Consider the following 72,089-nt stretch of genomic DNA (forward strand, 5'->3'; position numbering starts at 1 on the left):
ATGGATGGATTTATGTTATGTTTGGTTGGATGGAATGATTGAGGAGGGATGGATGAGAGGGAGGATAAAAAAGTTTTTTCGTGTTTAATTGGAGGGAAGGGAAAAGTGGGAGGAAGGAAAAAAAAATTATTTTCAGAATCTTTAAGAATGTTTCAATGCTATCTCTATCTCGGTCTCATGCTGAAATAAAACTAGAAATAAATTTTTTTTAAAGAAGTACAAAATCAAGAAAAGCAAACTAAAAGATGTAAAATTAACAAGTTGCTTGTCAGTTGGATGAAGGGTTGAGATGTGATCACGTGAGAGATGGAGGGGTGGAAAAAAAAGATTTTTTTGTGTTGTGCGGTGAGTTTCGCGAAAGAGAGAGAAATGGGGTCACAGGTGGTATAGAGAGAAGGTTGATATATATATACTATAGAGAGAGAAAATGTAACATACCTAAACAATTTAGGCAATGAAACATTCATTCATTGCCTAACTCTACCTAATTGTACTTTTTTCCTAAATAAAAAGACATTATTTTACACTACAAATAAAAATAAAAACGTTAATACAAATATTTAGCAATAATCCTGCTAATTCTTAAAAAATAAATAGGGAATGGGCTAGAAGAGTAAGGCGAAAGAAAATGTGCTATGCATTTCAATCAAATTTCGTATTATTTCAACACTCAGTCATTACAAACTCGAGTATGGTAGGCAGGCATGGACCTACCTGGGGACCGGGGGGGCGAATGCCCCTTCTGGAATTTTTTTTTCCTATTATATATTACACTTTTTTTAAAAATATATGTCATGCCCCCCCCCCCCCTGAAATTTCACAAATACCCCCCACTAGTAAGTTCTCAAAATATTTACTGACCCCCTCTGTGTTTTCTCCATCGACCTTTTTTTCTCGTTGTCAGAGCTTCTCTTTCATCCTCGCCTAGCCCTTATCCGTTTGCTTCTCTTTTCAATCCTCTGCTCTTCTGTTATTATTCCACAACTTTGGTCTCTAATCTCTCAACTTTCACACTGCAAATCGAAGGTAGGTCAACTGATCTTCTTCTTTTTTTATTGGTCCTCAAGAACTGAGTATTTGCTCGATTTTGGTTGATTTATCATTTATGTGTTAGATTTCTGTTCGAAATGAGAATTGATGATTCATTTTCAGCCTGTAAACTAAATTCGTATGTTGTTTACTGCTTAATCGTTCTTGATTTTGTCAGAGTGTGATTTAGGTTATGTAACTTATGTGCCTTTTCATGCTCTCTCTCTTGTCTTGAAACAATTAATTGACTAATTAATGTGTTAACCGCTAATACAATAACAAAGAAATATATATGATGAAGAATCGAAGATCTATTGTGTTATATGTGGTTTCTTTTTCCTCTTAAATATTATTTATTTATTTTTTTGGGTTTATTTTCTTTTCAAATCTCTTTCATTCAAATTGATCTAAAGAATTGGAAACAAAGAAGACATCTACATAACTTGGAGACTACCTGGAGACTTAAAACCTTTTGCCTACTCCTTTAAAGACATTAATTTTAAAAAAGAATAAAAAAATAGTAAAGAAACAAGAAACCAAGATTATGAACCTGCTTCTGACACCATATTCATCTAATACTGGTGTGTTTTACGTGTGTACACATGTATGATGTATGTATATAATATAACAATTGATGTTAGAAACATGCTCATTTTATGGGCAGTTGTATAATGTCCACAACAGAGGAATCAGATTTAGGCCATGATGAATAAGAGTATCCAAAGAACGGTTTATTTTAGTAGTGGACTTTTTTTCTTGGGGGGTTTTTTGGGTTGTGTTCGTGGTAGGTGACGAAGCGGATTGTTAGTTGAATGTAATGCTATAATCTTTGGAGCTCTCTTCTTCTTCTTTCCTTCCTTTTTTTTGTTTCCCCTTTTCTTAGTTTCTTTCAATTTTGTTTTTAAATGACCCAGGGGAAAGTAGAAGGTAACTAAAATAATCATTTGTGCCAAACTCGGGACATATGTACTTGTTGGTAAATACTAATCAATATAACCGATATAAAAAGGCTTTCTGGACACTTTGGTTGCTGAGATGCTTAACTCAATTCTCATTTAATCACCTGAAAAATGCAACTAATACTGGGAGTCTGGGAGTGTTCAGTGTTGTAACTTACAAGATTAATTTCTTTTGTATAGGTACGCCTTTTGATTTATTTTTTCTAATAGCAATGCATATGCAATTTTTGAATATTTAATTTTATTTTTATTTTTTATTTAATTTTATAATGCACAACAACACAGGTGCACAATTTATTATAATATGCAATTTTTGAATGTGTTTATTTTGTTGATGGGAAATTGATCACTAAGAAACCAAACTAAAATGTCGTCACTCTCCATAGGAAATTGATCAGTAATGGACAAATTTGTGACAAGAGGGTTGCCACCATCTCTAAGAAGATATGATGGCTTTTCAAATACAAGTGATATAGAGATCAACCTTGAGGATCTGGCTGCAGATCCTGGACTACGAACTTCGATATTAAATTACCATCCCGATGTCCGAGATCAAATATGGAGAGCATACATACTAAAGGGTCCTTGCCAACCTAAAAAATATCATTTTCCTTATAAGAGTTATGGGCAATGCTTACGACGATTCAACCCGGCATGGTTTAATGCATTTTCTACTTGGTTAGAATATAGCATAGATAAAGATGAAGCATATTGTCTATGTTACTATCTTTTAAAACCAAAAATTAGAGAACAATCGGGTGGTGATACCTTCGTGAGTGAAGGATTTTCTAATTGAAAGAAGGGTTTGAAAAAACTAAAAAGCCACGTTGGAGGTCCAAAAAGTGCCCATAACCAATGTTCGAGTATGTGCCAAGCATTAATGAAGCAAAAGCGACACATTCAGTCAATTTTCTTCAAGCAATCGGAGAAGACACGAATTGCTTATCGAACATGATTGATTGCATCAATTGATTGTGTTCGACATTTTTTGCGACAAGGTCTTGCATTTCGTGGTGATGATGAATCTGAGGATTCAAGCAACCAAGGGAATTTTCTTGAGACAAAATAAGACATTAATGTAGTTACATCACAAAATGCTCCTGAAAATCACAAATTAATGACACCTAAGATCCAAAAGGACATTGTTAATGCCATTGCATTGGAGACTCTCAATGTTATTATCGGAGATATTGGTGATGCTTTTTTTCTATTCTAATTGATGAATCTCGGGATGTATCAACAAATGAGCAAATGGCTTGTGTTTTACGGTATGTGAACAAGAATGGACATGTAGTTGAATGTTTTGTGGGTCTAGTGCATGTTTCTGATACCACTTCCATCTCACTCAAGAAAGCGATTGATGCTTTATTTTCTAGACATGGGTTGAGCATTTCTAGATTACGAGGGCAAGGTTATGATGGGGCTAGTAATATGTGAGGTCAGTTCAATGGTCTCAAAACTCTCATCTTGAAGGAGAATGAATGTGCTTTTTACATTCATTGTTTTGCCCATCAACTCCAATTGGCTCTCGTGGGTATGGCAAAAAAACACGAGGATATTGTTTCTCTTTTTACTTTTGTTGCTAATCTTATAAATATAGTTGGTGGTTCATGTAAACGTTGTGATATTCTTCGAGAGAATTAAGCTTCTATAGTTACCGATGCACTTAACAATGGTGAGCTTTCAAGTGGGCAAGGCCTAAATCAAAACACTTCTCTTAAACGAGCTAGTGATACACGTTGGGGTTCACATTATGACACTTTAATTAGCGTGATTATTATGTTTTCAACTATTGTTACTATACTTGATACACTTGCAGAGGATGGGTCATTAGAAAAAAAGTTTGAAGTAAATCTTTTATTGGAATTTATACAATCCTTTAACTTCATATTTTGTTTGCATTTAATGAGAGCTGTTTTGGGAATTACAAATGATTTGTCAAAGGCACTTCAAAAGAAAGATTAAGATATTGTGGTTGTTATGTCCTTGGTCAAATTAAGCAAGGTCCAATTACAAAGGATGAGGGAAAGTGGATGGGATTCTTTACTCAATGAAGTTTCTTCTTTTTGTGTGAAACATGACATTCCTATTCCTAATATGGATGATACATTTCTACCTCAAGGAAGACTACGACGTAGAGCTCATGACAAGTCGAACTTGCATCATTATCGTGTTGATCTGTTTTATTCCATCATAGATATGCAGCTTCAGGAGCTAACTAGTCGTTTTTCTTAAATGAGTTCGAGTTGTTGTTTTGTGTGGCTTGCTTGTCTCCGGATGATTCATTTTGTGCTTTTGAAAAGCAAAAACCAATCCGCTTTTGCTCAATTTTATCCAAAAGAATTTTCTCCACATGCTCTCATAAGACTTGGTGATCAACTTGAGAATTATATTGTGGATATGCGTTCTAAAAACGAGTTTGAAGGATTAAAAGAGATTGGTGACCTTGCGAAAACAAATGGTGGAAACCAAAAGAGATAAGGTACATTCACTAGTTTATTTGCTTGTGACATTAACGTTGATCCTACCAGTTGCAGCTACTAATGTAGAGAGGGCATTTTCCGCTATGAATATCGTGAAGAACCATACAACGTTTTCAAAATATGAAAAGTCGTCGGGGACAATTGTAAATGTGCTCAATGATTCAATGAACAAAAAAAATATTTTTGCCTATTATGATGATCTGCATTGTAAATGTGTTCAGTGAGATCTTTTTGGGACGCGTTCACCTTTTGAACACCTTTAATAAATTTGCTTAATTAAAAAAAAAAAACAAAAAAAAATTGTTATTTAAAGAACGCCCATTGTTATTAAAAGAACCCCCTTGACATAATTTCCTGTGTCGTCACCGATGGCAGGCTGTGAAGACGCCGTTTTCCGAATATTATTACCTATATTCTCAAAACAAATGTTTCCAAATCAAGTAACAGTTTCAATATTTAAAAGCTGAAATTTGTGTTAATCGATAAAAATAGAACCTTATCTTTTTTTTCAACAATTATGTCATTTCTTTTAATGAAAGAGTCCAAGGCATTTAATTCGACTTGCGCGGCACTTAGGAGTGCTACATATTGGTCAAATTTTGCAGCTATTCCCATAGAATATTTGTATACGGTTGGATTTAGAACTCATTTGTTTTAATATCCATGTTACCCAGGGATGGGACGAGAATCTCAATCCCCAGCTCTATTCTCCCTGAATTTTTCAATTTCCATCCCCACTTAAAATTTTACCACCACCCCCATACTTGCCCCGGACCACTTATCCCTCCCCATCCTCGACCCCAATTAACATATATTACTTTTTAAAAAGAACAAATATATATATTTTTTATTTTCATACATATACACTAAATCTAATTTAGTAATAAATTATTAAATGTAAGAATATATTAGTAATTTAACACTTAATCGGGATGGGGCAAAGGTGGATTTACTCCGCCCCCGACGGGTTTTCAAAATTTACCTCCATTCCTATCCCCGTTTACATAAAAGGGTCTCCATCCCCGCTATAAACGGGACAGAAACCGGCGGGGATGGTGAATTTGCCATCCCTAATGTCACCCTTATGCTTTGTATAAAACTCATTTCTTTTATGCCATTGCAGCTGAAAGGAGAGGTAAATACAAATACAAACGCACAGACACATATATATATATAAGAACCACAAAATCATCTCTAACAATAAATAGAGATTATCATTATTATTACATCCCGGAAAGAAGTTATTACTCCCCTGACAAGAACAGCGGAGCTACATATACTGCCGAGCTACATATACCGCCGCTTGAAAATGCATTTTAGAGACCGAAAATACCATCTGCTAGGAGAATGCTTGGGTATAAGTCGAGCTAGTGCTTAGAAAAATGAGTGCAACAAGTTCAAAAAACAATTTCTATTACTTGGAATGAGAAAAAAAAAAAGGTATTTTAGTGATAATGCTTGGGTATAAGTCGAGCTAGTGCTTAGAAAAATGAATGCAACAAGTTCAAAAAACAATTTCTATTACTTGGAATGACAAAAAAAAAAAGGTATTTTAGTGATAGGTTCTATAGGAACTGGACGATCCTATTTGGTCAAATCCCTAGCGACAAACTCCTCCTTTCATTACGGTATCTCTGAACAAGTTCCTGGATAACAAGCCTAAAGGTTTTCTTATTGATGATATCAATATTGAGGATAGTGACGATATTGATGCTAGTGACGATATTGACGATATCGATCATGACCTTGATACGGAGCTGGAGCTGCTAACTATGATGAATGCGCTAACTATGGATATTATGCCGAAAATAGACCGATTTTATATCATCCTTCAATTCGAATTAGCAAAAGCAATGTCTCCTTGCATAATATGGATTAAACCCATCCCGGCACCCTTCACACCTATATGAGTCCATGTAACATAAATTCTTAAAACATAAATAGAAGTTCATTTTGATTGGGAATGGGATAGAAAAGAAAGGTGAAAGAAAATGTGAAGTTCATGTACCTTAGTTATCGCATTATTTCCACAATTGTCATAACCAACTCAGAGTATAGTAGGCTACTAAGATAGATTCATGAAGACAATGTTTTCCAAAAATTATTACCTTATATTATGAAAACAAATGTTTCCAAACCAAGCAACCACACAAAACAGAAACTTACCAAAACACTAGTATGGTGATAAGCATTAAACACAATCATTTAGCATAATATTCTTCTCGCAACACAAGTAAAGAACACAAGCACCTTACTTTGAGTTTATGAATAAAACAAAAGTTCAAAATTGACATGTCATTTCAATCTGATAAATTAAATATACTGCAACCATAATTAATGTTGTAAAGGATAGCTCAACAGACTTTCATTGTGTTTCACTGTTTCTCTAAATTCTACCTTCCAACCAAATCCAATAACAGGTTTTTAAACTTACAATAATCAATCAAGTATTATTTTTATAAGATACTATCAAAGAGAAAATAGTGTAGAAGACTCATGGCATTTAATGTGATTTTCAGGAATTATGATAATTTCTTTTAATGTAGGAGTGCGTGCCATTAGTCAAGTGTCAAGAATACACATTAAAAAGGTCATTATTCCTGAAATATTTGTGTACTGATGGATTCAATACTCATTAGATTTATTATCCATCCACTCTATGCCATTAGCCCATTGTTAATAATAGAATTATGTAAAACATTAATTTTATTATTATTTTTGTTAGAGTATTTTAGCACTTTTCTTGTATGCTGTAAAGTTGATTATTGTCAGGTTAAGGGGGTTATATGGTGAATAAACTCAAATGTGGGTCCTATCCACTATTTCAAAGGGATAAGAATCCTTGAGTTAGACAAATTGGCCTAACAAATAGGCCTAAGAATCATTTTTCATGGTAGAATTACAGTTAATTTATCACATTGAATGCCAGGTGTAGAGCTCGAGAAAGTTTTATATATAAAGATTGAGGATATAAAAATTATTAGGTAGTCCGAAATCTTGTAGTCCTGACTAATCACAAAATGCTGACACATTTGGTGCATCATGTGATTGGTAAGGACCATATGGTCCCAAACTAGCTTAATAATTTCTTACTAAGGATACTAAGAACAACATGAAAGGGCATCTCAGTTTAATTTTTTTGTTTACAATAAAGACTCAAATAGTGTAAGTAAAACTTCCATTCACTTGTGTGGTGAGTTGCTACCATAGCCACCAAACAACGGCGCCTAGCATTTCCCTATAAACAAAAAAGTAACAATGCAATCTTTACTACATGCTTTGCCTAAATGTCACAATCTTGAATAATAAAAACATAATCAAAATTACATGCTGCAGCAAGTGTCTATTTTGCCTGTCCCAAGACAGGCATTAATCAAAATTACTAATGATGCAAATATGTCAACTTATGAGAAACATGATGGTTTTAGGGTAGACATCAAGACAAATGATCCATATTAATCTTATACTAAATATGGTTGCAAAGAAGATTTAGAAAATTAATGGGGATCTAAAACAAAGACAAACAACTCTGTTCAGATATAAAATTAGTATAAATATTAATTTCATGCAATATCTAGGCAAGACAAAGTTACGACAGAAAAACAAAATAAATTAATTTTCTAATGGAAATGTACCAAATAAGGGGAGACCAAAGTAGCAAGAACCACAGCTCTGGTTTAAACTAAACCCCTAAAACTTTGGAGATTAAATATATGCCTCTAGAACAAAGCCATCAAGAAACAGATCATCAGATCTATGCCTTTGCAGCTGAAAGGAGAGGCAAAATATACACAATTACATACATACATAAATAAACATAAATATATATGAATTATGACATACCAGTATGAAGTTGCTTAACACTTTATGAGTATCAATGCATTCTAGGGCTTTAAAATGGTTGACCGAATGCATTCTAGGGTGTTGCAATTGTTGACCAAAAATACCGGCTGCGTTCTGGGTATGCGTCAACCTACTGCTTGAAGTTGGAAATAATGAGAGTAAAGAGAGGTGGTGACACTTTGGAAATAGAAAAAAAAATATATATTTTTTATTCATGTATTACTATTTTAAGAAAAAAAATCAAACATTTTAACTAATATACTGTATTTATATTTTTCCATTATTCTCTCTTCAACTTTTCTTTTCAATTTATCCTGTACCAAACGATAAAAACTTATTTCCTACCATACGCAACATGAATCTCACATTATTTCACTCTCCAAATAAATAGAAAATTAGATCACAAAAGTAGAAATTAAATGAATATACTTTTTAAAACTGAAAAATAAACTTAATAATCAAAGATAAAGAAAAGTAAACTACTAGAGACAATATTATGTGAAGACCACAATAATTTATGTTGTTTACTTCTTAAAAATGTAAATACCCAAATTGAATAAATAAATAGCCTTGTTCCCTTAAATTTATAAAATATTGTTTGTCTAATTTGTCTTTATATACACAACCAGGGCGGAATAATTGTAGTCTGGCCCCATACAACATATAAGGTATTTTTTTTTTAATTTTTTTTTAAATGTATACTAAAATTTCTAAATAATGCCCTTCCTAAAAAAAAAAATTAAATTTTAAAATTATTATCAACTTTATATTACTTTTCTCTTTTACTCTTCAAATTCTTTTAATTTCCTTTTCCTTTTTTTTTTAAATAAATAAATTTTCCTAATTGTTATTTAAAAGGAAAATTTATCTAACCACGAATAATAATTACTGCAATTGTAATTGTTATGTTTTAGGAAGACTTAATAGGACTAGAATCCCTACCCTCTTCTTTGAAGGTGGGGAGGTTGTAAGCACTTTCTGTAAACATAATCATTTACCAGTATATTCTCCAAACTAATATTTAGCATTATATCCTCCAAAACCAACATCTAGCATCACATTATCCAAAACTAAGGATAACTTGACATACTAAAGCTTTAAGCTTTAACATCTCATATTCCTCCAACTTTTCAGCAACTATGAATAGAATGAAACACAGAGAAATGTTTTTACTAAAAATTATCACTATTTATCTAATAAAAACAGAAAAATAGAAAGAGAGATATATCTATTAAAAAAATAACAAAGGGGAGCCACAAAAGGAAGGTCACAAACTCCAAATAAGACTTTTGATGAGACTAATATATGACTTCAGAACAAAGCAATCAATAAATTGATCCTACTTGTATATATGTCCATGCAGCAGAAAGAAGAGACATTGTATCACAACATTAAGAATAAATGGATAATGGATAAACACAAAATGATTCAGCTTAAAAGAATTCCGAGGATTTTCAAGCAGTTTAATTAGTGACTTTGAGACTAACATATCAAACAGGCTTATGCTTAAGAAGAATTAAAATCCAAAATATGGAAAGCACAAATCTAAGAATAAGGCAAAGAAGTTCATAGAATTTTGCATTATAAATGAGAGAAATGCTAGCCACAGTCGCTTAACAACGGTGGCATCACGCTCGCAGCACCAGTTAAGAACACAAGCCCCTTACTTTGAGTTTATGAATAAATCAAAAGCTCAAAATTGACATGCCCTTTGAATTTGATAAATCTACCATACAGACACCATTACTAATGTTGTAAAGGATAGCTCAACACACTTTCATTCTTCGTCTCACTCTTCCCTTCATCTCTAAATTCTACCTTCAAACCAAATCCAATAATAAGGGTTTTAAATTCACCATAATTAATCAAGAAATTATTAAGTAGTCTGGAATCATGTAGTTCTAGACAGTCACAAGATACTAACACATTTGGTGTATCTTGTGATTGGCGGTCAACACCATATGATCTCAAACCACCTAATAATTTCTCACTAAGGATTCTAAGAACAACATGAAAGGGCATCTCAATTTATTTTTTGTTTACAATAAAATACTCAAGTAGTGTAAAGCTTCCATTAAGTTGTGCAACAGGCTGCTACCATAGTCGCCAAACAACCGCACCTAGCATTTCTCTATTTATAAAAAATAAATAAACAAATAAAATAAAATAAAAAAAGTAACAATGCGATCTTTACCACATGCTTTGCCTAAATGTCACAACCTTGAATAATAAAAACATAATCAAAATTCATGCGGCAGCAAGTGTCTCTTTTGCCTGTCCCAACACCACCATTAATCAAAATTATTATATCCAATGCAATCAAACTTGAGACAAATGATCCATATTAATCTTATGCTTTTTATGGTTGCCAAGAAGACTTAGAAAATTAATGGGGATCTAAAACAAAGCCAAATCAACTCTGTTTATATATAAATTAGTATAAATATCAATTTCATGCAATATCTAGGCAACCAAACGGAGCACAAAGCTACTACAGAAAAAGCAAAATAAATTAATTTTCCAACGGAAATGTACCAAATAAGGGGAGACCAGAGTAGCAACAACACCAGCTCTGGTTTAAACTAAACCCCTAAAATTTTGGAGATTAAATATATGCCTCCAGAACAAAGCCATCAAGAAACAGATCATCAGATCTATGCCTTTGCAGCTGAAAGGAGAGGCAAAATATACGCAAATAGACATATATATATATATATATATATATATATATGAACTACAAAATCATCTATGATAATAGCTATTATGACATACCAGTATGAAAAGTTTGCTCATAACTTCCTGACGAGAGAGACATTGTATCATTTGGCTGGCAATATATAGGACGGAACAACTGACCAATGTGTGTGGCGGCTTTAAAATGCATTCTAGGGTTTTTGTAATTGTTGACCGACAATACCGTCTACTAGCGGCTGCGTTTGGGAAAGAGTCCACCTGATGCTTGGGAATAATGAGTAATGTGACACTTTGCCACTTTGGTAGTATATTCTTTTATCACTATTAAAACATATTTTTCAAACATCTTAAATAATATACTGTATTTATATTTTTTCTTTATTCTCACTTTCAACTCTTCTTTTCAATTTTTCTTGTACCAAATATTAAAAAGTTATTTTTTACCATGTGCAACATGATTTTGAAGTGCCATGACTCTCTTATTTATTAATCTAATATCTAATCTAGCCTTAACATTTTTTTTTTCTTTTCTTCTTATTATCAAACAATATTTTAATTGTTATATTTGTCAAGTATTATATTTCTTATACTCATTAATTAACATATTATTTTACAATGATTTTTTTTTTTTTTTTTTTTTTTTTTTCCCTTTAGTTATTGTCTTATTTTTGTTTAAATATATTTTGCCTGCTTATTAAAACTCTTTATTCATTTATTATATATTACTATTAAATCTTGAAAGCTTGACTAACTGAGGGCAATCGACCAAGAACTGAAAGCATGTAAAGTCAAAACTTATAATTCCTCCATTTACAATCAACTCCATGTTTCTTCCTTTACAGAGTGATGCTTGTCATTGCATAACTTAATTAGACAATAGACAACAGAAACAATACAGAACACTGAACACCAAACATAAATAAAAAATAAAATAAACTAAAATAAAAAACAAATAACAAAGATCTTTTATTCCCTCCTTATTTTATTAGCATTCTCATAGTTTATAGCCAGGAACCTGTAAGAATCATCCAAACTGAGTATAAACAGGTGGTGTCTATTGTGAAGAAACTCTTATTTTACAGACAGGCAACAGAAACAATATGCTGCAAAAAGGAGGTTTTATCTGCCAAATCTAACAACTACACAAGATATATCATCTTTACTGTCTCTCTTCAATGCCTCGGCTGTTAATTGCTTGGCTGCTTTCTGGGGATCTCTGATTCTTCTTGCAATATCAACTGCCTCTTGATTAGCCATTACCTGGATTGATCTCACATGTCAGAAAAAAAAAAAAAAAACTAATTACGCTAACAATTTTTATTTTTCATCTATGATCTATGCAACCACTTAAATTCACCACAATCTGCCACCCGGTTTATGCAAATGTGGTAGCGACTCACCTTCCAGAGACCATCGCTTGCAAGGATAAATATATCGGTATTGACATCAATGGTGGTATCTTGAATGTCAGGATCTGATCGCAAGTGTGACTTGAGGCTTTTATCTCCAAAAGCACGAGAAACAGCCAGCTGCCCATTCACTCTAGGGACATCCCCTGATAATAAAGTGGAAAAAGCTTCACTTTTTTCGTTCTTTATTTTATTTCTTTTCTTTTAAGCAAGAGACGGCGGTTTCAACATCCATATAAAACTTCAGCCCAACTAGGAGCCTTGCTCAGTAAAATTATAATACCAGCCAAATATTTTTCATTCAAGTACAATAAAAGAAATACCAAAGAACTAATTTTCATTCAAGGATGTGCAAGTCATGCTGCAGTTTAGGGTACATGGGAGAAAGATGCACAAAACATGCTCATACTCCTCGAGTTAAGACTTGCATCATATAACTGACCAATTAATATTGAAGTTCCTATGCTCCTAACAATAATGTTTCATGTTAAATACACACTTAAAGCAAGTCATTCTGGAGAATCTTGAAACACCAGACAAAACTACTTACCTGTGCAAGTTCAATTTAATTTATTAAGTATTTGTAATTCCTGATTTGCTAAATACATGTTTTTGAGTCTTGAATTTATGCTGCAGTTAAGTGACAGAAACGCGTAGGTGAAAGAAGTGAAAACTTCAGCAACTCTCTCTAATTAAGTGCTAAAATGAAAAGACTTGATACTGAAAATCCAACTCAATTAAACTAATAGAATTAGTATGTGCTTGTCTGCCCTGTAAAAATTGATTGACTCAATTACACTTTACATAAAATGTGAAAGTATACATCAATCATCCAAAATGGTGCTGCCATAACGAAATGAGTCGTCATAAAAACTTCACAAAAATGGTTGTCAGTATTATTTAAAATGGGGTATTAAACACTTCAAATGCAACACATATGACAATGAGTCCATCCATGTGAAATCCGAATAAGTCCAGGAATATAGAAAGTGATTCTAAAGGAATGGAAGGAAAACTTGAAGCATTATACAAAGCAAGAAAATTAAGGTACTGAAATACCAAAAATTGAAGTAACTTTTCAGAAACAGGGAGAAAGGCGATAAGCACGAATTGGTCGTTTAAACTATAACTGAATAATATATTGTTTTTCATAAACTATTGCCCAGACAGTGACTCGAGAGGGGATTTAGAACTATAGCACTGAGCAATGCCTCACACTAGCTGCATACCAGGCTCATAAGCTGTATACTTCTTTTTATCCGATTTCTGGACCCTGACACACTTCAAGATTGTTTCTGATGGGTGTACTTTTTTATTATTATTCTCAAGAAACCCTTGCCTAGGGTATCCTCACATTCAGGTATGGGAAAACTATGAAACTCTTTAGTTGAGATCTGTTCATCATCATACTTGTTAAAGAAAACTCCACCTAAGATATGTGCCTCTGCAGAGGGTAATGAATTCTTTGTGCCTGCTACTATAATTGTCATTTTATTTATTTATTTATTTTGGGATCAGGTACGTACTCACACACGTTATCCACACGGGTTTGAACCCCCCCCTCCTCTTTGAGGGTAGGGAGGTTATACCATTGGGTTAATGGCCCATTGGTTACTATAATTGTTACTGTGTCCCAAATTGCCTTGTTTACTTTGTCATACGAAGAGGAATGACACTGTAAGCATGCATCCAAGATCTCCCAAGGAAGAGCTAGTAAGAAGGCTCCCATTCGATTATATGACAGCTTCTAAGGGCTATAATTCCCACCTTCAGATTGACATGGCATACCCAAGAGTGTATATTTATCTATTACTAAATCCCTTGAGACTTATCGGGTTGTAGAATTATACAATCCTCAAGCATCCGCTTCAGTGCATGTTATCACAGAATTCATTTCTTTAATAGGCCACAGTTAGACCCCTCGGTTAAAATGCATTCCTTGTCATGCTATGGTACAATCTCAATCAGGGCTTGTAATAATAATAATTACCATGAGATACAAATAAACTGAAAATTCAAAAAGACCTAACAAAACGATCTACAGGCTTCAAAAGTTCATAAATTTAAACAATGTAGAAGATATTTTCAGTTCCTCTATTTCTTATGATAATTTTTTTTTTTTTTGGGTGCATTTGAAGTGACTGCACCTCCGCCCAACATCTAAATGGACTTCTTCAAGTTATATGAAAAGGACATAAAACAGTATCAGTTGATAGTGTTATCAATGTGCGCCGATATTTCATCCTTTAAAAAAAGAAAAAGAAAAAAAGAAGAAGCAAGATCCTATGATGTGACTCTTATTATGCATTGACCAATGATTTAGTATCATTACTTAAAAACATAAACAGGTGGCAGGGACAGGACAAGAAACTTGGAGTTGATTTTCTCCCAAGAATCCCTACCAAAAATAAAAATTGAAGTGCAAACTATAAAAACCCAAATAAGAAATTTTGAAGCCATCTGCCCGCTTCAGAGAAGATGAGTAAATATTGAGTGATTTGACAATTCTGATTGTTTAGAAACATATTGGTAATGTCCACATTTAACTTTAGAAATGTGAATAATCAATCTATCATTGAACAATGGTTTCAGGAAAGAACCTGGCATTGTTGAGACAAAGCCTCCTTTATGTTCGATGCTCCCTCTTTCCGTGTTAGGCTCGTGGTCTATGGTCATTTGTATCGCTTGACCCCCTCTTGAGAGAACTGCTCGAGAATCTCCCACATTGGCTACCCATAACCTTTGGCCATTCATCAGAATCGCTGTAACAGCAGTAGACCCACCTCTCCCCAAGTTGGAAGTGTTCGAAAGAATTTCTTGATCGGTTTTCTCATAGGCTTTCAAGATAGATCGATTTAGATCAGTCCAAAACTCTTCCTAGAATATTTGACCCCACAAGCATAAGATACATCCTTGAATATTAATTTTGTTCCAAAATAAGTCAAATAGGTAATCAACCATTACAAATTTGAATCAACAACCCACCTCCTTTAAGATGCTGGCAAACAAATTCTTCTGTAAGTAGGCAGGCACACCATCCCCCAAATGGCCATCATAAATAGCAAAGAGTCCAAGCTCATGTCCTTCTATCTGCATGAACTCAGCAACATGGTAATCCTCCATGGGATGATTAGCTTTCCCTTTTACTAGGCTGAAACCATACTTGATTTGACCTTCATTGCTTTTTCCCTTACCAGAACTATATGAAGATACTCCTACAAACTAAATACAAAAAAAACACCCAAAATAATCAACAACAAAAAAAGAAAAATAAAAAACTTCAACCTCAAATGGAAGAAGAAGAAGAAATCCTCTGTAGTCCACAGGCAGAAAAGATTCAGAAAGTAGGAATAAATTAGTAATACATTTCTATGTGGCCCTAATTTTGTTTCGGCCCGGTATATAAGGGAATTTAGGGTTTGGAGTGGGTAGTGAGATAACACTGAAAATCGCAGGAAAGAGAGTGACAGCGGGAGCTAGGGTTTGGGGGCTGAATCTTGAAATCTTAGATTTTTGCATAGTGAAATCTTTCGTGGGATCTTCATCGTGGACGTAGCCTAGATTTTCGGTGAACCACGTAAATCTTTGTGTTCTTTGTGTGTGGCGTGTTTGTTTTTCTTCATAATTAGTGAAATTTATGGTAAAACACTCAATGAGATAACAACAGTTGGAAAATAACAAAACTTAATTAAGTACAACTTTCATTACAAGAGAATTTATCACCAGACTTGAATACAATAAGAAAGCAACTTCTTTTAGTTTGTTTACATTTTTTAGTCATACTGAAAAAACCATCTTATTAGAGCACTTATGCTAAACAAAAACAGCAGAAAACTTGCTAATTCTAGTGATAAATTATTTCATTCTTAGTAGTTCTTTTTTTTTTTTTTTTTTTTTTTTTTTTTTTTTTTTTTTTTGTGGGTTAAAAGGAGACCAATTGAAAAAATTTCACCAAATCATTTTATAATTTTTTTCTCAACCTTGGAATGTACCTTTGCTGGATATTAAAGAATCCGCATGGTTTAAGTTAACCGGGTTCTGCTAAAACGTGTGTGGATGTCCTGAAAAATTGTATGGCCTTACCTACATTTTATGTAAAATTTCAGTGTAGAAATCTACCAAAAAACAGCTGTTAGCTTGGATGTTATCTCTTCTCACCCCAAAAGGGACAGGTCCAAGGTACAAATCCTGATCAGCACGCATGTGTGTGAATTTATAGGAAAACCCAAAAATAATAATGGTAATGGTAATAAATAATTAATCAAATAAAAAATCATTACCAAGAATTATGGAGAAGTTCCATATACACATAAACATTCAAATTCAAGGGAAATCAAATACAGTCCTCTAAAATCTCTAATCATATTTCAAACTTATCCACTGCTTACATGATTCCCATGATATATATGTGTATGTGTGTAATTTTATCGAGCATGTAAACTGCAATACTGATAAACACGAAACGAAGAAAAATTACCTGAACCCAGATAGCTTTGAAACAGCATAAGCTATCCATTACAGAATCTGCCATGAGATAAACTTGGGACTGAAACTAATCTCTCATCATCCACCACTTATAGACAACTCCGATCAAACTTCCAAACAAAACCCACTTAAAAAAAATCACAATTCTTCCCCGAAACTACAGAGTACAAGACTTGATCGTTGAACAAAGACCATCAATCAGAACCCATGAATTAAAATGCAAAAAACGCGGAAGTTGGGTTTTTCAGTAGTTCCTTACCGATTAGAAGGCAAGAGAGTGAATAAATGCTAGAAATGGGTAAAAACTTGTTGGTTGGTAATACTATGACTTTTGTTGTTGAATTTTTCTTCTTTATGAGTTTTTTTTGGCACTAAGAACTGAATTATGAAGGAGATGTAAAATACATATAAATACGGGTCCAGAGTCCAGACCTGTAGTCAACGCACGGTCTTCATAAATGGGTCAACTTTATGTAAAGCCTTCCCGTGAAACAGGGATTTGTATATGAGTGGTGTTAACGCGGATTCGGCCTGCTGTCACCGTGATTCGCAAGTCGCAAATCACAAAAACCCTTATGGAAAATGGACCGACTAACAAAAATAACTACCCGGCAATATTTAATTAGCATGAAAAATGATATTTTTGTGATACTATCTTACTTAACGTGGCGGGACACGTCCAATCTCTCACTTTATCCCAAATTTCTGTCTCAAACTCTGTCGTTGTTTGTTTCTCAACTTCTTAGCATAAATTTAGAGCCCTAAAAATATCTCAAACTCCATCACCCATTTGTTCTCTTCCCTCACATGGGACATCTCAAATACTTTTGCATTGATTTGGATTCCCAACTCTTTGGTCTGTGCAATGTTCACTCTGGTTGACTCTCACACTTCATTCCTAATTTTATTTTATTTTATTTTTTTATTATTATTATTTTTTTTCGCATAAATTTGTAACCTAACTTTAATCTCTCATCTCATTCTCTCACTTCTGTGAAATTTAGGACTGAAAATTCAAGATCTGAAATAATAAGGCTTAAAAAATACGATAGGAAAGTAAGGAAAACAGTTTCACAAAACAGAACTATATATATATATATATACATTCAGAAAATCAAAAAATATTTCACATAAACTTAAATCCAAATCAAATCGAATATATATATGTATATATATATATATATATATATATACATTCAGAAAAATCATAAAATATTTCACATAAACTTAAATCCAAATCAAATCGAGAGGCCGTTTTTGTTTGTTGTAATTCAATGATTTTTCTTACTATGTTGTTGGAGGTAATATGTTTGTTTTAAAAATGAATAAATAAATAAAAGAAGCAAATAAGAGTTTTCATTTGACACATATTCAGTCATCATTTGACATGGATTCAGCCACGTAAAGAGTCGTTAGTAGTAGGTTTTTTTATAATCGGGCAAAATAGCATCACTCTAATTAGTATATATTGTAATTGTTAACATTATATGACCACCAATAGTAAGAGGGTGGTCGCTCCTAATGGATTTGAAAATTTTAAATTTGTCGCCGATTTGTTATCTCATGGTTCGGATCGAATTAGATCCACGGATTGAGATTTTTTCTAAATAGTACAATATTATTTATTTTTTAATTATAACCTAATAGATAAAATTTCAGTTTATCATTAACCAATACCTTAAAGTCAATGATCATCAACTAATTAAATTAATTAATACATTCTTTAAATATATATATATATATATCTCATGGATAGGATCAAATAAGATCGAACTCACGAATCGGATTGAATTTTTAACAGTTTAATTCGTGATTCGATTTGTGAGTTACAGATTGGATTTTCTGAATCTGCCACCGATTCATGCGTGTAGCAATCCGATCCGATTGGACTGGATTGGATCGGATTCTCAAATTATTTGCCCCACCCTGACCAATAACTTATTTTTCAGGTAGGTATATGAAAGTTCAAATTTCTATAAAAATAAGTGGGTGTTTGTTTCGTGATAATAATAGTAATAATAATAATAATAATAATCTAACAACAGGGCGCATATTATCTGATGTCATAATTTCTCACAATGACCTGCACTCTTAATTTTCTTTTTAGGATTGAATGTGTGACATTACATGATATTCAATTAATGCTCCCCCTAACAATGCTCTTAGTTGGTATTGTGGAATGTGATTCTAAGATTCACTTGGTCAATATTTGACTTGCCATGTGGTCCACCTTTTGCTGACATGGAGTATGCCACATGTCAAGTGCTTATTTGGCACTTCATTGTACAGAAGTTGTATTTTTATTAGCCAAAATTTTCCCTACACAATATTCAATAAACGCAAGCTTGCTTGAGATTGTGAGGTTATCAAATTGAAGACATATGTGAGAGCTCTTAAAATTATTTTCTGAGAAAATGGTGAAAAGTGGTGGTTTCACTTTCTTTGGAAAAATAAGTGAAAACAAGAGCAAAAACTTTAGTGTAAATTTTTATTTGTTTTTTCGGCAAAGCCCAATTACTCAGAGAGTTCCTGGAAGTTGAATTTTTCGTTGAATTTTTCCACTCCATACATCAGCCTAGAATGACTTTTTTAGTTATGCTTTTCAACTTCATTTTATGAAAGTGTAGTTTAAACCAAATTAAAATAAAAATATAAAATAAAAACACCGAAGCAAGTTGTAACACAATTCTCTCTTATCAGGTGTCACAACATTGTCAATTATAGACTTTTCTTTTTGTTTTTTTATCGGAACCAAAAAGACCAAACAAACGAGCCAATTCGACAAAAATCTGAACAACTCGAATCTTACCATATTCACACAAGCAGAAAATCAGAAATAAAGATATATATATATATATATATTTCCTGTCAAGTAAACATAAGCAAGTAGATGTCTTAACTCAAAATCAGTGTAACTCGAATTCCTGTCATCACGCTTGAAGGCAGCCCTTGTTTTCTTGAAAGAGACCAAATATTCTTATTTCAGCAAACATGGGAACCTCAATTTGTATTCAACATACTGAGAAAATAAGAGGCTCCAAAATCATTCATCAAAACAAAAAGAAAATACCAAAGCAAAAAATTATGTGAAATTACTGAAGAATGAGTTTATGTCACAAAATCCACTCAAGCCATAAGTTTTGCTACTGTATGTCTTTGAGTAATTGATACACTCAATAAAGGCATGAAATATCAACAAATAAGCAGAACCCTAGAACTGAGACATAACAAAACAACATGGGAAATACCAGAACTTTGCAACAAATAGGACTACCAATGACAAAAAAACATATATGTCATCTCTTAAAATAGCGAAAACTGTGCTTCTTACAAATGAAAAGCATGTCATTTCTTAAAATAATGAAAACAAGTCTATACATTAACACATGTTATTTCAAATTTTGCATAGGCAGAAGTATAATCTCTCATAACATACATGATACAATCATACAATAACGATTTGAATTTCCTAAAGCATCAAATATCCCCAAGCAGTGACAATCAATCGTCAATTGCAACCACCATAAAACACACACGGGAAGTAAGAAGCCTAGAAGCTAATGAACTCAGTCATTCTTGCAGGTTGCATGTCCCTTCCAAGGTCTAATTTCCAAATCTCAAAGTTCAAAAGATGCAAAAGTAAAGATAGAATGGATACAGTGATTCATCATTTTAGCAATGGTCCCAAAGTATTCATCAAATTTCATATGATGTAGCATCAATTACCCTTCCCAATACCACAACATACTTTCAATATGGTTATTTCACCCCATTAAGCACGAAACAGAATATCAAAACAAACATCACAGATTAATATATAACAATGACCTCGTTGCTCATTAAGAACTCTGGGCAATTTATGAACATTCACAGAACAATAAAGCAACTTTCAAAGTTCTAAAGAAGATGACAAGAAAAAAACCATTATAATTACATACACCAAAAAGAAGAAGAAGAAACAAGTAAATGGATCCATGAAACATATAGATGAAATTCATGAACTTTATTGTAAAATATATGATTTCTGAAAGTAGTATTAAGAGCTTGGAAGTTAATTAATTAAAACTATTCAAAATTCAATATCCAACCATTTCGTGAAGTAGACACAAGTCTGCGGGGAGATGAGACCATCAGGTGAGCACTGAGTTATCCTGGGACAAACCCCACATGGAATTGAAGCCATGGCCCCTGTTTTTGGGCCTTGCCCAGTTGCACTCCTATAACAAACTGTTCCCATTGGAATAGAAGCATATTCTCCTAATCCAGTGCTCTTCACCTCTATGATCTCATTGTCCAAAACCATACACCTAAGTATCTGCGCAATTTGCTGTGGCGTGCATTCATCCTTGGTGATTCTATTCTTCTTGAAGAAGTCAGTGATCGCCTCTAGTGTCGCAACTTTCAACTTGCGTATGATTCCTTCGCATGCTTTTTTAAGAACACCAATGAAAGTTGTATCAAGATTCCCCCCAACATACCATGCACCACCAGTTACATCCTTTGACGGTTCGAACTCTGTTGCCATATAGAGCTTTCTCCCCTTGCTTTGGATGTTCACCACCTCTTTTATCAGCTTCTGGGCAAGGAGCAACTTCACCACTTTATCAACCTCTTTATCAGGGAGATTTGTTTCTCGTTTCAAGTCTCCTTTCCAGATTCCCATATCTTCTTTACCTTTGATCAGATTTAATATTTTACCCTCAGGTGTCTGAGCAGAACTTGAGTCTTCTCTTTTCCTTTTAACGGCTGCTTGTGATCGGCTCATTCTTATTGAAAAGAAAATATACGAGACAGGGAAGGATAGGAAAGACAGGAACAGGATAATGTATATTAAAATGCTATTTGCAATTAATTTTCTTCTAAATATACAAATATATATATATATATATATATATATATACATTCATGAAAAGCTCGGTTAAATTTCTTCTACTCCATAATGTACAAGTTCATGAACTGAGCCTACAATTTTCCAAGATTGTCTCATAGTTGACACTGAAGTTAGATTTGTTTACTTAGGAAACAACACTTATGACGTGAGTCCGAGATAATTATGAACAGTAAAATCTAATTGCAATTCCATGAGTAAGGGCATAAGACGACTTTTCCTATTAATTGCACGAATAAAGGTATAACAAGACATTTGTATCTAGCTATATGATTATGAAACCTAGTATCTGATTATTGTCCATTGCATGCTATTAAAAATTTAAAAGAATAATTAAAAATAAAATAAAAACCCTTTTTCATGTACAGATAATTTTCCTCCGCAGAGAAAATGCCATCAACAATCAACCAACTGCCCAAAAGCAGAAATTCTCCTTACCATTACAAGATAAATCCAGAAATTCTATCTAACAATTTGAGTAAAAGGAATAAGATCAGAACACAACATATATACATATTCAAGGGCGGATCCAGGATTTCTCAATGGGGTGGGCTAAATCAAAATATATCAACTAAAATCAACTGTTGTTTAATTCAATTTTAGTTTATTAACAATGTTTCTTTAGACAATTTACTGATTAAGGCATAGAAAATCCTATTTGGGTAATTAATAAAAAAAATTACCAATTTATTTCTGAACAATTCACCACTCAGTACCCTATCTCTTCTTTTGGCCAATTTACTAATCCTATTTGAGAATCTACTAGTGGAAGCAGAGTGCAAGGTAGGTAGTTCATGGCAAGCCCCTTCCAACACTATGGAATTCACTCAAAAGCATGCTTTTCGTATGTATTTTAATTTTCAAGAAGTAACTTTAGAGCTTTACCCCATATTAACTAAAGTTCTTGTTATGATTTTATTTTTTTTAGTTCTGAAAAGATTTCCATCTTCAAAAAGCTTGGCATGTTGATAAAAATTGTTTCAGCTTCAATCTCTGCAGATTTCTAATCCAATTCATATTTTTTTTTTCTTTTTTCATGCCCAGATTCCAATTTTCTTGTAGACATAATTGACAACAAAAAAAAAAAAGAAAAAGAAAAAAAAAGAAATAGAAGTTACAGAAAAATAAATAAATATATATATCTATATATATATTTGTTTTGCTGAAATAAAATGTAGAGTACGATGATTACCTCAAAATGCAATGCAAATTTTGCTACTTTATATTGTAAAAAAAAAAAATTATATAAAAAAGATAATAAAAAATTTCACCAAATAGGATTTAGTTTGCAAAACAAGAATTACAGAGCTTGATTAGTTGATCTATAAAAAAAAATTAAACAAAACCCATACATACAAGTTAGCAGTTGCAGAGAGAGAGAGGGGGTCAAGCTTGAGAGTTGAGAGACAGCGGCTGAAGCTTGCGAACGGCGAACCCGAACTGGAACAGCGGGCGATGCAGACTGAAAGATATGGGTTTTGATTTTTTGAACAATCTGAAATGATATGCCGATATGGGTTTTGATATAGGTTATTGGTTTTGAACTTCTGATTCTTGTAGATTTTCTAGTTTGCAGTTGCAGAGAGAGAGAGAGAGAGATGGAGGGCAAGTTCAGAGTTGAGAACGAGAATAGAGAAGGAGGTGATTGGGGAGGGGGGGAAATGATTTGCCCTAAAAATATATATATTTTTCTTGTTGCCCATCATCCATGGGCCTATAATTTTGAGGCCCATTAGTCGCCTTGGGTCAGGGCCAGATTGGGCTTATTTGGCTTGGGCCTTTATTTTAGTATAGTATAGTAATTTTTTTTTTTTTTTTTTTGTGTAGGCTCAAGCCCACCAGAGCCTAACCCTATATCCTCAAATTCCAGAGAATACAACATATATACATAGTTTCAGCAAAATACAAATCAGAACAAAACAAAATATAATATAATCCACAAGAAAACACCTATACACAGAAACAAACTGAAAGCAGAGAAAATTATATCAATTACAACAATCAGAAAAGGAAAATTGAATATCAAGCCTCGAACCTTATCCAAATGGGTCGTATATAGTACAAATAGACCTTAAATCCAAACTGGCTTGTAAGGAATAATGATTAGTAGGAAAATAGAATATCAGCAATTATAATCTCAAAATTTATATTTACTAGTGTTGTGTATACACACATTGAAATAAATTTATATTAAACACAGAGAGAGAGAGAGAGAGAGAGAGAGAGAGAGAGAGAACCTGAGACCGTGAGGGACTGCGACCAAAGAATAGAACCTAATCGGCAGTGAGGGTTTGGAAGGGGAGAGAGAGATGGGCGAAGGCTTCGAAAGAGATTAGGGGCTTCATTAATCCTCTAATCAGTGAAGCGACTATATGTTTGTCTGGTTTGGGGAATAATAGGAAATGAAGCAAGCCTATTCTGAAATATAACTAATATTTGTTAGAAAATGATTAAATGGAAATTGCAAACAAATATAAAAATAAAAAAATAAGGGAGTTTTTTTTTTTTTTTTTTTTTTTTTGTCAACACTTCAAAGTTTGATTAGTAGGAAAAAAAAAAGTTACAGACAAAATTACTTCATACTAGTTTTGTCATCAAATTTTCTTACAAAAAAAAAAAAAAAGCACAAAAATTTTAATTTCTGGTTAAAGTTGTACTCAGTATGAACTTACAATAATGCGGTAAGTTTTATGCAATAAAATTGTAATATTTTTATGGAATAATATATTAGTAATAAGTTTACAAAACTTTTTGTTATTTTTTTAAAAAGAAAAAAGCAAATAGGGTGCAATCCCTAAAAAAGAAGAGTGTAAATATGTCCTCCCCAAATAAATATCTAATACCATGCATTATTAATTTTGATCTTAAATTAAGGACACGATCATAATATTAATCCACCTTAAATATAGAGGGGCATAGTGGGAAAGTCAAAGAAATGATTTATTCTCCCTTTTTTTTATTTTTATTTTTTTAACTTTTAGGCTCCGTTTGTTTGGATGTAAAATATTTTTCCATTCTTTGGTGTTTAGTTGTCGTAAAATATTTAAGAAAAAAAAATTAAAATCTTAAAAAAAATAATTTACCTATCAATTTTTAACAAGTTATTTAACACTTCTCGGATGGACTCGATTTCAATCTCGAACTAAACCTTTACCAAATACTGAAACACTAAAATAAAAAATAAATTTTTTACCAAAAGAAAAATATTTTATGTTGAAACAAACGATACCTTGATTACTAAACATGTGCTAAAATCATTTCAGTTTGATTTTGGAGTCATATTGAAAGCGGATATATATATATATATATATATTCCCTATTTAAAGCGGATATTATCTACCAATTAAAAGAAAACAAGTTTACAATGTAATATTTATTATAATATACATTTTATTTATAACAGTTAGATTTTGTTCTAGTGACTGTATATTGTAAACTAAAGGATTTTTTTTTTATTTTATTTTTTATTTTTAAAATTGAAACTACCATCATAAAATCGGACCAAACTATATAGAGTTTTGGATCCTCTCTAACTATATAGGGTATTGGAAAAGTGCAAAAAAAATCCTTTGAAGTTTCATCAAATGAGCACAATCTCAATCTCTGTAATTTTAAAAGTGAACAACTTGTACTCTTGCATCGCGAGCACTTTTCATCTGATGTTATTGTGTATTTATCAAGCTACCCCGTATAATTAATTTTTTTTATAAAAAGTAAAAAAAAAAAAAAAAATCATAAAAGGCACAATGCCTTAAAAACCCTCTACAGTAAACTAATGCATTACATGACCATAAATTGACTAAGTGTGTAACTCTTAAAAAAATAATTTACCTATCAATTTTGAACAAGTTATTTAACACTCATTGGATGGACTCGATTTCAATTTCGAACTAAACCTTTGCCAAATACTGAAACACTAAAATAAAAAATAAATTTTTACATGAAAAGAAAAATATTTTATGTTGAAACAAACGAAACCTTGATTACTAAACATGTGCTAAAATCATTTTAGCTTGATTTTGGAGTCATATTGAAAGCGGATATATATATATATATATTCCCTATTTAAAGCAGATATTATCTACCAATTAAAAGAAAACAAGTTTACAATGTAATATATATTATAATATATATTTTATTTAGGGTAAATTAGACTCAGATTCCCTGAGGTTAGGTCATATCTCAGGTAGATGAAAATTTTGGTTTTAGATTTCACTTATATTTGAATTACTGGTTTAACATTTCACTTACATCCTAAATGTCAATTTTTGATGGAGTTATACTACTTTTGAAGTGTTAAATGATTATGTCACCTTTTGACCTCATGTTGACTATTTCTATGACCAAACTACTCCCAGCACACCTTTTCTCTTCTTCGTATTCTCAGAGCATCATCATCCCAATTAACCAAGCAATCTCGACATATACACACACATACTAAACAGCCACACACACACACACACACACACACACGTACAAAACAACCATATATATGTAGATATATATATATACACACACATACAAAACATATATATATAAACACACATCCAATGGTTGCAATCAAAGCAATCCCACATACAAAGGTTGCAACTTGCAAGCGGAGTTTGAGTTCTGAAGACTGTCCTTGATATAGACTGAGTCACCCCACTTAACCCTAGATAGGTAAGGAATTGAATAAAGTTAGCCAACCTACTACTATCATACTAGACTGTTGACCGCGATGCCGCTGCATAACAACCCCCTTCGCTAGCGCCCCGTGCCTCTCCTTCCCCAATCAGCACAAATAGGAGTGGACATACCAAACAACCAAACAGGGGTCGTCCGGATCGATGATGGGGTTTGGGTTATGGATTGGAGGTGGCGGTGGCCGGCTGAGCTCGGAACGGCTACTGTGGCGGTGACACAAACTCGTCGACCTCCCAACCTTCTTCGATTCGCCTCCAAACTGACGTCGATCTCATACCCAACTCACCCAATCTTTTCAATTCATCTCCCAACCCTTTCCGACTCGGTCTCTCTCTTAAAATCCCTTCACAACGACGCCGTTCTTTGATCACCGTTAAAGATGGAGTTTGTACGAGTCAAGTCCTCTCTATTGGGCGTAACGATAGGGCTAGGGCAAGGCTCGAATTTGATAACTTGGTCACAAATTTGGACGATTAAGTCGAAGAACTCGACGATGGTGCCACATGGGATCGTTCCGGTGCTTATGGTTTGCTCAAAGTTTTAGCTGGTGACTTCACTGTCACCTCCAAAGTAGGAGATGATGGAGAATACTCTGAGCTTTTACCTCTTCAAGTGGACATCATTATTAATCCCTCCAACAACCTTGTAGATTATAAATATAGTCGGGGTCGTGGTCGGGATTTCGAATGCCATTAACAATGGCTATGATTCATGGGGTCCCCTGTTCGGTAGGCTATTTTTTGCCATCTGGTGTTGGGGATAATTAACTCCCTCGAACCCACTCAACGGTCGGCTGTTGTTGAGAGTTAAATCTCTCATTCATCACACACAACAGAAGTATCATCACATCACATCAACACAAGTATATATGGAGATAACAATCATACACATCAACGCACAACATAATATTTTACATGGTTCAGCCAACTCTAGGGTTACGTCCATGGGAGAGAGAGATTTCACTATTATGAATCAAGGAAGAGAATATACAACCACATGTCAAAACCCCATTCACTCACTCATCATCTCTTTTGAGGCTACATGTATACATTCGGGAATTACATATACTCTCCCCTCCTCACAACATTCACCCTTAAACCCTTTACATCTTTTATCTCTTCTCTTTCTCTCTAAACCCCTCATACCCATCTCTATTTATAGAGTTTTCAAAACCCAATTCCTTGTTGGACAAGGATCAACTTACCTACAATGAGTTACCATATCCATCTTCAACTCTAAAATAGCAGGTATAACTTCTTTCCCAAATCTTCAGCCTTTTTCCCCAAGTCTTCTGGATTCCAAAACCAATCAGGAAACTGTTTCTCGTAGCTTCCAAAACGAAAAAGGAAACTAATTTTCTGCACACAAATTTTGAGCCACAAACCCAACATCTGGGTTATTGTCCACCTCTATCCGTTCCTTAAAGCGTGTGGTTGAGGCGGCATGTGGTTATAGTGACGTTTTATTTGACCCAGAGGCGGCGTGTTTGATGTGGCGGCAGTGTGTAGTGGTGGTGTGGGATGAGGATTGTGGTGGTGGTTGAAGGGGCAGACGAAAGAGATGAAAAGGGCCATGTCATTTAAAATTAAAGATAATTTGTATTAAAATTTTGAAGGTAAAATGGTCAATTCTTATGTGTTTGAAGCCAAAAAAAATAAATTAGGGTGAAAGTTAAAAACAAAATCTTCATTTAGTTAAAAGATGACCTAACCTTAAGGGGTGTCTGTGTAATTTACTCTTTTATTTATAACATTTAGATCTTGCTCTAATGACTGTAAATTGTAAACTAAAGGATTTTTTTTTTTTTTTTTTCAAATTGAAACTACCATCATAAAATCAAACCAAACTATATAGGGTTTTGGTTCCTCTCTAAATATGTGTTTTGGCAAAGTGAGAAAAAAAATCCTTTGAGGTTTCATTAAATAAGTACAATCTCAATCTCTGTAATTTAAAAGTGAACAACTTGTAGTCTTGTATCGCGAGCACTTTTCGTCTGATGTTATTGTGCATTTACCAAACTACCCCGTCTAATTAATTTTTTTATAAAAAGAAAAAAAAAAAATCATAAAAGGCAAAAATGCCTTAAAAGCCCTCTATAGTAAACTAATGCATTACATGGCCCTAAATTGACTAAGTGTGTAACCCCTCATCCGGTTCGTAAGTGCAATTTGACATTCCTCTCAAAGTATCCATCTTTCTTTTTGGTTATTTTATTTTATGTCATATATTTATTTGAAGGTTTATTCCTTTGCAATTTTTATGTTATACAGATGAGGATAGATCAAAGTACCAGTTGCTATGAAATTTTATTTTTTACTTATTTTTGGTTAATTATTTTATTTTAGTTTTGTCTTATATCTTTTTGCTAGGTAATTGCTTTTCCTTTTCCTTTCTTTTGTTTTTATAATTTCCTAATAATAATAATAAATAAATAAACAAATAACTCGAATGTGTAATGAACTGTGTATAGGTTAAAAGTCATAATAAAATTTAGCAAGCATAATATGTGACATAATGAGTTAAAATCAAGGCCTAGGGAATAGTTTTGAAAATAATAAATAAATAACGCAAATGTTTAAGGTGGGCTACTGTAGGTTAAAATTAGTGTGAACATAACTCAGATATAAAAGAAGTTGTATTTTGAGTTATGGAATAAATCATATTACATCTTTATCAACTTTCTCTCTATATATAATCTTGAATTTGGTATTGTTGGCACCAAAACTTGGCAGCCACCTCAGCGATGACGTGGACCAGTGAGGAGCCGACAAGTGTTCAATAAGGTTTTTAAGGGAAGTCGGCTAGTTGAGAAATATTTGGAGAGAATTTAGGAGAAGATACTTAGCCACCTCATCAACAAGGTTGTTGCTGAAATAGAGTAACTGATATTTGACTTAATTCAAATGGGTTGTTAACTGGGAGGAAAGACTAAAAGATTCGGCTAAGGTGAAACAACTAAATCCCTATGAAATTGGGATTTAATTGGAGAAGAGAATGAGAGATAATAGAGGATGGCAGCCGTGTCAAGAATGATGTGGATAAATCTAAATGAGACAAGTGGATTTTACATGTATTAAAGGTTGGGCTATTCAGGGAATAAGATGGTTACTAGAATTATAAAAAGAAGTTACTAAAAATTAGCAACTAAAGCTGACCAGGTCGAGGGAGTTAGCATATAACAAAGAAGGTTCTCGGCTAAGGAAACTGGAAGTAGAGATTTTGAAAGCAAATCACACTGAGGTTGATCCAATTTGAAATATAAAAGGGAAGAAAATCAAGGAAGAGAAGATTCTGAAGCAAATAACTAGGAGAATAAGTTTATGTAAAATTCTATAAATAGAAAAGTTTGTAATCTTTCCAAACCGTCTAGCACCACCCACAAAAAGCATGAATCCAAAATTCATCAAATAACTCTACATCAATTATCTTCAAATCTTTTGTCCAAATGGCAAATTCCATTCAAGGATTCTAAGTTCCAGTAGCTTATCATTTTTCTTGCAATGTCTAATTATGCTATTTACAGTTTAATTACTGTTTTGTGCAAATGGATTCAATGACAAATCTTTGATCAGATTTCAGTCATTTAAATTTGGCCAGTTCATCCCATTGCACATATTACTTTTCAGTCAATTTCAATTAGGCCAATTTCCTTTATAGTCTATTTCAATTTAGCCAGTTCATTTACTTTACGTTGCATTTTTTATTCTTTTTAACACTATTATAAAAAGTCCTTGCATTAAGGCAGAAAAAGAATCCAGCCGAGAGTTCTTCCTATTCTCTCTCTTAGACAATCGCCTGAAGTCAGCCACCAAAAGAGATAGTTTTATGTTCAATCATTTTTTGAGTATTTATATATTCTGGCACGCCCACAAACTCCATCGGCCTTGTGAAGCCAAAAAACGCACGAACATAAATTGGCACACCCTGTGGGACCCTTATTGGGTGTGAAAAGAAGCAAAAATGCCACGACTTATGAAAAATTCTAAGGCTGCAGCTACTAAAGAAGATCTGGTGGAAGGACATCAGCCAGTTCAGGTAGAGAGCTCTGCATTGGGCCCTGTGGATGAATTAGCAGTAATTCAACCACAGGTAAGCTCTTTGAAGGACGCAATGGGAAGAATGAGTTCGAGTCATAATGACATGTATGGAACTGTGTCCGAACTCTCAACTGCCATTTTGAACAGGCCGACTCAAGTTAGCAACTCTAACAATTAGGAATCGGTTCCTCAACCGAATTCATCACAACCAACTCAGCCAGTAAGGGCTGCTGAATCATCATAGCCATGGCCGCCAGTAATTGTACTCCAACCAGGTGCAACATCAAGTCAACCAGTGAATACACCACTAGCCTGGGCAGAGAATCATCCACGGCCTACTGCGCCAGGTTTCAATCAGCTGCCATTAGGAAATCTGCGGCCACAGGTAATTCCACCAAACCCTTATCAGGTACCTTTGAACTCAGGGGACAATTAGATCAGGTGGAGACCCTGAATCCACTGTATACTCATGTATAACCACATGTTGGGGTTGGGGGGCAAAATATGGCTAATTAACCAAATGATTGGTCGAATTATTATCAACCAGTGGCTAATCAGCCACCAGTTTTGAATTTGGTTCCACCAATAGTCAATCAGCCAGCACAGATCATGCTAGACAGCGGCTAGTTAGCTGATTTACTTACTCAAGAGTATGGCCCGGAACTTAAAGGTGCCAGCCGACCAATCTATAGAACTCCATATCCAGAAATGGTAGATCAAGTTGAGTTCCCTAGAGGATATAAAGTCCCCGACTTTATAACCTTTAGTGGATAGGAAAATCAATCAACCGTAGAACATATTGGCTGCTTCACAGTTCAATGTGGAGAGGCTAGTGTGTGATACCCCTTGGATCCGAGATACGGGTTGATCAGTCCCAGGCCCAAACCCGAGGGAATATCAAACAATTAAAGTATTTTTAAATGAACACAAAATATAAAAATGAAATATGAAATAGAATAAAGCTGAAAGAAATGCTAATTATAAAAAAAATCCTCAACCAATAAAGATTAAATAATCCAATCCTTCCAAAACCTCCAAGAGTACAACTCGGGAATCCATCTAGTGGACTCCTAAATAAAATCCCAACTGAAACTAAATAACCAGAAATAAAACCAAGTCTAAAGCATGGAATGAAATCTTACGTCGTCTGTAGAGTGAATGACCGCCTCTGCTCAGCTGAATAAGCCCTAAGACTGGAACCGTCCGTTACCTGAAAAATATAAGAGTAGGTCAGGCCCACGAACAAGTTCTAATCTAACTGCAATCCATATAGTGACCCGATACGTAGATACACCCTAGATATCTCAACAATATATATCTAGTCCATACATAAATATATATTCACACTAAGGACATTCACTGGACTATATAGGGGGTTTCAACCTGGATAAAAGGCAACATGCAAAACGCACCTAAGTGGGCATGAATACCTAAGCCTAACAGGGTATACCTCAACCTATCATAGCCAGCTACACATCCACTGCATATACGCGTCCTAACCATCGACTCTGAGACTTAAGCTCATATAGTGGTAACATAATCATATATATAAAGTCCGTCCAAAACCAAAGTATTTCATTCAATTCTTTGTTGATCTGACATAAGACTCCTAATCTGGTTAGCCACTCAATTTACTCAGTCGATCTGACTTAACCGCGAATAACAATAAATCCAGGTAGTCATTCAACTTACTCAGTCGATCTGACTTAACCACAAACAACAATTAATTTAGATAGCCACTCAACTTACTCAGTCGATTTGACTTAAACAAAATTAGGATTCAATATTTTACAATCCTTTCCTTTAATCCAATAGGTTAGGTCTTAGCGTTTTGAGCTAAACCATCCCTAGTATGCCACCGTCCCATACCGGTGCATACAATCCTCCATATCCATGTAAATTACAATACATAAATAATAGTTTAGCAATTTACAGTCCAAAACCATTATCCCAATAATTGCAGAAGAGTGTCTAATATTTCAGCAATTAAAAACTAAGCGATCATCCATGTAATTGCAGAAAAAGATTTAATATTTCAACAATTAGCCTCCAGAGCATGCATAGATCAAAACTAATAAATAGGTGACTCTATCATGCATTTAAAATAAGTTTTATAAACATACCAAGCCCCATTAAATTGCTAAAATTAAATTAAGCAGTTAAGTTCCTTTCATCCGTTAACAGCATGCTAAATTGTATACATTTGTACTATTCCATCCTTTAGCGTAGAGACATAAACCATGCAATAAGAGGTTTTAATAACACTTGAAAATCAACTTAAGAACCCCAGTACACTCACAACACAGTTCAGAAAGAATTAAAACATCCAAACGTCGCCCAGAAAGTCCAGAAAACATCCCTCGTGAGAGAGCATGCTCAGAGGGTCTTGAAGCCGGCTCTAGACTCCCCAGAGCCGGCTCTGAAGATGAGGGAGCTGGCTCCCTCTTCCATGGAGCCGGCTCTCTCCCTCTCTGAGAGCCGTCTGTCCTGTTTTGCTCCGTTTCAGCCTATCTGCTCCATCTCCGGCCATTCCAACTCCTCTGGGTCTTTAATCCTAAACCTAAGAGTCTTATTTATACCCAGTAGTATCCCAATGGTTTGTTTACAGCAGTTGGAATCAATTATAGAGATTAAAATTGCTACTGACTTAATATGCTTAAAGAACAAAACTGAAACTAGACATGCACGAATTGTAACAAAATTGATTTAAACACATGCAGACCATCAATATGACACATAATAAACATGTAAGTTCCAGTTAATGATCAATTAACCCTATAGACTATATAGGTGCACAGAACACAAGCCAACGAGAAAGAGGAAGAAAAGAACTTGCCTTTGCAGTTTTGGAATGAAAACCTTGTCGCCGTCTTCCTAAGTTTTCCGACGACGCCTGATCCACTGTCAATCTCCTACTGCTCAACCTTCCCTTCTCCTACGTCCGTCCCTTAATCCTCAGCTGAAACCCCGACTGTAACCTCTCTATTTTTCCTCACAACCTTACCTGTTTTCTCTTAATATGTTAAGTATGTGAATAGGGTTTCTCTAACCCTAGTAGACATGTTGCTCTCTGTATATATAGGCTTGAATAAAACCCTAGTCCCTATATGATTAGAGACAGAACCCTAATGTAATTTAAACCCTAGTCGGCCCATACGTGTATTCTAAAAGAAAATAAACCATAACTTTTAACTATTACTAATTTAATCTAATTACACACGTGAGAATTTCAAGTAAAAATAATACAATTAAACCAATTTCAAATTAAAAATTAAAAAATTTAATTCATTTAGTGAAAATAAAATAAAGAATACAATTAATTCCATTTAATTCAAATAAGTCAATTATCAAATAATAAAATTCAATAATAAATGTAAATAAACAATTAAACAAACGAAAATTATCAATAAAACAAATAAAAATGCCATAAAATAAATAATAAAATACCGAGACTATCCTTTTAAAATTAGGGGTATTACAACCAGCATAGATCACGCTAGATATGGCTAATCAACCAAATGATTGGTTGAATTATTATCAACTAGCGGCTAATCAGCCATCAGTTTTGAATTAGGTTCCACCAATAGTCAATCAGCCAGCACAGATCACGCTAGATAGGGGCTAGTTAGCTGATTTACTTACTCAAGAGTACGGCCTGGAACTTAGAGGTGCCGGCCGACCAATCTATAGAACTTTATATCCAGAATTGGTAGATCAAGTTGAGTTCCCTAGAGGATATAAAGTCCCCGACTTTGTAACCTTTAGTGGATAGGAAAATCAATCAACTGTAGAACATATTGGCCACTGCACAGTTCAATGTGGAGAGGCTAGTGTGAGCCCATGGTTAAAATTAAGGTTTTTTCCTAACTCTTTGACATGGGTAGCTTTTTCATGGTTTATTCGGTTACCATTAACTCTGTTTTTAATTGGCCACAGATGGAAAAGTTATTCCACAATCAATTCTATCGTACTGAGATAGAACCTACTCTAGCCAATTTATCCACGCTGAGCCAATTGCCTAGTGAATTGGTCGGGACATTCATTACAAGGTTCAGAAGGGCAAGATTGAGATGCCGTGTACCTCTTCCAGATCGGGGGTATATTTGTTTAGCTTTGAATGACCTTGACTTTGAACTCTGAAAGAGATTTGAAGGTGTCCTGTTTCGTGACATGTACGATCTGGCTGAAAAGGCTACCAGGTATGAATTAGTCCTGAAGAAGGAGAAAGAACGAAAAAATTCCTCTAAAGGTACGTATTATAGGGACTTGAATTATGATGTCTTTTCAACCGATGTGGCTGAAGAGGAAGATCTTGATGCCAATTTTGCAGAAATTATCATTAAAAAGCCTTATGAATGTGAGGCTTTGATAACACCAAAAGTCTTTACAAGTGATACTCAGCCGTCAACTTCATCGGCCAAAAACGGTACGACCGATACTAGAAAGACTTATACTTTTGATCTGGCCAAAACAGAATAAATTTTTAATCATTTGTTGGCCGATAAATAAATTGTTCTGCTAAAAGGACACAACATACCATCAGCCACTGATTCTAAAGGGAAAGAGTTCTGCAAATACCATAATTCAGGAATCATTCAACTAACAATTGTTTTATATTTAGAAATGTATTGCAAAAAGCAATTAATGAAGGCATTTTAAAATTTCCTGAAAAGAAGTCAGAAGTGATGGGGATCGATTGTGATCCATTTACTAATATTGTAAACACTAATGTAATCAGCTTGGCAGTTGAAAAATTCACTGTAAAAAAGGAAAGCTACTAAAAGTTCTTAACATTTCCTCATCAGCCAGCAGCGATGACCAAAGGGTAAAGGACTTGGAAAATCAATTAAGGGAGGCTCAGATAGCCCTCATCAACCACGGATGTTGCCTAAATTGCAAAAGCCGTTGGAATAATGAAGACAAACAAAGGTATTTTTAATCGACCAGGAGGCGTAGTGTCCATGAAAGGTTAGGTCATTAGCCTAACTAGAATTCTGATGAAGTAAATCGACCAGTATTCAGAGAGAACGGACCAAGGGCAGTGAGAATTATTTCGTCAGAAAGATCTGTGGCCAATAGAATTCTGCTAGAGCAACATTCATATTCAAGTTTTTTTAAAAAAACCGTAATCCAGTCAGAAGTTTGGGTTCAAAAGGGAGAGAATCGAACCGTTTAAGGACGGTCAGACCTCCTTTGGTTGATCATGGCAGATGGACTCGAGTGAATCATTCGAAATTTATTAAACGGCTTCCTACACATACTCAAAAGAAGATGATGCAAAAAAAGAATACAGAACTTAGAAGAAAAGAGGTTAAGGTCGACCAGGTTCAACTAGCCAGGAAAGATGAACCAGAAGAGGCTGAAGACATGGATGTAGCCATATCTTTTGGCAATGAGGCATCTTCTCCTGAGGAGAAAGATGATCAGCTAGATCAAGATCCGAAGCATGCGGTCAAGAACATAATTCATTTTAGATCCCTACCAGATGAGGTAAACTGTAATATGGTATTTGTTTTGCCATCTATATTTAAAGCAAAGATAGATCCACAAATGATGAACAGAGATGTCACATCAGCCAAGCATCAGGCCGATGCTGAATCATCAGAAGTCAAGAATGATTTAAATTCATCAGCCGGGATAGGATTGGTCCCTCTAGACCAACCGAAGCCGATAAAATCATCTTTGAGAAACCACCTCTGGCCATGACATAATAGTTGAGGCCATTGTATGTTAAGGTCTGGGTTGAAGGACAGCCAATTAATAGGGTGTTGGTTGATAATGGGTCAATGGTGAATGTCATTCCTGCAACTACTTTAAAGAAACTAAGCATAACCATGGATGACGTGGTTCCAACCGATGTGGCCATCAGTTGTTTTAATGGGGGATCTAGTAATAGTAAAGGTATTCTACTTTCAGAAATTATTATTGGTGGGAAAACCTCTTTCATGGCCTTTTTTTTTTATCATTGATTCGTCCGCGGCCTATAATCTCTTTTTAGGTCGAGATTGGATTCACCCTAATATGTGTATCCCATCAACATTGCATCAAATGTTGATTTTTTGGGAAGAAAATGAGGTAAAAATTGTTGAGGCTGATAATAAACCCTTTGTAGCAAAGGTATATTCGGCCAAAGCTGCACTTTATGATGAAACATATGTACCCATCAAATTTATAGGGATTAACAGAATGGGATGACCAGCAGCAACAATAATGAAGAAGAACCTGGTTAGTACTGATATTGAAGAACTGTTGATAGAAGTAGTTCAGCCGAAAATTGATATTTTCAGGTCGACCATTAAAGAATTTGAAGACGTTTATGATGGACCACACCAATAAAGAAGAAAAGAAGTGTCAAGCTTTCAAGGCTGCTTGCATGAGACTGAAAGCATATCTGGCTGAAAAGAGATTGGCCAGAAAAGAGTAACTATATTAAGAAGTATCGACTAATACGACGGATATAATCAAAGAAGGTTTTGAGAAATTAGATGTAATCCAACTTGAAGATTTAGAGTCATCTCATTTTAGGATGGATGATAATAAGGTAGAGGTTCAGGACCCTTTATTTGAAATTAATGTTGGCACTGAAAAAGATCATTGGCTATTATTTGTTAGCGCTTTACTTGAGCCTAATTTCTAAGCCGATTTGATTAAGTTACTAAAGGAATATAAGGATTGTTTTGCTTAGAGCTATAAAGAAATGCTCGGCCTAGTATGGGAGTTGGTAGAACACAAATTACCCATCAAAGAAGACTTCCAGCCATATAAATAACCAGCAAGGAGGATGTCTTCGGAAGTAATGCTTAAAATTAAAGAAGAAATTGAGAGACTTCTCAAGGCAGGGTTTATCCGAATGGCTAGGTTTATTGAATGGTTATCTAATGTTATTCTAGTAATAAAAAAAATGGCAAGCTCAGGATTTGTGTGGACTTCTGTAACTTAAATACTGCCACTCTAAAAGACGAATATCCAATGCCAGTGGCCGATCAACTTATTGATTTGGCTGTTAAGCATGAAATCATGTCTTTTATGGATGGCCATTCATGTTATAATCAAATCTATATAGCCGAAGAGGATATTTCCAAAACGGCTTTCAGATGTCCTGGGTCAATTGGTACTTTTGAATGGGTTGTGATGCCATTCGGCCTAAAGAATGCTAGGGCAACTTATCAAATAGCAATGAATTTAATCTTCCATGATATGATTGGCCGATTCATGGAGGTCTATATAGATAATGTGCTTGTGAAATCATTAACCAAGAAATAACAATTGGAACACTTAAAGAAGGCCTTTGAAAGAATGAGAATCCACAAATAAAAGATAAACCTGTTGAAGTGTGCATTCGGGGTTTCAGCCGAGAATTTTTTGGGATTTTTGGTACACCAACGAGGCATAGAAGTTGATCAGAACAAGGCTAAGGCTATTATAAATGCCATGACCCCGACCAGCAAAAAATAGGTGTAGAGGTTTCTCGGCCAGGTAGGGTTTTTTGTAAGATTTATTGCTAACCATGTTGGCTGAGTTCATGCTTTTCTCCTTTATTAAAATTGAAATCACATGAAAAATTTTATCGAGATAAATCTCATCAGAAGGCCTTTGATAAAACAAAAGATCATTTGGCAAACCCTTTAGTGGTAATGCCTCTGAGGAAAAAATAGTCATTGAAGCTTTATTTATCGGCCGCAGAAGAATCAATTGGGAGCATGCTTGCACAAAATAATGAACTTGGAAAGGAACATGCTGTTTACTATTTAAGCAGAGTACCAACTGATGTTGAATGCAGATATACTTCAATTATGAAACTTTGTTTATCTTTATATTATTCAGCTACGAAACTGAGAATTTATATGCTGTCGGTTAATGTTTATATTCTTTATCAAACTAATGTAATTAAATATATATTATCAAGGCCATTGATCACTGGCTGAATTGGTAACTGGGCACTGGCCTTGATGGAATTCAATTTTATCTTTGTTCTACAAAAATTGGTTAAAGGAAGGGCTCTGGCTGATTTCTTGGCTGATTATCCTTCGACCGATATTGATTAGTAGGTTTATGACGAGTTAGAATCATTAGCCATATTTTTAACTTCTTGGATATTGATGTTCGATAGGTCAAGCACGACCGATGGGGTAGGAGCAGGTATTGTTATCATCTCACCGGTTGGAAAGAAGACTTCATTCTCATTTTTCTTAGATTTCAAATGTTCAAATAATCAGGCTGAATATGAAGTGCTTATAATCGGCCTGGAGATTTTAATAGAAATGGCTGTTTGAGATGTAAAAATTTTGAGAGATTCAAATTTGGTACTAAGTCAAATCACTGAAGATTTCAAATGCTTAAGTTGCCAATTAAGGCCATTTCATTCTCTGGCTACTTCATTGATTAATCAATTTGATAATGTTTAACTTAAGTTCTGGCTGAGAGGACAGAATAAGGAGGCCAATAACATGGCCTAAGCAGCCTCTGGAATCAGAGTACCAGCCGGAGTAGCAGATCAATTAATAAAAATAACATGAAGATCCTTGCCATCAGCTGAACTGAGAAATATTACGTTGGTTGATTCTTGGGTAATTGATATAGATGATCTGACCGATGATGATTGGAGAATACCGTTCATAATGCTTCTCCGAAATACAAACATTAAGGCTGACAGAAGTATCAAAAGAAAAACAATCAACTTTTTACTCCTTGATGGGGATCTATACAGAAAAGGTCTTGAGGATGGACTTTTACTTCAATGCATAAGAAAAGAAGAGTCACTCCAGATTATGACCGAGGTGCATGAAGGCAACTGCGAAGCCCATCAAGCAGGGATTAAAATGAGATGGCTGATTTGAAGGTATAGATATTATTGGCCATGGATGAGAAATGATTGCATAAATTATGCAAGAGGTTGTAAGTATTGTCAAAAACATGGGTTAATTCAAATTGTTCCAGCAAAAGAATTACAGCCAATAATCAAATTATGGCCTTTCAGAGCATGTGGCCTTGACCTTATTGGTAAAGTTAATCCACCATCAAGCGAAGGCCATCATTAGGTGATTGTTGCCACATATTATTTTACTAAATGGGTTAAGGCTAAAGTTTATAAATCAGTTGATTGATAAGCGCCGAATATTATATATTCAAGTGCCCTAAATTGCATTAGTAAAGTCCGTTGTATGTTAATTTATGTAGATTATCTTCATTCCTATGTTTTTATGCATTTTCAGGTCCATTTGCCAAAAAAGGAGCAAAATCAAGGCTTTGTGGAGTTTTGGCCATCAAAAGGCACAATTCTGAATTTCTGGCAACAGTGGAGTCAGGACTTTGCTCACCATTTTGACCTTGCAAACTCGAGAACTGGACTTCCATTATACAATGGCATATTTAGAGCTCTGAATCAGCTTTCCAAATCTTCAAGAAGTTCGTCATTCGGAGCTCGGACCAGAGAGTTATGGCCTTGTTACCAGAGGTGCGCAGAACTGCCTGGCAGCAATGAAATTCTGCCTTGATCTTCATTTTCGACCAATCATCCTTGAGAATTGGATCTCCACCAAAACATGAAATTTTTAGAGCTCTGAATTAGCTTTCCAAATCTTCAAATGGTTCATCATTTGGAGTTTAGAGCACAAAGTTATGGCCGTTTTACCAAAGTAGGTCCGGGATGAGCAAACCAAGCATAGGGCATTCTGGCCAATTTTCGAGTGCTCGAGGCCTAATTTCGAGTGCTCGAAATTAGGGCAGATTGCTTCACGAGATCAGCAGTGGAGTTAGGACTTTGCTCGCCATTTTGACCCAGAAAGCTCGAGAACTGGACTTCCATCATAACATGAAAGATTTAGAGCTCTGAATTAGCTTTCTAAATCTTCAAACGGTTCATCATTCGGAGCTCGGAGCAGAGAGTTATGGCCTTGTTACCAAAGGTGCGCAGAACTGCCTGGCAGCACTGAAGTACTGCCTTTCTCCCCATTTTCGACCAACCAGACTTGAGATTTGGGTCTTCATCAAAACATGAAGTTTTTAAAGCTCTGAATCAGCTCTCCAAATATTTAAACGGTTCATCATTCGGAGTTCGGAGCGCAAAGTTATGGCTGTTTAACCAAAGTAGGTCTGGGCGGAGCAAGTGAAGCATGGGCATTTTTACACTAAATTCGAGCTCTCGAGGCCTTGCTTAGAGTGCTCGAATTTGGGGCAGAATTGCCTTCGGGAATTCTCATTTTGGCAGCCACTTGTGCATTGGTTTCCTCATTTTCTACTTACTTCTTTATGAGGTGGTTGGGGATGTTTTTTGGAGGAGAGAGAGAGCTTTGTTGAAGGAGATAAGGCAAGGAAGGCCACACATATCATTATCCCATATTCTACAAGATTAGAAGAGAGAGAAGAGAGCAAGGAGAGAGAGTTCTTCAAGCTTGAAGAAGGGAGCACGAAAATGGAGGAGGTCTTCAAGCTTCTTCCTTCTTCCATTGCTCCTATGGGTAACTAAATCTTCTCTAGGGAGGTGATGAAGCCCCTCCCTTGTAAGCATGTTCTAGTGTAGATTTTACTTTTGGGATTTCAATGTATTATTGTTGGTGATTTTATGATCTAGAGCATCATATGTGTTGTAATGAATTCTAATGTCTATACATGATTATTTTGAGCTATTCATCTTGTCTTAGATGGTTTCTCTTCCTAATCATATTGCTTGCATTTCCATAGTGACAATGGAAGTTAGATCATAGAATGGTTTTAATGGCATGGAGTTTGAGAACTTTGATAAATCATTGCTTAGGATGCCATTTGATGGTTTATACTTGATTCTTAACTTTGTGTGCTCTCATCATTTAATTAAGGGCTTGATAATCTTTGGCTTAGGGAGCATGTTGAAGACTACACCCTAGTTTAGGTAGTTCAAGCATGTGAATCTTTGATGGATTATTCTTGTTTTTGATTTAATGAACCTCTTGAGGATAGTATAGCAACCAAGGGTTGTTATGTGTCATGACCATCATTTATGTTGATTTTCCCAATTTAATCTCAATCTAGAATTTGTATAGGGTTGGAGCGGATTCATTTCCCTAGTTTTTCTCTACTTGTATTTCATTTCTTTTTAATTCTTGCAAGTTTCTAATTTATGCAATTTCAATATTCTTAGCTTAAGTGACAAACACCAAAACCTTTATAAACCCTTCATCATTCTAGAAAGATTCTAGACACTAAGGTTGCCGTAAGACTAGTGCAGTCCCAGTGGTTCGACTTACCCGACCAATAGCCCTATTTTACAATGATTCGTGCTATTGCGAAGGTTGATGTTAATTGACCAACCGATCAATTTTTGGCGCCGTTGCCGGGGATTGCAAACGGTTTAGCAACCAAAGTTTAGGGTTAATTTTAGTTTGATTGTGAATATTGTGTCTTGTGAATATTCCTTGCGTGTTTTGATCATCTTTGTGTTGTAAGATTCTAGGGACTCGGAGCTCGCCGTGGGATTGCTAGCAAATTGTAAGTCTAGAGGACCCCAGGTAAGTCTCTTGACTTCTAGTTTCGCATTGTGAATATTGTGTATGTGTTTAATTTAGTTGTGAAGCCCTTGTCGAGGCTCTTAACTTGTTTATATTTTGTGTTCAAGCATCGGTCCTTGTCGTGGCCATTTACATTTTCTGTCTTGATAATTGAGGAGAAAGGGAACATCGTATGTGGAGTTGTGGTTGATGAATTGCTTTGTTGAGTATATGCTTTGTTGTTGATGTTCGGTCGTAGGTCACTTTCCTTACCCACAATCGATTCTCCCATTGATATTAACTCTCTTGAAAGAACTCTTAGACGGAACCTTAGGGAACCCACTCTTACAAGGGACCTTGAAACTGAATTCAATATAATGGGGGATAACGTAGGAACTCCGGGGAATGAAAGGGCTAAAATTCCTAATGTAAAACCAATGACTCTTAGAGATCATTTCATTCCTACCACCTATGCTTCTCCTTCTTGTATAGTGATGCCAAACATCGATGCAGCTCAATATGAGATCAAGTCTAGTACCATTCAAATGCTTCCATCATTTCATGGCTTTGATAATAAAGATCCATATAAGCACCTTGATGAGTTCCTTGAAATCTGTTCGACCATCCGGTTGAGAGGTTTTCCGGACAATGCACTTCATCTCCATCTTTTCCCATTCTCCCTAAAGGATAGGGCAAAATATTGGTTGAACTCCCTCGCTCCCAACTCTATTACTTCTTGGGCTCAATTGCAACAAGAATTTCTTAAGAAGTACTATCCGGTGAGTAAAACCAACCAAATGAGGCGTTCCATTCTAAGCTTTTCTCAAGTTGATGGAGAACAACTCCACGAGACTTGGGAAAGGCTACAAGATCTTCTTCGAAAATGTCCTCATCATTTGATCCCAAAATGGCAATTAGTGCAAGCTTTCTATGCCGGTTTGACCGACACCCATAGATTTATGGTTGACTCTTCTTGTGGTGGGATGTTCATGTCCAAGAATGCGGATGAGGCTTGGACCTTACTTGAGAATTTGAGTGAAAATTCACTTCAACACAATTCTCGTAGGGCTCCGACCTCAACCACTCCAAAGAACACCAATCCTTGTCAACAAAAATCAATAAGGGAGGAATCATCTCAAGTGGATGCCATAGCTCATAAATTCTACCAATTGATGGCACCACATCTTCCTCCTTCATTGTCTCAAAATTCGGCAAGTTCGGTTTGTGCCTCATGTAATAGTCCATTTCATCTCTCAGAAGATTGCCCCACACCGGAGCAATTTCCCAATCCCAGCCAAGAGCAAGCTAATGCCATGTTCTCACGGCCCGGGAACAATCCATATTCCAACACCTACAATCCGGGTTGGCGAGACCATCCGAATTTTTCGTGGAGGCAACAAGCCCCACAAAATTCCCAACTTCAAAATCAAGGGCCTCAAAATCAGCCCTCTTCTCAATATCAAGGTAGGCCTTTCCAAGCCTCTTCAAGCTACCAACCTCCATACAATCCAAATGTCTCCACTCAACCTCCTGTGAATCCAATTGATGAGATAGTGGCTGCAAACAAGCAAATGATGGAATCATTAAATGTGCAAATGATGGAATCATTAAATAAGCAAATCATAGATTCCAACAAGCATCTCTTGACATCCTTGCAACCTACTCTCCAAATGGTTCACTCCCATACTCAATCCATAGCTAGGCTTGAAAATCAAATGGGACAAATAGCTAACCAAGTGAACCAACTTCTTCAAAAAGACAAGGGTAAGCTTCCCGCTCAACCATTTGAAAATCCTAGAGGAATGCATGTGATTGATGAAACCCCTCCTCCGAGTGGGCCGACTCATGAACAAGTTCAAGCTATCACCACCCTTCGGAGTGGTAGAGTGGTTGACAACAAGGTTGATGGAGACACAAGTGAGAAAAACCCTCCATTGAAAAATCCAAATTCAAGCTCTTCAAGTCCAAATCCAAGTTCTTCTTGTCCAAATACCATTCACGGAAGTCCCACGCATGTCACCCCAAATGTGGAAACTACTTATGAGCCAAAAGCTCCGTTCCCTCAACGTCTTCAAGAGTCGACACATTTTGGGAATAAGAATTGCAAAATTCAAGACATGTGGGAGGTCTTTAGGCAAGTAAAGATCAATCTTCCTCTCTTGGATGCTATCAAGCAAATTCCTCCCTATGCAAAATTCCTTAAGGATTTGTGCACTCAAAAGCGCACTTCCAGAAGTCATTTACCAAAGAAAGTGAGGTTAACCGAAAATGTTAGTGCGATCATTCAGCACAGCACTCCTCCGAAGTATAAGGATCCGGGTGCCCCCACAATCTCTTGTGTCATTGGTGACAACAAAATCGAGAGGGCCCTCCTTGACTTAGGAGCTAGTGTGAATTTGATTCCATTTTCGGTTTACCTACAACTTGGTTTGGGAGATCTAAAGCCAACTCCGATAGTGTTGCAATTTGCTGATCGATCTATTAAGCAACCACGGGGAATTATTGAAGATGTGATCATAAAAGTGGACAAATTCTACTTCCCGGTAGACTTCGTGGTTCTTGATACGGAACCAGTCCATGATCCAAGAAAACACATTCCCATAATTCTCGGACGTCCTTTTCTAGCTACAGCTAATGCTTCCATTAACTGTAGATCCGGATTGATGGATATCTCTTTTGGGAATATGAATGTTAAGCTCAATATCTTCAATGCTGTGCAACTTCCTTCAGATGACAATGAGTGTTTTGAAATCACTTTTGCTGATGAACACATTCAAAATCCAATCCCACCTCCTTCAACGGAGGATCCCCTACATGCTTGCTTGGTCCCTTTTGATTTTGAGGATTTTGGTGTGGACAAATCCATTCGGGAAGTCAACTCCTTGCTTGATATTCCATCACCATTTTCCTCTCCTTTATGGGAAGCACCAAATCCATCTCTATCGTGGGATTGTCCATCTCCTTCCATTTCTTCACCGGAGTTACCTCAACATTTTGAGGGTGAACCACCGGACAAAGGTAAGGAAAATGTTGACAAGTTGCTGAAAATTCTTCCAATCATTCCAGCCCAATCTAGAATCATTGTCCATGATACTCAACCTGTGAACAAACCATTTGAGTACAATGAGGTATATGACTTGGAGATTGCAAATATGAAAGGTCATGATCCTACCATTGTTAGTCAAAACAATGACATTCAACGAGCCTCCATAATCTCGAACAAGCAACACCTTTGCTTAAATCTGAAAATAAAAGAAGTGAGATTAAAAGCGATGCTCAAATCCTCTAAGGCCAACCTTGTTTCTCTTCGGAAGGATCAATATCCCTCACCATTCATTGATCCAAGTCTGAGACCATATGAAGGAGGCAAGTTGCATACGGAGCGTTAAGGATCCATCTCTCCAATGGATCCTGATCCTGGTTCGTCTAGCTATCGACATTAAATTTAGCAAAGCAAGGGAAGAAATTCTTTCGATGTTCCAAGCTTCCCTCATTTCAATTGCCTGAGCCTTGAAATTTTCCGGGAAATGGTTTCGAAAAGCCAAAAATTTGATTTTTCTGGAATGCTCTTCAATTGTGTTTCACAATTTTAGACCGGCTTATTAGACCTTCTCAACTCCTGTTTTCATTCCCGCAAGTTTCCGGCTCTATCAGACAATTTTCTCGGACTTTCGACATGGCACTCACATGCATAGCCTCTCATCTTCAATGCATTGTTGGATCATGGTTCCTCAAAATCATCCATGCATTTGTGTGATGTTGCGAAAGTTTGAAAAGTTTCTTAATTTCATTTATGCAGTAGAGAGTAGTTGCAAGGTCTCAAAATTTTCCCAAATTTCATCCATGCATTTGAGATGAAGTGCAAAGTTTAAATTTTTCCATGCATTGAATTAAAATGGAGTTGCTAAGTTTAAAAAAAAAAAATTCCATGCATCAGAGAAAAGTTGCCAAGTTTAAAAATTTTCTACATTCATCCAAGCATTGGTGCACAATTGCAAAGTTTGAAGAATTTTCAAAAAATTAATCCATGCATTGGATTGACATTGCAAGTTTTAAAAATTTTCCATGAATTGTGTGATGTTGCATTGAAGAGATATTCAAAAATTCCAAAATTTTCAAATTCATTCAAAGTCTGGAAATTTTCCAAAGATGATGCAATTTGAAAATTTTCTTCAGTACATTCAAGCATTATGAGACAATTTGAAAATTTTTAGACATTCTTCCATTCCATGGGAATGACATGCAAATTTTTTTTTGTTTCCAAGTCGCCAACTTGCAAAATTCCTGGAATGATGTTGCAAATGCATCAAAATGCATGAAAATGCATGCAATAGTGCTCACTGTCTCCCATGGAATGAGATTGCAAATGCAAATGCATGGAATTTCCATGCATGGACTCTATTTTGAACAACTTCCATTTCCATGTTGCTCACATTCCATATTCCATTGCAACAAATTCAACTTCTATGGTGCTCACTGTCTTGCATGTTTTCCCTTTCACTCATTGCTTCAGTCCACACAGCCGCTCACCCCCTAGCCTACTGAGCCAATTTCGTGCCCTCCAAATCCCATTCAGATTGCTCCAAATTACCACACCAATTTTGTATGCTCACTGCCCAAGTTTGGAGTGCTCTAGCTTCCATTTGGATTGCTCCAAACTTCTCCACCATCATTCCGAGGCTGCTGCTTGTCTTTAGAGCACTCTAATTCCATTTTAGAGTGCTCTAAATGTGAACCACTCTCATCCCAAGCTACTGCCTTCATTTAGAGCACTCTAGCTCCCATTTGGAGTGCTCTAAATGTGAGCCACCATCCCTCTCGGCCTCACACCATTCAACCACCATCAACCTCACTTCACCACCCTCATCTCATCCCACCATGCATGCAACCCATAACTCACCACCATCAACCCCCCAACCTTCCTCATCTCTCTCGGCAAACCTCAACCCATCAAACCCACCCTCTCGGCATCTCCATCCACCACCCCAACTCTCACTCAACCTCACCACCCCATGCAAACCCACCTTCACCTCCTCCACCTTTTTCCCCACTCTCCTCTAACCCAAGCACCATCATCAACCTCTCATCCACATCTTCCATTAACCACAAATAATGGGCCTTGTGTTCTCCATTGTTGGGTAAGTGTCTACCCTCTTTTTCTTTCAATTTTTGATCAATGGAGGATGGGATTGCTTGTGTGAAGGATTTGTGATTGTTTGGGAGTTGTGTATTGCATTTGCAGGGCCAAATTTTTGGATTTTCTCATCTCTAATCAACCTTTGGCCCTCTTCCTTTTTGTCTTGCACACCACGTGTTTGACGAATTGCCTAAGCCAACTTTATCTCTCTAAATGCACGGCTTTTGGCATTGTTTTGTTTTCCATTTTACACTTATGACTCATGTGTGCCAATTTGTATTTTGTATGGATTTTTACCTTGCAATCACATTCGTCTTAGTGTTTTCATTTCTGTTTTGATTTTTTTTCTTAAGAGACCTATGCTTTCACCTGTGTACATTAGTTCTGTCTTGATAGGTCTTCATGTCCAAGTTTGGGGGACGCCGTTGCGCACTCACATGGCTGAACATCTACGTCGTCGTCACTCCACTTGGTATTATTGTTCTTTTACCCTCTTTGCGCTTATTTTGATTTACTTGTCTTCTCACATTGAGGACAATGTGACATTCAAGTTTGGGGGTGCATTTATGTATTTTTGGTTTTACATTTTTGCTAAGCAATGATAATGGAATTTGAAACCTGTTGGAGATGAAAGCATATGTTTAAAACTTTGTGTATAGAAGCAGCTGATATTTTTGAAAATAAAGAAAATTTGAGTTGAAATGATCATGTAGATTCAAATTAGTCTGTATAAATGTCTCAATTAAATTCTCGCTGGATTTGACACTCTTTTAAGCTTCACAATGCACAGATGCACATTGGAAACTTAACTGTGAGGCATGCAACTTGATTGACCTTGACCTTGCCCTAGTTAATCTGATTTGATGAACCTAATGGATGAATACTTTTGGCATGAATCTAAAAAAAAAAAAAACTGAAAAGGAAAGAAAATAATGACCAGTTGACGTTCGTAGCCTTTCCAACTCGAGCTATTAAGCCCTAGGAGTGTCTCTACACTTAACACCCTAAAGCCATCTGGTTTGGGAGTTGTTGGCCTAACGCTTGCTACAAGGGTTGGTTAGAAAGCTTAAAGGACTTAAACATTGCACGGTCATTCAAAAAAAAATAAACTGGTAATAAACATGGTTCGTTGGAGTTCGTAGCCTTTCCAACTTGAGCTATTAAGCCCTATGGAGTGTCTCTACACTCAACACCCTAAAGCCATCTGGTTTGGGAGTTGTTGGCCTAACGCTTGCTACAAGGGTTGGTTAGAAAGCTTAAGGGACTTCAGCATTGCACAACCATTCTATGTTTCGCTTGAGTTACAATAAATTGTCAACAAGCAACAAAAGTTGTCTTGTAAATAAAATCATGCCTTAGGGACCTCATTTAAAGGGGAATTCAATGATTTGAAAACTTGTGCTTTGGAATTGGAAAAGAAAGTAAAAGCCGCATGTTGAGAATCTAATTCACTTTCACTGAAGCTAGAGTTGATTTCCATTCAAGAGATGATAATTGAGTTATTTATATAGACTTTGATGTTGATGCATGTATGTGGAAATGTATTTAGCCAATTTTTGTATCAACGCTTCATATATGCAAGGTAGTCTTCCCAATGACCCCATCTCCAGCTCTTTTTCTATTTCAAGTTATTTTTTGAGCAATGTACATATCTTATTTTACCATGGATGATATTTTTGCAGTAGCAAGCCCATGGTTGTCTTTTCATTAAATTTTCCATTGTAGTTTTGCTAAGGGACTAGCAAAATGTAAGTTTGGGGGTGTGATAAGCACCGAATATTATATATTCAAGCGCCCTAAATTGCATTAGTAAAGTCCGTTGTATGTTAATTTATGTAGATTATCTTCATTCCTATGTTTTTATGCATTTTCAGGTCCATTTGCCAAAAAAGGAGCAAAATCAAGGCTTTGTGGAGTTTCGGCCATCAAAAGGCACAATTCTGAATTTCTGGCAGCAGTGGAGTCAGGACTTTGCTCACCATTTTGATCTTGTAAACTCGAGAACTGGACTTCCATTATAAAATGGCATATTTACAGCTCTGAATCAGCTTTCCAAATCTTCAAGAAGTTCATCATTCGAAGCTCGGACCAGAGAGTTATGGCCTTGTTACCAGAGGTGCGCAGAACTACCTGGCAGCAATGAAATTCTGCCTTGATCTTCATTTTCGACCAATCATCCTTGAGAATTGGATCTCTACCAAAACATGAAGTTTTTAGAGCTCTGAATGAGCTTTCCAAATCTTCAAACGGTTCATCATTTGGAGTTTAGAACACAAAGGTATGGCCGTTTTACCAAAGTAGGTCCGGGATGAGCAAACCAAGCATAGGGCATTCTGGCCAATTTTCGAGTGCTCGAGGCCTAATTTCGAGTGCTCGAAATTAGGGCAGATTGCTTCACGAGATCAGCAGTGGAGTTAGGACTTTACTCGCCATTTTGACCCAGAAAGCTCGAGAATTGGACTTCCATCATAACATGAAAGATTTAGAGCTCTGAATTAGCTTTCTAAATCTTCAAATGGTTCATCATTCGGAGCTCGGAGCAGAGAGTTATGGCCTTGTTACCAGAGGTGCGCAGAACTGCCTGGCAGCACTGAAGTACTGCCTTTCTCCCCATTTTCGACCAACCAGACTTGAGATTTGGGTCTTCATCAAAACATGAAGTTTTTAAAGCTCTGAATCAGCTCTCCAAATATTTAAACAGTTCGTCATTCGGAGTTCGGAGCGCAAAGTTATGGCTATTTAACCAAAGTAGGTCTGGGCGGAGCAAGTGAAGCATGGGCATTTTTACACTAAATTCGAGCGCTCGAGGCCTTGCTTAGAGTGCTCGAATTTGGGGCAGAATTGCCTTCGGGAATTCTCATTTTGGCAGCCACTTGTGCATTGGTTTCCTCATTTTCTACTTACTTCTTTATGAGGTGGTTGGGGATGTTTTTTGGAGGAGAGAGAGAGCTTTGTTGAAGGAGATAAGGCAAGGAAGGCCACACATATCATTATCCCATATTCTACAAGATTAGAAGAGAGAGAAGAGAGCAAGGAGAGAGAGTTCTTCAAGCTTGAAGAAGGGAGCACGAAAATGGAGGAGGTCTTCAAGCTTCTTCCTTCTTCCATTGCTCCTATGGGTAACTAAATCTTCTCTAGGGAGGTGATGAAGCCCCTCCCTTGTAAGCATGTTCTAGTGTAGATTTTACTTTTGGGATTTCAATGTATTATTGTTGGTGATTTTATGATCTAGAGCATCATATGTGTTGTAATGAATTCTAATGTCTATACATGATTATTTTGAGCTATTCATCTTGTCTTAGATGGTTTCTCTTCCTAATCATATTGCTTGCATTTCCATAGTGACAATGGAAGTTAGATCATAGAATGGTTTTAATGGCATGGAGTTTGAGAACTTTGATAAATCATTGCTTAGGATGCCCTTTGATGGTTTATACTTGATTCTTAACTTTGTGTGCTCTCATCATTTAATTAAGGGCTTGATAATCTTTGGCTTAGGGAGCATGTTGAAGACTACACCCTAGTTTAGGTAGTTCAAGCATGTGAATCTTTGATGGATTATTCTTGTTTTTGATTTAATGAACCTCTTGAGGATAGTATAGCAACCAAGGGTTGTTATGTGTCATGACCATCATTTATGTTGATTTTCCCAATTTAATCTCAATCTAGAATTTGTATAGGGTTGGAGCGGATTCATTTCCCTAGTTTTTCTCTACTTGTATTTCATTTCTTTTTAATTCTTGCAAGTTTCTAATTTATGCAATTTCAATATTCTTAGCTTAAGTGACAAACACCAAAACCTTTATAAACCCTTCATCATTCTAGAAAGATTCTAGACACTAAGGTTGCCGTAAGACTAGCGCAGTCCCAGTGGTTCGACTTACCCGACCAATAGCCCTATTTTACAATGATTCGTGCTATTGCGAAGGTTGATGTTAATTGACCAACCGATCAATTTTTGGCGCCGTTGCCGGGGATTGCAAACGGTTTAGCAACCAAAGTTTAGGGTTAATTTTAGTTTGATTGTGAATATTGTGTCTTGTGAATATTCCTTGCGTGTTTTGATCATCTTTGTGTTGTAAGATTCTAGGGACTCGGAGCTCGCCGTGGGATTGCTAGCAAATTGTAAGTCTAGAGTACCCCAGGTAAGTCTCTTGACTTCTAGTTTCGCATTGTGAATATTGTGTATGTGTTTAATTTAGTTGTGAAGCCCTTGTCGAGGCTCTTAACTTGTTTATATTTTGTGTTCAAGCATCGGTCCTTGTCGTGGCCATTTACATTTTCTGTCTTGATAATTGAGGAGAAAGGGAACATCGTATGTGGAGTTGTGGTTGATGAATTGCTTTGTTGAGTATATGCTTTGTTGTTGATGTTCGGTCGTAGGTCACTTTCCTTACCCACAATCGATTCTCCCATTGATATTAACTCTCTTGAAAGAACTCTTAGACGGAACCTTAGGGAACCCACTCTTACAAGGGACCTTGAAACTGAATTCAATATAATGGGGGATAAAGTAGGAACTCCGGGGAATGAAAGGGCTGAAATTCCTAATGTAGAACCAATGACTCTTAGAGATCATTTCATTCCTACCACCTATGCTTCTCCTTCTTGTATAGTGATGCCAAACATCGATGCAGCTCAATATGAGATCAAGTCTAGTACCATTCAAATGCTTCCATCATTTCATGGCTTTGATAATAAAGATCCATATAAGCACCTTGATGAGTTCCTTGAAATCTGTTCGACCATCCGGTTGAGAGGTTTTCCGGACAATGCACTTCATCTCCATCTTTTCCCATTCTCCCTAAAGGATAGGGCAAAATATTGGTTGAACTCCCTCGCTCCCAACTCTATTACTTCTTGGGCTCAATTGCAACAAGAATTTCTTAAGAAGTACTATCCGGTGAGTAAAACCAACCAAATGAGGCGTTCCATTCTAAGCTTTTCTCAAGTTGATGGAGAACAACTCCACGAGACTTGGGAAAGGCTACAAGATCTTCTTCGAAAATGTCCTCATCATTTGATCCCAAAAAGGCAATTAGTGTAAGCTTTCTATGCCGGTTTGACCGACACCCATAGATTTGTGGTTGACTCTTCTTGTGGTGGGATGTTCATGTCCAAGAATGCGGATGAGGCTTGGACCTTACTTGAGAATTTGAGTGAAAATTCACTTCAACACAATTCTCGTAGGGCTCCGACCTCAACCACTCCAAAGAACACCAATCCTTGTCAACAAAAATCAATAAGGGAGGAATCATCTCAAGTGGATGCCATAGCTCATAAATTCTACCAATTGATGGCACCACATCTTCCTCCTTCATTGTCTCAAAATTCGGCAAGTTCGGTTTGTGCCTCATGTAATAGTCCATTTCATCTCTCGGAAGATTGCCCCACACCGGAGCAATTTCCCAATCCCAACCAAGAGCAAGCTAATGCCATGTTCTCACGGCCCGGGAACAATCCATATTCCAACACCTACAATCCGGGTTGGCGAGACCATCCGAATTTTTCGTGGAGGCAACAAGCCCCACAAAATTCCCAACTTCAAAATCAAGGGCCTCAAAATCAGCCCTCTTCTCAATATCAAGGTAGGCCTTTCCAAGCCTCTTCAAGCTACCAACCTCCATACAATCCAAATGTCTCCACTCAACCTCCTGTGAATCCAATTGATGAGATAGTGGCTGCAAACAAGCAAATGATGGAATCATTAAATGTGCAAATGATGGAATCATTAAATAAGCAAATCATAGATTCCAACAAGCATCTCTTGACATCCTTGCAACCTACTCTCCAAATGGTTCACTCCCATACTCAATCCATAGCTAGGCTTGAAAATCAAATGGGACAAATAGCTAACCAAGTGAACCAACTTCTTCAAAAAGATAAGGGTAAGCTTCCCGCTCAACCATTTGAAAATCCTAGAGGAATGCATGTGATTGATGAAACCCCTCCTCCGAGTGGGCCGACTCATGAACAAGTTCAAGCTATCACCACCCTTCGGAGTGGTAGAGTGGTTGACAACAAGGTTGATGGAGACACAAGTGAGAAAAACCCTCCATTGAAAAATCCAAATTCAAGCTCTTCAAGTCCAAATCCAAGTTCTTCTTGTCCAAATACCATTCACGGAAGTCCCACGCATGTCACCCCAAATGTGGAAACTACTTATGAGCCAAAAGCTCCGTTCCCTCAACGTCTTCAAGAGTCGACACATTTTGGGAATAAGAATTGCAAAATTCAAGACATGTGGGAGGTCTTTAGGCAAGTAAAGATCAATCTTCCTCTCTTGGATGCTATCAAGCAAATTCCTCCCTATGCAAAATTCCTTAAGGATTTGTGCACTCAAAAGCGCACTTCCAGAAGTCATTTACCAAAGAAAGTGAGGTTAACCGAAAATGTTAGTGCGATCATTCAGCACAGCACTCCTCCGATGTATAAGGATCCGGGTGCCCCCACAATCTCTTGTGTCATTGGTGACAACAAAATCGAGAGGGCCCTCCTTGACTTAGGAGCTAGTGTGAATTTGATTCCATTTTCGGTTTACCTACAACTTGGTTTGGGAGATCTAAAGCCAACTCCGATAGTGTTACAATTTGCTGATCGATCTATTAAGCAACCACGGGGAATTATTGAAGATGTGATCATAAAAGTGGACAAATTCTACTTCCCGGTAGACTTCGTGGTTCTTGATACGGAACCAGTCCATGATCCAAGAAAACACATTCCCATAATTCTCGGACGTCCTTTTCTAGCTACAGCTAATGCTTCCATTAACTGTAGATCCGGATTGATGGATATCTCTTTTGGGAATATGAATGTTAAGCTCAATATCTTCAATGCTGTGCAACTTCCTTCAGATGACAATGAGTGTTTTGAAATCACTTTTGCTGATGAACACATTCAAAATCCAATCCCACCTCCTTCAACGGAGGATCCCCTACATGCTTGCTTGGTCCCTTTTGATTTTGAGGATTTTGGTGTGGACAAATCCATTCGGGAAGTCAACTCCTTGCTTGATATTCCATCACCATTTTCCTCTCCTTTATGGGAAGCACCAAATCCATCTCTATCGTGGGATTGTCCATCTCCTTCCATTTCTTCACCGGAGTTACCTCAACATTTTGAGGGTGAACCACCGGACAAAGGTAAGGAAAATGTTGACAAGTTGCTGAAAATTCTTCCAATCATTCCAGCCCAATCTAGAATCATTGTCCATGATACTCAACCTGTGAACAAACCATTTGAGTACAATGAGGTATATGACTTGGAGATTGCAAATATGAAAGGTCATGATCCTACCATTGTTAGTCAAAACAATGACATTCAACGAGCCTCCATAATCTCGAACAAGCAACACCTTTGCTTAAATCTGAAAATAAAAGAAGTGAGATTAAAAGCGATGCTCAAATCCTCTAAGGCCAACCTTGTTTCTCTTCGGAAGGATCAATATCCCTCACCATTCATTGATCCAAGTCTGAGACCATATGAAGGAGGCAAGTTGTATACGGAGCGTTAAGGATCCATCTCTCCAATGGATCCTGATCCTGGTTCGTCTAGCTATCGACATTAAATTTAGCAAAGCAAGGGAAGAAATTCTTTCGATGTTCCAAGCTTCCCTCATTTCAATTGCCTGAGCCTTGAAATTTTCCGGGAAATGGTTTCGAAAAGCCAAAAATTTGATTTTTCTGGAATGCTCTTCAATTGTGTTTCACAATTTTAGACCGGCTTATTAGACCTTCTCAACTCCTGTTTTCATTCCCGCAAGTTTCCGGCTCTATCAGACAATTTTCTCGGACTTTCGACATGGCACTCACATGCATAGCCTCTCATCTTCAATGCATTGTTGGATCATGGTTCCTCAAAATCATCCATGCATTTGTGTGATGTTGCGAAAGTTTGAAAAGTTTCTTAATTTCATTTATGCAGTAGAGAGTAGTTACAAGGTCTCAAAATTTTCCCAAATTTCATCCATGCATTTGAGATGAAGTGCAAAGTTTAAATTTTTCCATGCATTGAATTAAAATGGAGTTGCTAAGTTTAAAAAAAAAAAATTCCATGCATCAGAGAAAAGTTGCCAAGTTTAAAAATTTTCTACATTCATCCAAGCATTGGTGCACAATTGCAAAGTTTGAAGAATTTTCAAAAAATTAATCCATGCATTGGATTGACATTGCAAGTTTTAAAAATTTTCCATGAATTGTGTGATGTTGCATTGAAGAGATATTCAAAAATTCCAAAATTTTCAAATTCATTCAAAGTCTGGAAATTTTCCAAAGATGATGCAATTTGAAAATTTTCTTCAGTACATTCAAGCATTATGAGACAATTTGAAAATTTTCAGACATTCTTCCATTCCATGGGAATGACATGCAAATTTTTTTTTGTTTCCAAGTCGCCAACTTGCAAAATTCCTGGAATGATGTTGCAAATGCATCAAAAGGCATGAAAATGCATGCAATAGTGCTCACTGTCTCCCATGGAATGAGATTGCAAATGCAAATGCATGGAATTTCCATGCATGGACTCCATTTTGAACAACTTCCATTTCCATGTTGCTCACATTCCATATTCCATTGCAACAAATTCAACTTCTATGGTGCTCACTGTCTTGCATGTTTTCCCTTTCACTCATTGCTTCAGTCCTCACAGCCGAGCTCACCCCCTAGCCTACTGAGCCAATTTCGTGCCCTCCAAATCCCATTCAGATTGCTCCAAATTACCACACCAATTTTGCATGCTCACTGCCCAAGTTTGGAGTGCTCTAGCTTCCATTTGGATTGCTCCAAACTTCTCCACCATCATTCCGAGGCTGCTGCTTGTCTTTAGAGCACTCTAATTCCATTTTAGAGTGCTCTAAATGTGAACCACTCTCATCCCAAGCTACTGCCTTCATTTAGAGCACTCTAGCTCCCATTTGGAGTGCTCTAAATGTGAGCCACCATCCCTCTCGGCCTCACACCATTCAACCACCATCAACCTCACTTCACCACCCTCATCTCATCCCACCATGCATGCAACCCATAACTCACCACCATCAACCCCCCAACCTTCCTCATCTCTCTCGGCAAACCTCAACCCATCAAACCCACCCTCTCGGCATCTCCATCCACCACCCCAACTCTCACTCAACCTCACCACCCCATGCAAACCCACCTTCACCTCCTCCACCTTTTTCCCCACTCTCCTCTAACCCAAGCACCATCATCAACCTCTCATCCACATCTTCCATTAACCACAAATAATGGGCCTTGTGTTCTCCATTGTTGGGTAAGTGTCTACCCTCTTTTTCTTTCAATTTTTGATCAATGGAGGATGGGATTGCTTGTGTGAAGGATTTGTGATTGTTTGGGAGTTGTGTATTGCATTTACAGGGCCAAATTTTTGGATTTTCTCATCTCTAATCAACCTTTGGCCCTCTTCCTTTTTGTCTTGCACACCACGTGTTTGACGAATTGCCTAAGCCAACTTTATCTCTCTAAATGCACGGCTTTTGGCATTGTTTTGTTTTCCATTTTACACTTATGACTCATGTGTGCCAATTTGTATTTTGTATGGATTTTTACCTTGCAATCACATTCGTCTTAGTGTTTTCATTTCTGTTTTGATTTTTTTTCTTAAGAGACCTATGCTTTCACCTGTGTACATTAGTTCTGTCTTGATAGGTCTTCATGTCCAAGTTTGGGGGACGCCGTTGCGCACTCACATGGCTGAACATCTACGTCGTCGTCACTCCACTTGGTATTATTGTTCTTTTACCTTCTTTGCGCTTATTTTGATTTACTTGTCTTCTCACATTGAGGACAATGTGACATTCAAGTTTGGGGGTGCATTTATGTATTTTTGGTTTTACATTTTTGCTAAGCAATGATAATGGAATTTGAAACCTGTTGGAGATGAAAGCATATGTTTAAAACTTTGTGTATAGAAGCAGCTGATATTTTTGAAAATAAAGAAAATTTGAGTTGAAATGATCATGTAGATTCAAATTAGTCTGTATAAATGTCTCAATTAAATTCTCGCTGGATTTGACACTCTTTTAAGCTTCACAATGCACAGATGCACATTGGAAACTTAACTGTGAGGCATGCAACTTGATTGACCTTGACCTTGCCCTAGTTAATCTGATTTGATGAACCTAATGGATGAATACTTTTGGCATGAATCTAAAAAAAAAAAAAAACTGAAAAGGAAAGAAAATAATGACCAGTTGACGTTCGTAGCCTTTCCAACTCGAGCTATTAAGCCCTAGGAGTGTCTCTACACTTAACACCCTAAAGCCATCTGGTTTGGGAGTTGTTGGCCTAACGCTTGCTACAAGGGTTGGTTAGAAAGCTTAAAGGACTTAAACATTGCACGGTCATTCAAAAAAAAATAAACTGGTAATAAACATGGTTCGTTGGAGTTCGTAGCCTTTCCAACTTGAGCTATTAAGCCCTATGGAGTGTCTCTACACTCAACACCCTAAAGCCATCTGGTTTGGGAGTTGTTGGCCTAACGCTTGCTACAAGGGTTGGTTAGAAAGCTTAAGGGACTTCAGCATTGCACAACCATTCTATGTTTCGCTTGAGTTACAATAAATTGTCAACAAGCAACAAAAGTTGTCTTGTAAATAAAATCATGCCTTAGGGACCTCATTTAAAGGGGAATTCAATGATTTGAAAACTTGTGCTTTGGAATTGGAAAAGAAAGTAAAAGCCGCATGTTGAGAATCTAATTCACTTTCACTGAAGCTAGAGTTGATTTCCATTCAAGAGATGATAATTGAGTTATTTATATAGACTTTGATGTTGATGCATGTATGTGGAAATGTATTTAGCCAATTTTTGTATCAACGCTTCATATATGCAAGGTAGTCTTCCCAATGACCCCATCTCCAGCTCTTTTTCTATTTCAAGTTATTTTTTGAGCAATGTATATATCTTATTTTACCATGGATGATATTTTTGCAGTAGCAAGCCCATGGTTGTCTTTTCATTAAATTTTCCATTGTAGTTTTGCTAAGGGACTAGCAAAATGTAAGTTTGGGGGTGTGATAAGCACCGAATATTATATATTCAAGCGCCCTAAATTGCATTAGTAAAGTCCGTTGTATGTTAATTTATGTAGATTATCTTCATTCCTATGTTTTTATGCATTTTCAGGTCCATTTGCCAAAAAAGGAGCAAAATCAAGGCTTTGTGGAGTTTTGGCCATCAAAAGGCACAATTCTGAATTTCTGGCAGCAGTGGAGTCAGGACTTTGCTCACCATTTTGACCTTGTAAACTCGAGAACTGGACTTCCATTATAAAATGGCATATTTAGAGCTCTGAATCAGCTTTCCAAATATTCAAGAAGTTCATCATTCGAAGCTCGGACCAGAGAGTTATGGCCTTGTTACCAGAGGTGCGCAGAACTGCCTGGCAGCAATGAAATTCTGCCTTGATCTTCATTTTCGACCAATCATCCTTGAGAATTGGATCTCCACCAAAACATGAAGTTTTTAGAGCTCTGAATGAGCTTTCCAAATCTTCAAACGGTTCATCATTTGGAGTTTAGAACACAAAGTTATGGCCGTTTTACCAAAGTAGGTCCGGGATGAGCAAACCAAGCATAGGGCATTCTGGCCAATTTTCGAGTGCTCGAGGCCTAATTTCGAGTGCTCGAAATTAGGGCAGATTGCTTCACGAGATCAGCAGTGGAGTTAGGACTTTGCTCGCCATTTTGACCCAGAAAGCTCGAGAATTGGACTTCCATCATAACATGAAAGATTTAGAGCTCTGAATTAGCTTTCTAAATCTTCAAACGGTTCATCATTCGGAGCTCGGAGCAGAGAGTTATGGCCTTGTTACCAGAGGTGCGCAGAACTGCCTGGCAGCACTGAAGTACTGCCTTTCTCCCCATTTTCGACCAACCAGACTTGAGATTTGGGTCTTCATCAAAACATGAAGTTTTTAAAGCTCTGAATCAGCTCTCCAAATATTTAAACAGTTCGTCATTCGGAGTTCGGAGCGCAAAGTTATGGCTGTTTAACCAAAGTAGGTCTGGGCGGAGCAAGTGAAGCATGGGCATTTTTACACTAAATTCGAGCGCTCGAGGCCTTGCTTAGAGTGCTCGAATTTGGGGCAGAATTGCCTTCGGGAATTCTCATTTTGGCAGCCACTTGTGCATTGGTTTCCTCATTTTCTACTTACTTCTTTATGAGGTGGTTGGGGATGTTTTTTGGAGGAGAGAGAGAGCTTTGTTGAAGGAGATAAGGCAAGGAAGGCCACACATATCATTATCCCATATTCTACAAGATTAGAAGAGAGAGAAGAGAGCAAGGAGAGAGAGTTCTTCAAGCTTGAAGAAGGGAGCACCAAAATGGAGGAGGTCTTCAAGCTTCTTCCTTCTTCCATTGCTCCTATGGGTAACTAAATCTTCTCTAGGGAGGTGATGAAGCCCCTCCCTTGTAAGCATGTTCTAGTGTAGATTTTACTTTTGGGATTTCAATGTATTATTGTTGGTGATTTTATGATCTAGAGCATCATATGTGTTGTAATGAATTCTAATGTCTATACATGATTATTTTGAGCTATTCATCTTGTCTTAGATGGTTTCTCTTCCTAATCATATTGCTTGCATTTCCATAGTGACAATGGAAGTTAGATCATAGAATGGTTTTAATGGCATGGAGTTTGAGAACTTTGATAAATCATTGCTTAGGATGCCATTTGATGGTTTATACTTGATTCTTAACTTTGTGTGCTCTCATCATTTAATTAAGGGCTTGATAATCTTTGGCTTAGGGAGCATGTTGAAGACTACACCCTAGTTTAGGTAGTTCAAGCATGTGAATCTTTGATGGATTATTCTTGTTTTTGATTTAATGAACCTCTTGAGGATAGTATAGCAACCAAGGGTTGTTATGTGTCATGACCATCATTTATGTTGATTTTCCCAATTTAATCTCAATCTAGAATTTGTATAGGGTTGGAGCGGATTCATTTCCCTAGTTTTTCTCTACTTGTATTTCATTTCTTTTTAATTCTTGCAAGTTTCTAATTTATGCAATTTCAATATTCTTAGCTTAAGTGACAAACACCAAAACCTTTATAAACCCTTCATCATTCTAGAAAGATTCTAGACACTGAGGTTGCCGTAAGACTAGCGCAGTCCCAGTGGTTCGACTTACCCGACCAATAGCCCTATTTTACAATGATTCGTGCTATTGCGAAGGTTGATGTTAATTGACCAACCAATCATTGATCAACAAACAGTGATTAACTTCATAAAAAACACATTATCTAGATATTTGGAATTCCAGAAACACTTGTTTCAAATAATGAGGCAGTTTTTAGGGCATGTGATGTGCTTCAATTCGGCCACAAGATGAATATCCACATGTCAGCCTCTTCACCATACTACGCCCAGGCAAATGGTCAGGCTGAGTCCTCTGATAAAATTTTGATTGAGATCATTGAAAAAAATGATCAAAGATAGGCCCAGAGGATGGCATGAGACTTTACTTGAGGCACTCTGGGCCTATAGAAACTCAAAAAAGAACTAGCACGGGAGTTACACCATACATGCTAACTTATGGGCATGATGCTGTTTTGCGTATGGAAATGAAAGTCAAATTGGCAAGAGTTGCATTTCAAAACAATTTAACTGTGACTAATTATACTTAAGCAATGCTAACTGAGTTGGAAGACTTAGATGAGGTTAGGCTGGATGCTTTGGATCACATTATAGCCCACAAGAAAAAGGTAATGAGGATCTACAACGAAAGGGTGAAGCCTAAGTGTTTTGCAGAAGAAGATTTAATATGGAAAGTTGTTCTGCCAGTGGGCAAGGTTGACAGAAAATATGGGAAGTGGTCTCATAAGTGGGAAGGGCTATACTTAGTCTATCAAGTCCTAAATAGAGGGGCTTATAGGTTGAAGTATCTTAGTGACCGATTACATGATTACCCCATTAATGGTAAGTACCTTAAGAGGTATGTACCAACAATCTTTGAAAGGGAAAATTAGATCCAGTCAATACCTTTGGCTGACCATGTGTACCTTTATGTTAATAAAATTTGGCCTTTATAGGCTGATTTAGTTATTTTTATCTCAATAAAAGGAAATTTTTGTTAAGTGTTTACGAATATTTGCTTAAGATACAAACAAAAGAGGCCATTAATTTATTGAAGTGTAGAAATATAGCATCATTAAGTACATACACTTGAATGGCTATAAAAGTCCCATGAGAAAATGTTCATATGTCTGTAAATTTGGATTTAAAATTGGCCCAAATCTTGTCTCTTTGATTCTTCCAACCTAGGTAACTCTTCACGAAGATTTGCATGCTCATGAGCAAGGTCTTGAGTTTTAAACTGCAATGTGGTAGCCTTGGCAGACAAGATGGTTTTTCGAGCTCCTAGCTGGTTGATTTCCTGTTGAAGAACTCTTTTTTTTTTTCTTCAAGACTGACAAATTCCTTGTTCACATGATCAAAAGAAGAGGCTTGAGTCAACAGCTGATCACCAAGAGCTTCCTTCCTATTTTTGCTTTTATCAAACTGATTGATTAATTCATTGGCCTGGAAAATCTCATCAGCTAAAGCTAGGGGTGCAACTTGGGTTAGGAAACCTGAACCCAACTTAAGCCCAGCCCGATTTTTCAAGGGCTTGGGCAATCATTTTTACAATTACGGTTGAGCTTGGGTTGAAAAATCTCAACCCGAATTAAATTAGGGTTGGGCTTGGGTTGAAATGCTAGCAACCCGAGCCAACCTGAACCTAAATTATAATATTATTTATATATATATATATATATATATATTTAGTTTAAAATACATTATATATATTATTTAAACTATGATTACCTTTTTTCTTTTCAACTTTCTTTGTTAAATCTTAACTTATTGTTTGTAATTTATTAAAAATCTACAAAAAGTCTTTGAATTTTTTTTTTTTTACTAATTCAAGATTATATTAAATTTTCGGTGTGAAGATCAGTCATATGAGTAACCTGAATTAACCCAAAGTTTTAACACGAAATTTAAGTCCGAGTTGCAAGCCCGAATTTAAAAGTAGAAGGATGGGTTGGGTTCAGGTTGAGTAGTTAGGGTTGAGGATAGTGTTAAGGTTAGGCTTGGGTTTAGTATTTCATATAATGGGTTGGACTCAAGTTATACCTCAAATCTGCCCAACCCGCCCGAGTTGCAGCCCTAGCCAAAGCTGACAGTTGACCTTTGAAAGTAGCAATAGTGGCTTGGAGGTCGACTGGGAAATCCTGATACTGGTTAAGAGTAGTGAGAACAACTATAAGCTCAGTCTCAAACTGTGGAAGATCAACAACATCTCTTTGTAGTAGCTCAATCAAAGCTTTCTTGGTTTCTTCCATGGATTGCACGGGTACACTGGCTGAAGTGACTGGAGTTGTTCCTGAAGATGCACTTTCTCTTTCTTCGGTCACAGAAGCTACCACATTTTAAAAAAAGTTACTCAAGGCTAAAAGTGAGGAAGCTGGTGTTTTTGGTGGGGAAAAGGAAGGAGCAAGATGAACTTTTTCATAAGCAACCTACCAATATAAAGAAGGTTATATTTTTTACTTTTAAAATATGAGCAAAGGAGTATCTATGAAGCAATCAATACCTTGGAGGATTCGGCCATAGTTACAATAAGAGGTGGCTGATGGCTATGATGAGCGCTGAAAAGTGAGCTTTTAAACCCCTTAAGCTCGGGTATTATAGGACCTTTATCTATCTTATTTTCTTGTCATAGACTAATTTCATGTTTTGCCTTTTTCAGGCACTTATCCTCAAAATAAGCTAATTCAGCCAAATTAGAGCATAAAAGAAGCAATCTCAAGCTGAATGGAAGAAAGGCGCAGAATGGAAGCAAAGTGTGGAAAAACAGTAAGTTTGATCGATCTCAACAATTCTTCGATCGATCTGGAGGTAATCGATCTAGACATTTCAAGATGGATCCAAGCCTTTGTCCTTATCCAAAAGATTCCACCATCTTCGATAGATCCAACTTTTCTCAGATCAATCGAAATTGTTTAATCTTATCCTCACCTACCACCCCACCTACCACTTTTGTCTTTTTTCCAAAATATTCCAAAATATCTCAGAGATTTGTCTTTATTCAAAAAGGTGCCGCAAAGGATGATCGATCTCTGCAACATTCGATGGATCTCACCTAAGTTCGATCGATCTCAGCAAAGTTCGATCGATTGAACCTCCTCAAGTCCGACATAAAACAGAGTCCAGCTCATTAAAAGATGGCTCGTGGTACAATCATTACAAGGACCCTAGTGCACGAGTCCAGACCATAGGGGGTGACATTTGAGCTTCCTATATAAAGATTTGGAGCCATTTTAAGAACAACATTCATCATACTTACACATCTCATATCACATATCTTGGAGAGGGGGCTAGAGACTAGAGAGAGCTTTACACATTTTGGGAGTTCTTCCATTCTTCTAGGGTTTCAATCAAGAAGGAGGTCATTCCTACCATGGAGATAGCCTTTGAGGGTTGGATGACTACTTCAATGAGTGGCTAGACATCTGCTTGGGGCAAGAGTAGCCCCTAAGTTTGCTTCCTAGACCTAGTGCTTTGTATATTTTTGGGGATTTACTTGTAACAAATATTTTGATCTTGAATTTATATATATATCTTGTGGTTTCTACTTGATGTGTTTGGATTAATGCTTTCAATTGATTATCTATTTCTAATCATATGTCTATGTAGGGCAGAATGGATGATTCATGTTTTTTCTTTAGATTTGATGGAATTTATGCATGTCTATGTGTATGGATGAAGTTAATCTAGTGATGATCAAAACATAGTGTTTAATTGAACACTCTTGTAATTTATTTGATGGTTCACACTTGTTTCTTGATGGATTGTGCCACACCTTTAGCTTACTTAGTTTAATTTCCATGTCTTTAGTGTAGATGTAGTGTAGTTGCTTTAGATTCATAGATAGGTGGATAATCTATTCTTGTTCTTTGGTGTTCCATACTTATGAATGCAAAGGGTGTATGTTTCTAGATAGTTGTGTGTGCATAAATTGCGGTTTCATTGAATGGATTTTGGTCTCATTTGATAGGTTGTACTTTCCATTTGAATTGGCTAGACAATCTATACTTATTTGCCATCCATGCCTAGTTTCAATTAATGTTACACACACACACACGTTACAATTCAATTTCCCCATTAATATACAATTGCTAGTGTTTAGTGAAGTCAAGTTTAGTGGTGAGCTCTAGTACCCCAAGTCCTCTCCTTTATATCTTTTTCCCTACTTTTTAAATTGTTACATTTTACTTGCTTTAATTTTAATTGCATTGTAGTTTAATCAACCAAATAAACCATCTTTTGATCACTCGACCTACTAGCCCTATATATTGTTTCCATTGCAAACACGCCCACAATCCCTTGGGACGATCCCTACTCACCCTAGCTATATTTTTAGTTAGAGGTAGTAGTGGAATTTATAAATTTAAAATTTGGCCACATTGCACATTCACATTCTTAGCACATTTTTAGACTTTGGTTTGACGACACACCAAGTTTTTGGCGCCGTTGCCGGGGATTAAATTGGCAATGCCGTATTTCTTTGGAAACAAATAGGAATTAGTACTCTTTTGATCGTGTCTTTACTTTACTTTATTTTTGTTACTTATTGTGTTTGTTCTTTTTTGGCTAGGTGAATTGAGTAAGGAAGTTGAACAAAGGAGAATTGAAAGCAAGGAGGTAAGCTAAGCGTAAAAAAAGGGATCTAAAATCTAAAAATTGTAGAGCATAACAAGACTTGGAAATTCAACGTTAAATTGAAATGCTTAAAGTCCCTTTGTGAGATATTTCTAACTCAATCTCTAGTTAAATTGTCGGCCCGCGTGGTGGCAAGTTTTTAAATTCTTAGATAAATCATGAGCCCGCGTGGAGGCAATTTACCTTTTCTTTGCATATTGTTCAAGCATGGGAGTATGCGACCAATGTATGTGGAGAATGTTTGTTGATTGATTTATTGTGGGGGCGAAGTGATTGCTGTGATACCCCTTGTATCCGAGACACGGGTTGATCAGGCCCAAGCACGAACCCGAGAGAAATACCAAACAATTAAAGTATTTTAAATCGAATACAGATTACAAAAATAGATCTAAGAAAATAAAATAATAAGGCTAAAAAAAATACTAATTATAAAAATCCTCAACCAATAAAGATTAAATAAAATCCTCAACCAATAAAGATTAAATAATCCAATCATTCCAAAATCTCCAAGAGTACAACTCGGGAATCCATCTAGTGGACCCCTAAATAAAATCCCAACTGAAACTGAATAACCGGAAATAAAACCAAGTCTAAAACATGGAATGAAATCCTACGTCGTCGGTAGAGTGAATTGTAATACTCCTAATTTTCAAAAGGATAAAATGAAAATTTAATTTTAAATTTTGATTTTTATTTCATTTTTTGTTTAATTTTAAATATTAATTATATGACTTAGTTGTTTAAATTATTTGTTTTATTTGGTGAATTTGTTTATGTGTTTGCTTCATTGATTTAATTAATATTTGGGTATATTTAATTTACACGTTACTTGAATTTATTTAAGTTAGAACTTTATTTGATTATTTAAGTGACGTATTTTTGGTAACTTGTATTTGGTAGCTTATAGTATTTATTTGTGTCGTAGAATTTTATTATTTGTATAATTTGGGACGCTGACTTATATTAGGTTTTAATTAAAAACTTGTAGAGATAAGTTTAAGCAGACTTAGGATTTGGGATGGATATATATATATATATATATATATATATATATATATATATATATATATATATATATTCTTAGACATCTGCTAGGGTTGTGAAAAAAAAACCCTATTCACGGGATATTTGTGAGAAGAAAAACAGAGGCTCTGGAATATGAAGAGAGATACATAGTGAGGGTCTTGAGAGACTAATTAAAGGGGTTGCTTCGGGATGGAATTAAGAAGCAATAGTAGAATGAAACTGTGATCAGAGGCGAAACAGTCTTGGTGAAATTTGAAACTTAGAGATAGCGTTGAAGGTTTCAAACCAGAATCTTAAGGCAAGTTTCATTCTCTCCTTCTTGTAAACTTGTGTTCTATACATTCTTTATAGTCTTCAGGGATTAATTCAACTGTTAAAATGAATGGTTGTCGCATAATGTATCAGACTAAAATCTGTTTATGGTTTAAATCATTGAATTTGGTTTTTGCATAAAACTGTGTTGATTATGGTTTTATACTTCTATAAATTAATTTATAAGGGAATCCAAGGAGTTTCTAGGATGGTTTGGACTATAATTTAACACTGGAAACTTAAAAATAGAAATTTGATACTAGATTATCAGACGGTGAGTTTTGTTGTGTCTAAAGAACTGAAACCTGTTTCTTACATAAACGATGTTGTGTTTGGTTTCGATTTTTGTCAATTGATTTACACTGGAATATGAGGGGTTCCTAGGACTGTTTAGACTCTGATTGAACCATGAAACTTTAAAAGAAAAAAATAATTCAGAACTGAAGCTTGGAGTTCACCGGACGAAACAGAGATGAGTTGGAGCAAATAAGAAGGCTCAAAGGAAGAAAGAGAAGGCTCTAGAATGTGGGAGCTTGCTCTAGGTGGTTTAGAGCCTTCTCCAGTTTTTTTTAGAGAAGGCTCTAGGTGTTTAGAGCCTTCTCCAGTTTTTTTTAGAGAAGGCTCTGTGGTTTTTTGGATTACAGTAGCTTAAATTACGCCTTGTTTGGTTAACTGTGTTATTTTTCCACTATGGTTGGGTTATTGTGATGGTTTTAAATATTAATTCATGGAGTATTAAAGCCCTAGGATGCATTAATTTATTTATATGCTAATGTTTTAAATCGTAGGAAAATCTAAAGCAAGTCGCAGGCTGTTTACGGACTTAATGGACCGAAATGATTTAATTGTGCAAACTGTGTCTAGAAATTAAAAAGGGTTGGAATGTGGATTCTAAATAATATTACCATGCTATATTAGAGCCACACATAATAAATTAAGGTCTTAGTACCCATGGATTTAACCATAGGAAAGTTCAACGGTGTAGGCTGTTAACGGAAGGAATAGGTTTAATTGCCCAGTTTAATATTAGCAGTTTAACGGAGTATATATATCTTTATAAATTTTATTATGGTAGCATGCTAGGATCATTTATATATCATGTTTGATCTATGCATACCTTGGATATTAATTGATGAAATACAAATTCTGTTCTGCGATATATGGATTTAAGCTTGGATAGTAATTGCTGTGATATTAAGCACTATTCTACAATTACTTGGGTTATAGTTTGGACTTAAATTTCTGAACTAATATTTAAGTTCTGTTAATTTAATTGGATGTTGGCCTGGAATTAACTGAAGAAATAACTATATATATTTTCTGTCAATTTCATAGATGGATGCTGGATTTTAACTTGGTGAACTATTAAACCTTGTCTCGTTAGTTACGTGGATGGATTCTAGATTGGTAGTTGATGAACTATTTAAATTTTGTATATTAACTATTTGGATTACGTGGATATGATTTGATGAACTGCTTAAAATGTTGCATCATTCAAGGATCATTTGCATTATATGTACTGGTATGGGACGGTGACATATCAGGGATGGATTAGATCAAAAAACTAAGTCTTACCCCTTCATACATAAGGAATGGATTAACTAAAATAGTTAAATCCTACATGGATGTATGTCCTGTCAACTAAAACAGTTGAACGACATAATGGATATTTGTTTTATCTTTCTACACTAGGAAGAAATTTATATATATACTTTTGGTACCGTGATATGAGCTTGAGTCTCTTGATCACAGTTAGGGTGCGTATATCGCAAAGGTTGGGTAGCTAGATATAACTGATGTTCCCTGGTAGCTCTAGGTACTTGGCCGCTGGAAAACGTGTTTTTATGTCACCTTCTATCCAGGCTGAACTATGTTATAGGCTAGTGAGCATCCTATAGTGTGTATATATATATGGACTATTTTAGATATTGCCAAGCTATCTAGGATGTATCTGCGTATCGGGTTTATGTACGGATTGTAGTAGGATGGAACTTGCATGTGGGCCTGACCCACCTTTATTTTTCAGGTGTTTGTGAGTACTAGGCTTAGGGTTTGATCGTGGTGATGCAGATACAGTCACTCACTCTTCCGACTATATCGGATTTTCTTTCTTATTTTGGTTTTGGATTTTAATTCTGTAAATGTTTTACCAGTTGGAATTATTAGGGGTCCACTAGATGGATTCCCGATTTGTACAGATTTGAAGGATTTAAATAAAATTAATTTATTATTTAAATTTTGAGGATTCTTATTTTAGATTTCTTTCAGCGTATTATTAATGTATTCTTAATTTAGTTTTTTTTTTATTCCTGCTTGTTTGCATATTGACAGTTGGTATCCCTCGGATCTGTGCTCGGACTTGATCACCCGTGGCTCTAGAATACGAGGGGTATCATATGAATGACCGCCTCTGCTCAGTTGAACAAGCCCTAAGACTGGAACCGTCCGTTACCTAAAAAATATAAGAGTGGGTCAGGCTCATGAACAAGTTCTAACTGCAATCCATACAGTTACCCGATACGCAGATACACCCTAGATATCTCAACAATATCTATCTAGTCCATACATATATATATATCCACATTAAGGACATTTACTGGACTATATAGGGGGTTTCAACCTAAATAGAAGGCAACATGCAAAACGCACCTAAGTGGGCATGAGTACCTAAGCCTAACATGGTATACCTCAACCTATCATAGCCAGTTACGCATTCACTGCATATACGCGCCCTTACCATCGACTCTGAGACTCAAGCTCATATCGGGGTACCATAATCATATATATAAAGTTCATCCAAAACCAGAGTATGTCACTCAATTGTTCATTGATCTGACATACGATTTATAATCCAGTTAGTCACTCAATTTATTCAGTTGATATGACTTAATTACAACCAACAGTTAATCCAATTCACTCAACTTACTCAGTTGATCTGACCAAAATATAAGTAGGATTCAATTTTTACAATCCATTCCCTTATTCCATTAGGGTAGGTCTTGGAATTCTGAGCTAAGCCATCCGTAGTATGCTACCGTCCCATACCGGTGCATACAGTCCACAACATCTAAATAATTGGCAGAATTTAAAACAATAATTTAGCAATTAAAGTCCAAAACCATGTAAATTACAGACCATAAATAATAATGCAGCAATTTAAATCCAGAACCATAATCCAGGTAATTGCAGAATACTGTATAAGATTTCAGCAATTATATCCAATCCTTAACTCATGTAATTTGCAGAAAAAGACAAATATTTCAGCAATTAAAATTCAGAGTATGCATAGGTTAAATATGATAAATTAATAATGTTATTGTGCATTTAAAACAAGATTTAAACTCATGCTATAATCCATTAATTCACTGAATTAAACTAAGCGATTAATTTCCCTCCAACCGTTAACAGCATGCAAAGTTGTATACTTTTCTATTGTTCCATCCATTAGCCTACTGGTATAATTTATGCCATATGATGTTTTAACAATCCATGAAACCCTCAGTACATTCCCACAAATATTTCAGAATACCAAATTCGTCCCAAATAGTGCCTAAAAGTCCAGATTTCACAAATATAAGGGAGCCTGCTCTTAAATTCGTAGAGCAGGCTCCAAACAAACATTGAGCAGGCTCAATTAAAAAAAAGAGCCGGCTCTAAACATATTAAGCAGGCCATATTAAAAAAAATAGAGCAGGCTCAATATTAAAAAAAAAAACTTGAACCTCCTCCGGCCTTCTGCTTCGTCTCCGGCCACTTCCACCCCTTCTGTTCTTGGTAAAACTGAACCTAAGGGTCTTAAATTACATCCAGTTATCAATCCAATCCTTTGTTTACCACAATTTGCATTAAAAGAACAATTAAAGCAACTACCGTTTCAACATGCTCAATGATTAAAAGGTGAAACCAACTTGCAGTAACAGTTTCAGATTAAGTTTAATACATACAGATGATGAACTTAATATATATTAAACATGCACGATTCAGTTTTATGATTTATTAAACCCTAGAGCCTATCTAGGTGCATAGAAAACAAGCCAACGGGAAAGAGGAAGAAAAGAACTTGTTTTTGCAGTTTTGGACTCAAAACTTTGTCGCCGTCTTCCTAAGCTCTTCGACGACGTTCGTTTACCATCCACACAACCTCTTACTGCTCAGACTTCCCTTCTGCTAGGTCCAACCCTTAATCCTCAGCCGCAACCTCGACTGCAAACTCTCTGTTTTTCCTCACAACCTTACCCTGTTTTTACATAACTAACTTTACGTTTATTTGTTCTGTGATAAGATCTTAAAAACCCTAGGCTAAAACATAATGGTGTATTTATAGGCTTAGAACCATACAACCCTAATCCTAATACGATCCGGGGAAGAACAGATAACAGCTAAGTCGGCTAAATACGTGAAGTTTAATTTACAGCTATAACCGTAACTTAATTTACTACTAATTTTAACATTATAATAATTACACTAATTTAATCTCATTAAAACTTTTAATTAAACTAATTTACACATTAAAATGAATAATACAAAATTAAACCCATTAAAGAAAATACAACATACAAGTAATAAACAATTCAATTAAAGAAACTAGAAATCAATTAATGTAATTTAAATTCATAATTAAACAATTAGATCACAATTAAATGAAATAAATAATTAAAACAATTAAACACCCACACAAATAAGCAAATAGTCACACAAAAATACAATAAAACAATAATTAAAATGCCGAGACTATCCTTTTAAAACTAGGGGTATTACATTCTTCCCCCCTAACAAAAAGAATTCCATATTCGGAATTCGCTCTTACCTTCTTCCAATATTTCAGGAAACTGCGAGCGAATCGCATCTTTCCGTTCCCAAGTAGACTCAGCCTCATTGTGATAACTCCACTGAACACGCACCAAATAAGTATTACGAAGGATTTGATCCTGACGGTCGACAATACGACACGGTGGCACCAAATAAGTTGGATCCGGCTGTAACTCAATCTCCCCAACATTGATATGCTGATACCTATCCTCATCTCGCAGAAATTTCCACAACATGGAAACATGAAACACGTTGTGTATGCGGTCCAAATTATCTGGAAGTGCCAACCGATAAGCGATAGCTCCAACTCGATCCGTAATCATGAATGGACTAAAAAATCGCGGTGACAACTTCCTTTTCTTCCCAAAGCGCATGACACCTTTCATAGGCGACACTTTGAGTCCTGATCCCCAACCTGAAACTCCAATGCATGAGTACGACGATTTGCATAACTCTTCTACCTACTCTGCGCAGTGCGCATACGATCCCTAATAAGAGCAATCTTCTCAGAAGTATCCTTAATGAACGCAGGACCCAAGAATCTGCTCTCGCCAACCTCCATCCAACAAACAGGCGATCGACATGGTCGGCCATACAATGCCGCAAACGGTACCATCCCAATAGTCTTCTGGAAACTATTATTATATGCAAACTCCACTAGTGGCAAATAATCCTCCCAGTGGCCCTTAAAATCGAGAACACAAGACCGAAGCATATCCTCTATGATCTGATTCACCCTCTCAGTCTGTCTATCAGTCTGAGGATGATAGGCAGTGCTAAGATGTAACTCTGTACCCAAAGCCTGCTGAAAACTCTTCTAAAATCCTGACACAAAGCTCGAATCCCTGTCTGATATAATAGACAACGGAATGCCATGTAACTTTACTATCTCTGTAATTTAAAGTCTCACCAACTGCTCCGAATTGAAGTCAGTGCGAATAGGCAAGAAATGAGCTAATTTAGTCAATCTGTCCACGATGACCCAAATGGAATTGTGATCCTTAAAAGAATTAGGCAATCCCTCCACAAAATCCATAGAAATGCTCTCCCATTTCCACTCCGGTATCAGTAGTGGCTGTAGAGCTCTTGGCAGCCTCTGATGATT

General features: G+C 36.1%; 2 protein-coding genes and 1 long non-coding RNA gene across 3 annotated transcripts; all 3 read right to left on the reverse strand.

The window, feature by feature from the left end:
* Positions 1–5,611: 5,611 nt before the first annotated feature.
* Positions 5,612–11,080, reverse strand: LOC132280059 (uncharacterized). The gene is made up of 2 exons (XR_009471447.1): positions 8,315–11,080; positions 5,612–7,709 (listed from the first exon to the last, which is right to left on the reverse strand). It is a non-coding gene; the product is annotated as an uncharacterized LOC132280059 (long non-coding RNA).
* Positions 11,081–11,950: 870 nt separating this feature from the next.
* Positions 11,951–17,379, reverse strand: LOC132280058 (probable protein phosphatase 2C 10). Its single transcript, XM_059782165.1, has 5 exons — positions 16,895–17,379; positions 15,403–15,639; positions 15,018–15,294; positions 12,409–12,563; positions 11,951–12,268 (listed from the first exon to the last, which is right to left on the reverse strand). Exons 1-5 carry the CDS (start codon positions 16,946–16,948, stop codon positions 12,128–12,130), a joined length of 864 nt encoding a protein of 287 aa, XP_059638148.1. The 5' UTR covers positions 16,949–17,379; the 3' UTR covers positions 11,951–12,127.
* Positions 17,380–20,751: 3,372 nt separating this feature from the next.
* On the reverse strand, positions 20,752–23,459 carry LOC132279077 (uncharacterized). The gene is made up of 2 exons (XM_059781009.1): positions 23,147–23,459; positions 20,752–21,668 (listed from the first exon to the last, which is right to left on the reverse strand). The coding sequence occupies exon 2, from the start codon at positions 21,665–21,667 to the stop codon at positions 20,972–20,974; it is 696 nt and encodes a 231-aa protein (XP_059636992.1). The 5' UTR covers position 21,668; positions 23,147–23,459; the 3' UTR covers positions 20,752–20,971.
* Positions 23,460–72,089: the final 48,630 nt, after the last annotated feature.

This window comes from Cornus florida, unplaced genomic scaffold (genome assembly GCF_030987335.1).
Source record: "Cornus florida cultivar Cherokee Brave unplaced genomic scaffold, ASM3098733v1 CherokeeBrave_3.0.0_Hap2_Chr10, whole genome shotgun sequence".
Classification (NCBI taxonomy): Eukaryota; Viridiplantae; Streptophyta; class Magnoliopsida; order Cornales; family Cornaceae; genus Cornus; species Cornus florida.

Bases quoted from the DNA above. Each gene is read 5' to 3' on its own strand.
- LOC132280058 (XM_059782165.1), bottom strand. From the start codon at position 16,948: ATGGCAGATTCTGTAATGGATAGCTTATGCTGTTTCAAAGCTATCTGG. The intron at 15,640-16,894 runs GTAATTTTTCTT...TTTTGTATTTAG, and splicing joins TCAAAGCTATCTGGGTTCAG to TTTGTAGGAGTATCTTCATA. The intron at 12,564-15,017 runs GTTCTTTCCTGA...CTTTATTATCAG, and splicing joins CTTTGTCTCAACAATGCCAG to GGGATGTCCCTAGAGTGAAT.
- LOC132279077 (XM_059781009.1), bottom strand. From the start codon at position 21,667: ATGAGCCGATCACAAGCAGCCGTTAAAAGGAAAAGAGAAGACTCAAGT.